This window comes from Pseudorca crassidens, chromosome 17 (assembly GCF_039906515.1).
Source record: "Pseudorca crassidens isolate mPseCra1 chromosome 17, mPseCra1.hap1, whole genome shotgun sequence".
NCBI classification, from domain to species: Eukaryota; Metazoa; Chordata; class Mammalia; order Artiodactyla; family Delphinidae; genus Pseudorca; species Pseudorca crassidens.
In genome coordinates, this window is record NC_090312.1 from 8383517 (window position 1) to 8455605 (window position 72089).

The 72089-nt window shown below is 41.6% G+C and overlaps 1 long non-coding RNA gene across 6 annotated transcripts; it reads left to right on the forward strand.

The window, feature by feature from the left end:
* The first annotated feature begins 15375 nt into the window (after positions 1 to 15375).
* Positions 15376 to 57135, forward strand: LOC137209808 (uncharacterized). Of its 6 annotated transcripts, none has more exons than XR_010936110.1 (11): positions 15376 to 15602; positions 24366 to 24802; positions 27410 to 27540; positions 29457 to 30845; positions 34418 to 34704; positions 40724 to 40969; positions 42142 to 45308; positions 45882 to 46851; positions 50615 to 50720; positions 54037 to 54156; positions 54627 to 57135. It is a non-coding gene; the product is annotated as an uncharacterized lncRNA (long non-coding RNA). The 6 variants fall into 6 exon arrangements; XR_010936111.1 differs by lacking the exon at positions 24366 to 24802 and having other exon boundaries at positions 42142 to 42310; positions 45219 to 45308; XR_010936109.1 differs by lacking the exon at positions 24366 to 24802.
* The last annotated feature ends 14954 nt before the right edge of the window (positions 57136 to 72089 follow it).

Here is a 72089-nt window from a genome sequence, read left to right on the forward strand (position 1 = left end):
TTAACTTAGCAGGATGTTATAACAATTCTAAACTTATGTGCACTTGGCAATATAACTTTAAAATATATAAAACAGAATTACAAAGCACATGTACAAGTGTGAAATAAATAGTGTGAAATTTTAACAACACTTTCTTAATAAACTATATTCAAGGTGAAAAAATTAAGCAAGAATACAGAAGATTTATATAACAGTTTATAAAATGATGTACTGGACATGGAAAGAAACCTTATATCCAAAAATTAGAGACTCTACACTACTTTTAAAATTTACAGGGGACATTTATGAATATTCACAATCCATGAGACTATGAAGAAAACCTCAACATATTTCAAAAGTTCTTTAGCAAACATCATTTTTATAATTTTGATTTAATTAATGTATAAATTAAAATAATGATACATTTGAAAATTTAATACAGTTTCTAGATAACAAATGAGCCAAAGAATAAAATAAGAGAAATAAGAAAATACTTAGGACTAAGAGGTGATTTAAATATTGCATACAATTGATATGAATACAAAATTGTGCTTAGAAGAAAATTCATTTATTAATTCATTCAGTACATTTTTAGCATGGGTCTATGCTTTTCCAAGACTGCTCAAAGCAGTTAAGATTCATTAGTGAACAAAACAGAGAAAAATTCTACCCCCATAGAGTTTTCATTTTGGGGGACACAAATGGCAATTATCATGGAAGAATATTCATCATAAATATTTCTTCAGGTCATTACATACAGATTAAATATCTCATTTTCAAAAGACTGTGTAATATTACCTAATATGTACATGTGTAATATAGTTTCAGTTGATTAAAAGATTTGCTGTACTCTAAGAGGTTCATATCTACAAAGCCCCTCTCTGGAGCCCCTCTTCGTAGGAGAAGATTTCACCTCCCATTGGCATTAGGTTTATCCATATGCCTTATTTTTGCTCATTGCATGAGTGGGAGTTATTTACGCCATGTCCAAGCAGAACCTTCCAGGGTCCTCATGTGGTTCCGTGACTGGTGTTTTATTTTTGCCTCCGCCCACCAAATCACAGCTGGAAGCTGCCCCTTCAGCCTGGATCCTGGAATAAGAGGTGGGGTAGAGCTGTATCTTACTCCCATGGACGGGAATACGCACAGAATCTTTGTAGTTGGAAGCTACTAGGATTTCTGTGATCATCTGTTACTGTATCATAACCTACCGAAAACTGACTGACACTAGATATAGCAAAAGATATTCAGCTATTTCCTTATGATAAACTTTTAGGTTGTATCCGTTTTCTACACTTCAAAACTTGTGGCTTTTTAAAGATATAAATATATGGTTAAGATATACATATGTTTTCAAGATATACATACATGTATATATACATAGATATCCGTATCGAATATGTACATATATATTTCCTTTAGGAGGCTAATTTTAGGCACATTCTTCTTGTAGTTATAAACATAGTGAAGGGAAGGAGTCTAAGGTTAAGTGAGAGTTCTGCTTCTGCCAGTTTCTTGCTGTGTAACATTATTTAAGATACTAGGCAAACAAAAGACAGATACTTGGCTTCTATGGCCCCTCAGTTTTTCTACTTGTAAAATCCAAATGGGAATAATTACCATAATAATAATAAACAACCTCTTTCATGAAGAGGCTTTGTGGGTTAAATGAGAGACTATGCAATAAGAGCCATTTGAAAGTACGGATTCAGTTGTCAGTTATTGGAGCTTCTTTCCCAAATCAGACGAAGTGGAGCTCTGTAAATGCTGGAAGAATTGACCATGTCTTCGATATAAATCTTCCTGTGAAATCATAATGCTTATAATTGTTTTTTTTTTAATTAATTTATTTATGGCTGTGTTGGGTCTTCGTTTCTGTGCGAGGGCTGTCTCTAGTTGCGGTGAGCTGGGGCCACTCTTCATCGCGGTGCGCGGGCCTCTCACTATCGCGACCTCTGTTGTTGCGGAGCACAGGCTCCGAACGCGCAGGCTCAGTAGCCGTGGCGCACGGGCTTAGTCGCTCCGCGGCATGTGGGATCCTCCCAGACCAGGGCTCGAACCCGTGTCCCCTGCATTAACAGGCAGATTCTCAACCACTGCGCCACCAGGGAAGCCCGATGCTTATGATTCTTAAAGGTGATGTTTCTGTCACGGGGAAGGGCTAGGTCTTCCGAGGAAGCTTGGTCTTCCAAGGAACAGTTGGTTAATTCCTCTGCACGCCTATGAATCATTCTGCTAGTTGACACTAGGGATTAACTGCCTTCTGATTAGGATAATGCGGGCAAAGCATTTGGATTTATTTCAAGCACGGATAACAGGCGGAAGTTGGGAAAAATCACTCCATAATTCATCAGTGTTTTTCATGAAGGATTTGGAAAAGCACAGAACTTACTTAACTGTACTTCTTAATAATAAAACAAAGTAATCCAGACACACAAAAATATTAAGGAAAAAAAATTCAGCCAAGGACAAAAGGTGAGCCTTTTCACTCACTGTAAGTTATATTGTAGTCGTTTCCAAGTAATTCCAAATAAGGATTTTTTCATCTTACTATTATATATAAGCAATTAAAATTAACCAGCATGAGAGACATATGCTTTACTAATGCTAGAGGAAAGATGTGAAGCACTGCATTGCTGCAAACTTCTGTGCATACGTATGTTGGGGGGTGGGAGTGGTCGTCAGCAATATGTAGAACCTCCCATAGATTTCTGCTTCCTTTTAAATAGTCTCTCACTTTCCATTCCCCAAAATAGTAACCATGTCCCTAGGATGCATTCCCCTAATGTCTTACCTACTTGAGCTCTGCACCAGTGACAAAAAAAAAAAAATTACATCTTAAAGCTGTGTGTGTGTGTGTGTGTGTGTGTGTGTGTGTGTGTGTGTGTGATGGTTCATGCCACTGGGCATACGTTTTTCATAGCACTTCTTTCACTTTTAAAGGTACTGAACAACATTTAGCTTTTTGTTTTTTTCTTCCTAATTTTTCACAGAAATAGACTCACTCCTGCTTTTCTAAATCTGCATGGTATATTGGCAGAGGGCAGAAAACTGGTGGGCACCAAAGGGAAGAGATCTTAGAAGGGCAGTGAGAAACATATTTTGTATCTTATCCAGATAAATATGCAAAACTTCTAATGTTTATGGGAAAAGCAGGGGATCACCATTGAAATCCACTACTGTCCTTCCACATGACTTAGAGGGTCCCCAGTGGCACAGGAAGTGGACAACGAGCTGTGCTAAGACCCAGGCGGGAACAGTGACAATATGCCTTTAACATCTGCCTCCTTCCTGCTGACCTCTTGATGACTGTCCTCAGTGTAAGGAAAGAGACTTTATTTAACAGTAAATGTCTCCTTACCGTCTCCATTTTTGCCAAAGAGAATTAGTCTTTTTGCCCCCCTCCCTGTCCACATGTACTATATTTTTTAAATTAATTATTTATTATTTATTTTTGGTTGCACTGGGTCTTTGTTGCTGCGCGCAGGCTTTCTCTAGTTGCGGTGTGTGGGCTTCTCATTGCGATGGCTTCTCTTGTTGTGGAGCACGGGCTCTAGGCACGCGAGTTTCAGTAGTTGCAGCACACGGGCTCAGTAGTTGTGGCTCGCAGGCTCTAGAGCTCAGGCTCAGTAGTTGTGGCACATGGGTTTATTTGCTCTGCGGCATGTGGGATCCTCCCGGACCAGGGCTCGAACCTGTGTCCGCTGCACTGGCAGGCAGATCCTTAGCCACTGCCGCCACCAGGGAAGCCCCACATGTACTTTTATGCCTTCTTATATTGATGGATGTGAATCTATCAGTCTGGTTTCTAACCACTGCTCCGAAACCTATGTCCTCTCTCTGACTTTTAGTAATTCTTCATCTCTTCAGAAATTATTTATTTTGGAAGGAATACAAAACTAGAGTTTATTCATTACCAGATATCAAGATCTAATATGAAACTGTATTAGTTAAGAAACTATGTTAATGGTAAATAAAACTGACCGTGGAACAGAAGTGAGATTCTAAAAACATAGCAACATGTGTACAGTTATCTGATTTACGATAAAGACGACACTTCATTGTAGTAAAGAAAGGATTACCTTAATTGCTTATTCTTTAAGTTCTCATTCAATGCTGTCATCTCAGCGAATCTTCCCCCAGTCTAACATGGTAAGACAGGGGTCCACAAACTTTGTTAATCCTAAATCTCATCTATCCAAAAAATTCTGTGAGTCTGTTTATGTTTTGTAAATAAGTTTATTTGTATAATTTTTTTAGGTTTCACATATAAGTGATATAAGATGATATTTGTCTTTCTCTGACTTACTTCCTTGAAAAGAATAGATACATGTGTATGTATAACTGAATCACTTTGCTGTACACCTGAAACTAACACAACATTGTTAATCTACTATACTCCAATATAAAATAAATTTTTTAAATTCTATTAATTCCCCCAATAGATGCGTATTTATTTACTCCAAATCATATGTAACAACTATTTTATATATATATGTATATATATACATATATATAGGTTGAACAGTATGAAATTGCCAATGTTCCACCTTTTTGACCTATGAAAAGTGGCCATTTCATTTAGTTCAACATAATATGCTATAATAATGCCCAAAATATAAATGGAAAATGAATGATGTAAATATGAAATAAATAATGTTTTAAAAATAATGTCCTTTTACTTTATTTTTTCCTAGTGCAGGGAGACATTTTCTTCACTGAAGCATATTATTATTAATAATGTTCTGCACACTTAGATGTTAAATGTTTTCCTAACTGTGATGGCGTTATGCTCTTTTCAGCTAGTATCTCAAGGCTCACTCTACACTGATTTGTCATTAAGAAGAGTGGCTTTTCAATCCACGTTTCAAATAACTGAGCCATTTTCTCACTGGTTCCTTTTTGGGCATTGTTATCATTATGTTCAAGTTATGATTTCTTTGCAGGGATTTTTTTTTACATCATTTATCCATGGTGCTGAGTTACTCAAAACTACATATAATCTGTGAAGCCTCTTTGTAGGCACACAAATGAAATACATTGGAATAACCTGTAAGCAAATAAATGAGTGGGTGCAACCTTTTTTTTTGGACATGCCTCGAGACTTGCGAGATCTTAGTTCCTTGACCAGGGACTGAACCCAGACCCCGGCAGTGAAAGAGCCGATTCCTAACCACTGACCGCCAAGGAATTCCCCACGGGTGCCGCTTTTAAGTTCCCTAAGCGGAAGATCTGTGCCCTGTCTCTATGATACTGTTACCATTGGATATAAGAACCAAGTCAAAGGCTCAGTGTGAGTCTGCATATTAAATCTATGTAAACCTTAATTTACTTTTTACTTATCCATTAAAAATAAATCTTTTAAAATCCAATGGATTATAGTGTCCTTCAAAAACTACTAATTTAATAGGAATCACAACCTTCATAGTCAAGAGAGACCTGAGATCAGATCTACATACTCATCAACTGGGTGACGATAACTTACTGAAATTTTCTGGGTGTCAGTCTCTTCCTTAGTGAACTGGGATAATCTTGTTGAAAGAGACCTCTCTGGGGAATCTGTTTAGCTCGTAGCTTCTTATCCAATGACTATTTCTCCTGCTGTTCATGAAGCAGACATGTTTATACTCCATCAGCTTTCCTCCCTGGCCAGAACTGATTGAACAGCGGAGGTCCTAGCACACACAGGGCTAATTAGATCTCTTTCCCTGGCATTTAGAACTGGAACATTGTGTTTGGAAACCATGTAGTTGGATGCATATGCCTACTGAGAGTTAAGGTCATTTCACGTCTGGGCTACGAGGCCGCTTACTTGCCATGTGCACAGAGAAACCTGAAAAGCAGGTTTGCGGAGTGAGATGAAGCAGACACGCAGAGCGGGGCAGGGGTGCGACTTGCAGGTAAATGAGCTTCTCCAAATCGAGTTGAAGAAGAATTCTGCGGCCCTCTTACCTTACAATTCATCTGCTTAGCTTTTCGGGGAAAATGATCATTTCTCTAAATGGACTTAACTAGATAAATGTCAGAAATAAAAGACTGAAAGTCTTCCATGGAAAGAGGCAGAAAGCACAAATCATATTTTGGCTCTGTCCACAAATCTCATCATCAGGTACTTCCCCTGCAAGACTATAATTACAGCAGAGTTTACCCTGAGTTGCAGCAAGCCATTAAAAAAGCAATTATTGCCAGCAGCTCTTGTTCTCGGGCTGAAAGTTGAATGGGAAATTTAATAGTTTTATGAAATTTTTTTCCTCTGCTAAACTAGTTCTAAGAAATGGTATAAACTGAATGTGTGTTTATTTTTTAAAGACAAGCTTATCTTAACTGAGTTTTTCATAATTGTGTTATGCTGGTTACATATGAAATGGAAAAGGAGGAAGGGTGCGTTGGAAAGCAAGTCCTTGAGTGTCTAAATTATTTGCGCCTCTACTGGCTTCAGGCCTTTTTTCCATCATCCGGAGATGCCCATAGCACTCAGCATTGCACAGAGGGGTTGCAGAGGCTCTGTTATTGATCAGTACCAAGATATTATAAAACTCAGAATAACGACCAGAGAGCACTGCGTGAAGGGATGTGTGGCCGCTGATGCACGCAGGAGTCTCTGACAGCGTGTGCAACATCTCAGTACATGACAGAGTCTCACGAGAATACCATTTATTCATCATGAACTCTGTGCAATAGTGATGCTAAAAGTATTGCTTATGTTACTCATAAGTATTGCTTATGTTATGTGGGAATCCTTGCAACATTCATAAAGCATGCTAATTTTAAAGATGAGGAAAATTAAGCTGAGAGAGGATAATTAAGTTGTTTAAAGCCATAACATAAGTAGATGGTAGAGTAGGGATCCAGCCCAGGGCTAGTCTGCTGTGAAGCCCAGGGTCTTAACCACTATGCTTTCCTGCCTTTCAGCCGTATAATATTATATTATTATCTGAGTGAATGTATAGGATACCTCACTGAGTCCTAATGTTTGTGAGAATAATAAGTGTTTAAATTGGAAAACTGTTAATAAGGATTTATATAAATTCTTCCTTTTATGGTGCTTTTCTCTTTATTAACAGTGGTCCATGAGTTACAAATTTGGATTAAATTTTTCTGTTAGTTAAAAAAAAAATCCAGTATGTTACACTAATGTTCAATGACACCATAGAAAATATGAGGGTACCATTCCAGACTCCTTCATCCGGGAGTGACAAACTTAATGAGAAAGGGAATTAACTGGAAAGCTACTTGCTGGGTTCACATAATTATAGGATGAGCCACAAGAACTCAAAAGGTTCCAAGGGTATCAGAGACCAGAATTGGAAACTCATCGTTGGACTCACCTTGTCTCTGTCCCTTTCTCAATTCTGTCTTTCCCTAAAAAGATAACTTGGTCATCAAATTGTCCAGGGATTCAACCTTGAAGCTCCAAGGCTCCTGAAAACAAGAAAACAAATTTCCTCAATGGTTGTAGTAGGAAAATCCCAAAGAAAGACTCAGATGGGTCCTGAAATGATCCGAGAGAGGAAGAATAATAGGAGAGGACTCCATCTGGACTTGTGCTCCTATCTGCGGTGATCAAGAGAAGTGATTTCTAATTACCAGAAGGAAAGCACACTGTGTAGTGTATACAATCTAGTTTTTGATCCCCCCCAGCATATTTACAAATACTTGTTAGCATGCATTAAATTCCCAAGATGCTCCCACCTACTGCAATGCAGCTACACTGAGTATAGACAGAATTACTGCTTCCAAGACCACGTCCAGATGTTGCCTACATCCCCAAGTCCAAATGGTTTGCCCTTCTCTCTCTAACTTGTTAGAGCTTACAAAGATTTTGCAGATGTTAGGCTTTTAAGATGACAAATATGACTATTTGCTTCCTGTAGTATACACGTCTGAGGTAAAAGAGAATAGTCAAAATAAGAATCCCATGGAGAAAAAGGAGAAAGAGGAAGTGAAATGCAGTGGCCACAATACTTCAATGCATAGAGATAGCAATGCTCATCCTTTGTTGTCTTGTCTGCAATAGACTAAGTTCCTCATTCAGTCAACGTGGCTGCCACAGGACCTGCCTACTGGGTGAAGTCTCTCACCTAGCATCATTCCTGGCCTTTTCTAAGAGGAGCAGTACTATGAGAATTCCCAATCTGAGGCTGAACCTTTACTTGACATACTTTAATGAGCCTGGGGTTTATTCTAGGGACTAGCAATCCAGGCCTTGTTGTATGATATTTGTTGCCATAAATATCCCTTAAAATCCCAGTCAGCTATCTGACTGTTTCATTTTCTAAAGACTATAGGACTGATGCCAGCAACTATGTCTGGTCATTATGTTTGAAGCAGGACCTTACCCTTTTGACTGCTTATCAATAGACCTGGCATTCTGGCCATCCTCCTTGGCCTCAGAAACTCATCTTTGGTCACAGTTCTCACTGCCCTGATTTTGCTCCTGCTGACTTTATCATGGGGTAGAAAACTTAGTTTTGCAATCCTACAGGATACCTTACTGTCTGACCTTTACCGTTTCGCATTGCTGAGGCCGTCAAGAAAGTGTTTCTTATACCAAGATGGATACAGTTTTCTTTCTGCCTTCAGATGGGCCAATTTGTCTCCTTGTGGTGGAAGTTTACTGAAGACTCAGAAACAGAGCCTACAACCCCATATGCTGACAGTTTTCTACCCAGTCATTCAAGTTCCAGTTTTGGGGGGGCACAAGACTGTGCTCCCAAGATACTACAAGAAACCTGTAGCCAGATGCTGTGCTATCTTGCAACAAAATGTTTGCAGCATCCCTGCCGAGGATGGAAGGAGGGATGACGATTCCCCTATCCTATCTGGACGAAGCCAGTTGCACAATTTGGTTCCGAAAGCTTTTATCCCAACTTCCAGTACAATCCTCATATTAACCAGGGTTCTTTCAATTTGAAATGTAAAAAAAAAAAAAAGTCAGCCTAATGTAAATTAAACAAAACAACCACAACACCCAAAAAACCAAAACCAAAAATTTATTGTAAGAATGCCGACTAGAGGGCTTCCCTGGTGGCGCAGTGGTTGAGAGTCCGCCTGCCGATGCAGGAGACATGGGTTCGTGCCCCGGTCCGGGAAGATCCCACATGCCGTGGAGCGGCTGGACCCGTGGGCCATGGCCACTGAGCCTGCGCGGCCGGAGCCTGTGCTCCGCAACGGGAGAGGCCACAACAGTGAGAGGCCCGCGTACCGCAAAAAAAAAAAAAAAAAAAAAGAATGCCGACTAGAGAATCCCAGGTATATCAGTACAGGGACAAGTGACTTGGTACTGTTGATATCTTTCTGTATGGAGTTCATCACCACTTTTCTTTAGAGATCATCTTTATTCTCATAGGTGTCTCCAGGCGGCAGGGAATGTGCTGTCCGGTGGATTCACCTCCCCGTAGCTCTACCACACGTAAAGTGGTAGATGAATGATGCTGTAACACAATTACGTGCCCCTCACCACAGGCGCACAGAGGCAAGAGTGGGAGAAAACTTACTATTTTGCTTCCCAACTGGACTATGAGATGCTTGAGATCAGACGCTGGGTCACGTTTGCCTTTGTGTCCACATAACTTAGCACAGAGAGAACCTTACGGTAGGTATTTTTAAAATTAGTAAATGTGGAAAGCAATCAGGTAGGAAGGAAGCAAAGGATGAGATTATCTCCTAGGAACTCTTTAGCTCTCCCTTAGGACACTCCTGGTACAGGGGATAAATAGATAAACTCAAATTGTTGGTTAGCAGAGTCTGCAATTGGAGGAGGAGAAGAGAGTAAACCATTCATCTCAAATCATAGCACTTTAGTAATTCCCGTTACTGCCAGGTTCTCCTGTGGCCGCATTTCAGCTGCCAGTTACACCGTGGTATGTCATACGTCAAATGTTCCCTGAAATCTTCTTGCAGTACACTGGTGGTCTGACACGTACTAAGCTTGTCCTTTTCAAAGTTGCCGCTTATGTCAAAGCAATTTAAAAATTGAAGAGCAATTTGGCCGTCATTTCATGCCTCTGTGAGTGGTTCTACCCCCATTATTTACAATCTCTCCAAATTTTAGGAAGAGCTGATTGGGTAGATGTTGGAACCAGAAAAGCTCTGACCTGTAGGAATTGGACAGGATCACTGCAGAACTTTTTGGAGGAAACTCTGCCCAATTTATAAAGTTAATTAATTGGTGAGTATAAAATGAGACTGCCATTCTTATCATGAGAGAGGTAACTGACCTTTCTTTCTCTAACCGATAACAACTGGAGAAGGATGGAAAGTTCTTTGCCTTACATGTGTAGACTCAATTCATTCCTCCATTCAGCGATACTCCCAACATGACGTTTATTTTTTCCAACCAAGGTAAATGTAACCACTTTTGTAACAGGAACCATGGATGGTCATCATTACCTCCTCAACTCCTGTTATGAAATAAGAGGTCAAAAACATTTTCTTTAGAAATAAAAAGGCAGAGTCAGTAGGTAAATTGACTTAAAGACAGCGCAGTGTCATAAATTCCGCACTAGCTTTCCAGGGTTGCCATAACAAAGTACCACAAACTGTGTGGATAAGCACAGGAATTCATTGCCTCACAGTTCTGGAGGCTGGAAGTCTGAAATCAAGGTGTCAAAAGAATTGTCTCCTTCCGAGGGCTGTGAGGGAAGGATCTATTCCAGATCACTCCTCTAGTTTCTGGTTGTTCCTTTGCTTGGGTCCCATGTTCACATGACATCCTCCCTGTGTGCATGTATGTCTCCAAATTTCCCCTATTTATTAGGATATCAGTTGTAATTGGAAGGGCTCAACCTAATGAACTCACTTTAACTTGATTACTTTTGTAAAGACCCTATCTCCAAATAAAGTTGCATTTTAAGTATTGAACATATGAATGTTAGGGAAACACAGCTCAACCCATAAAAAATTCAGAGATAAATAAAAGAAATTTCCTACTGTCAAGAATTTATTCTAGAAGAGAATTTCCTGGCGGTCCAGTAGTTAGGACTTGGCGTTTTCACTGCCAGGGCCCTGGGTTTGATCCCTTGTTGGGGAATTAATATCCTGCAAGCGCACGGCACAGCGAAAAACAACAACAACAACAACAAGAATTTATTCTAGAGACAGTGAGTAAACAGTTGTCCATATTTCAGTGGATTGGGGGTTGGAAGCTGTGATGGGATTTTATGACTGCACAGAGAAACAGGACTTTCCATCTGCACGAAATTGGCCTCATGATGGAAATGACATTTAAGTGACTCTGAAACAATATCCATGACATTATAGACATTTAACAAGTATTTGTGGACTGAGTGAGCACACATTGAAAGATGCGTTTAAATTTGCTAGGAAAACCAACAGAGAGAGGTATTCCACGTACAAGGAAGAGCATGGGCAAAGGCTTAGTGGTGTGAAAGTGTCTGGCAGGATTTTGGGAGAAGAGCAAACACTGAAACCACCCACTCCGAGGCAGCCATGTCCTTCCCATCAGCCTTCTTCAGGACATGCTTCTGTGCCTTTCCTGGGGATTCAGGTGCCACTAACCCCAACCCTTACCTCCCTTGTCTTCTAACATGACATACCCTCTTGGTTTCACTCCTATCACCTTGGAATCTACGGCTCAGTCTTCTCCAAGGGACCCTCCTTCTCTGCTCTACCTGTAACCATCAGCATTCCCGAGGACTTCTCCACTTCACACACATCGCCTGGGTCATTTCAGCCATTTCTTTGGCTTCAGTCATCATCTCAATACAGGGAACTCCAATGCACGTCTCTGATTCGGAGCCCTTTTCCCGTTGTCAGACTTCTATATCCATTTACTAACTGTAATGGTTTGCCAGAGCTTCCATTAAAAAAAATGCCACAGATGAGGTAGCTTAAAAGACAAAAATTTATCTCACAGTTCCAGAGGCTGAAAGTCCAAGATCAAAGTGCTCCCAGACTTGGTCTCGCCTGAGGCCTTTCTCCTTGGTTTTCAGTTGGCCAGCTTCTCGTGTTCTCACATGACGTTTTTCTCTCTGTTCACACACTTTCCTTTTTCTCTGTGTCCACACACTTTCCTGGTTTCTCTTCTTCTTCTTCTAAGGACGCCAGTCATATTGAATTAGGCCCCCCTCTTATAACCTCATTTAACCTGAATTACCTCCCTAAAAACCCTAGCTTTAAATATAGTCACATTTGGGGTTAGGGTTTCGACATACAAATTTTGGGAGAACACAATTCAGTCCTTAACATCTACTGATTATTGTCCTATTTATTTTTAAATTAAAAAATGATGTTGACCTCTCACTCCAGACAGGCACTGGGAGGCAGTGATGGGAATGCCCGATCCCTGTTATAAAAGAAGGTACAGTTGCCTTGGTTGGAAACAATAGACAATTACTTGTGTTGGGAAAAGGATTCTGATGATTAAGAAAGCACACGTAGGGCCCTAACCAAGTCTTGGAGAAAGTTGGGGGCAGAAGTCTTCCCAGAAGAAATGACCTTAAAGCTGAGACCTGAAAGACATTTAGCCAGATGAAGATGGGGATAAAGAGGGTTTCAGCACACATGAAGCGCAAAGGTACATGCACGTGTCCTGGTGTGCAACATGACCGAGCTGGCTAGAGTGCAAAGTGCAAGGGAGCACGTGGGGAGGTATATGGCCGTTCTGCAACTCCTGGCCCAGATCTCAGGGACTGACTCTATTCTAAGCAATGAGGAGCCATGATCTGTTTGGGGCTAAGGGCAGCCATGATTAGATTTGCCTTTTAGAGGGTCCATTGTGTCTGTACGATGGAAAAGTAAATTAGACATGACAAGGAGTCAGAGTTCGGGATCCTTTAGCATGTAATTGAATAATTGCCTTCATAGAAGTGCATGAGATCACTTAGTAAGAGCGTGTGGGGAGGTAGAGGAGTGGAGAAGAGAACAGAAGAAAAGGGAAGAGAAAAAAGGAGAGAAGGGAGAGAAGAGGAGAGAGCTCACAACAAAACCCTAGAGATGATGATCAAATGCTGCCGGATGATGAGCTACAGACGGTGACTGACATCGGAAGAGTCAGAGAGATAGAAAGAGAAAAGCACAGTGTGGTTCAGGCAACCTAAAGGGAAAAGATATTCCAATAATTGGGGACGCTGAGTACCTTTAGTAGAGTGATGAACGTACAAACCAGGCTACATTCCACTGAGGAGACAGCGGGAGTTGCCTCAATAGAGACCAGAAGCACAGCTAACTTTTGGGGAAGGCTGATGGTAAAGGAGAAGCGAGCTAGGGAAATAAAGAGGAGGACGGAGACATGGCTATCCGTCAGACAGCAAAACACACCCTAGGTGCCCATGTGGTCTTTGCATTTCTCCTTCCCGTCCTCCCAGAGAATTGCCCCACTGACCCCAGAACCCTGAGAGGTATCCTGGGCCCCTCCCTCTCACCCACTCCCTCCACATTCAATCAGTGACCAAGTCCCAAAGCAGGAACATTAGACAAGGGTGGATGGAACAAGGGAAAATATTTTTAACTAGGGCTCGAATCTTGACCGTACCACTGACTATGTGGCCTTGGGCAACTGTTGACCCTGTCTGAGTCTCAGTCTCTATAAGATCAAGCTAAAGATGTTTATCTTAGGTACAAGGATTATTATAACTGATAAATGGACGGCAGTAAGCCAACTGCGAGGCAGTTAATTGCATACTATTATTACTTTGCTTCCCACTTCTGTAATTTCTTCTTTCCAGCGCCACTGCTACCATGGATTTTGGACTCATCTTATCTCAGAGACGTCAAGTAATTTGTTCAAGGTCACACAGTCAGCAGGGAGTAGACCCAGAATTAAAAGGCAGTTCTGTCTACTCAAGATTCAGCCGGGTACCATTTTTCCCGGGGGGTGCGGGTGGTGGCTGGCGCTAGGGTCAGAGCCATGACACTACACATCAGCATTCTGGCTGCTCTGAGGAAGGGAGGCAGCCCATCTCCCTGCAGGGCTCTAAGAACTCACTGCTTTCCAGCTTGTTTCTGGACTCTTCCCAAAAGAGATTGTGGAAATAAAAACACTGCGAATTCACAGCGGGTAGAATGTCAACTGTTTTCTTTCAGCTTCAAGAGCTTTACATTCTCCACTTTGCGTCTAATCATTATTAAAAGCAAACAAGTGTGTTGACCATTCTGTGTGCACTTTCTCAAGCGGCAAATGAATCTTGGTTATCCATCCCCTTTGCCATTACTGATGCAGCTGCCTGGGTGCCAGGAAAGAAATTGGGTTTTCTTCTTGTCAAAGTCGTGTTTGTTCACTTGCTTCTGACCTCTGCTATATCCTTCCCCACCGAGGAACAGATGCTCCCGTGCTCAGCAGCAGCTGAGGGGTGAGAAGGTGACGCCAGCCAGGAGACTGTCCTCCGTGTCTCAAGCTTGTCTTCAACTGAAGTTCATCCTCATCTATTCCAGGTTCTGCTTCAGTCACGACACAGCCTCCTGTTCACAAGACCGGTTCACAGAGAGGGTTTCTGAAAGCTTTTGGCCCAAGCCAAGCAAAGTAGGGGCGATATATTTGAGAATTTTGTCCCACCTGAAGTCACGTAGTTATGCTGAGATAGTGTTTTGAGCTTGAGCCTGTATATTTGTTGCTGGAATCCAAATGAAAAATTAAGCAAATGAGAGACCCCAGAAAGTCTTCCCCTTCCTCTTCCCCTCCCCCTCCTCCTCCTTTGTTATCTCCATCTTCTCCTTCATTTTTGCCATCATCAGGAAAAGCATACTTTTCTTATCTGTTCTAATTGATTCATTGTGTCTCTCCTTCCACTACACTCTAAGTTCCTTGAGGGTAGAGGGCAAAACTGTCTTATTCATCCATGTATTCCTTGCACAAATATTAGAAACTGAATGAATATTTGTTAAGTGAATTAACAGATGGGCTTTTGAAAGTCAATGAGATTAAGACAACTAGGATAACTGAATTAACCTTTGTAAGCTGGTTTTTGTGTCATGGCTGGGTTACAGCCCTGTGAAGAGACAGCCTCTGTGTGATGTAAAGCAGGTAGACATTACAATCAGAATGCTCTCTCAAATCTATCTCTTCCTTTACTGCTGTTCTGACTTGGGATAAATGGTCCATCTTCTTTTTTAAAATATGGGTCTGATGAGATGATTGCATAAAGTAGCCAGTTTCTGGCATGTAGTGGTTTTTCCATCAGTACGATTTCCTTTTGCCAGGTGTAATGATGTTTCCCTTTAATTGGCAGTTATGCCCATCATCTCTTCTGCGGGTGCTGCCAGAAAGCTCAGGTCTGAAGCACGCTCTGGGCTTCTGTTTCTAAGGCCAGTCCGTTATTTTCTAGTGCTCATTTTTATCTTATTTGAATAGACTCATTGTAGCTGGAATGTTTACTCTAAGCAGCTTCACACCGCTTTGGAAGGCGCTCATTGTTTGGTATAATGTGTGTGAATGTAACTGCTCATCATTATTCATCCCTGCTTGTGCAATTTTAGTATTATACAATACAGCCAAAAGACAGAATGTTCCCATCATTTCATCACTTCGATGAAGGGAGGAATCAGCTGGGAATGGAAGCTCCTGGTACTGTTGGTTTCCCCTTTGCTATCAGCTGATGGGCAGCAGGCTTGACAAAGTCCACAAGCTGAACCGGAAAACCTCTTGCGGCAAGAAACCTCAGATGGTAAGCCTACACCTTCAGCCAAGCCGGCCTTTGGTGGGATTCTCCCCCCAATATTTTCCCAACCCTATTTCTTCTTGCCGCTGTTTACTGTGCCAGCTCTAGCTCGGCTTTGCTCTTTGCGTCTTCCGCCCTATACGTGGCAATGGACTTTGGTTTTACATCTGGATTAGAATTAATAGGAGGCAGTGCTCTTGCGTTGCTACCTGCCGGCAGCATCCTGACGTCCACAACAGACCGTAAGATGAAGAGTTTCTGGACTTATCTTGGTGTCTGAGCATGCAACCATAAAGAGTGCTTTTTTCCTATTTAGTAGCACTTTTATTTAAAAGGCATATCTCTGTGCTGCATTCAACCCAAGAAGTCCAAGTTGGTAGCACTTCAGATAAGTTTTTGGAGCAGGGCAGATTATAAATCACTTTACATACAAGGATAATAATAAGATCCCCCCATTCCTAACAAATCTTTTTGTCTCTCCCTCCCTCCCTCTCTCCCTTCCTGTGTATTCACATAATGGGAGGAATTAAGTCATCATTTCTGATACAACAACATATTTATTTCCTTACAACTTTTCCTAGTAGGACACGGTTCCTCTTTAAGGTTGGAATCACACTGTCTTCTGCCCCATTTTAGAGAAGAGTCTTCGTCTTTTGATTCAACAGATCCTCATTATATGAGAAAAAGGCAAGGGATTAGGCTGCCCTGAAACCTCTAGGAGGTCATTGGGTCTATCCACTATGGTGACCTGGAGCCATTTTTTCTTTTTTTTAGAAATTTATTTATTTTAGTTGTTTACTTATTTTTGTTTGCGTTGGGTCTTCACTGTGGCGCACAGGCTTTCTCTAGTTGCGGTGATCGGGGGCCACTCTTTGTTGCGGTACGTGGACTTCTCATTACGGTGGCTTCTCTTGTTTTGGAGCACGGGGTCTAGGCGCGTAGTCTTCAGTAGCTGTGGCACGCAGGCTCAGTAGTTGTGGCTCGCGGGCTGTGGAGCGCAGGCTCAGTAGCTGTGGCACACGGACTTAGTCGCTCCATGGCCTGTGGGATCCTTCTGGACCAGGGCTCGAACCCGTGTCCCCGGCATTGGCAGGCGGATTCTCAACCACTGAGCCACCAGAGAAGTTCCCCGGAGTCATCTTTAATGGCTTCTGTCAAGTGACCTTGGCCAATTCACCTTACCTCTCTGACCTTCAGTTTTCATCTGATAAACAAGAGAAAATAGTACCTTCATTGTGGGTTCAAAGAGGATTAAACGAGATGATGTATATAAAATAGTGCAATGCCTGGATCACTAGTAATCAAAGGTTATTAGTATTTTTAGATTATTGAGACAATTTGTGTTTGGGTAACAGTGGCAAATTACATGTGAGTGGGGAGTAACCTGCTAATACACTATGGTGCAAGGGAAAGACTTGGATGGTTCAACTTTTTTAATGGATTTCCTTTTATTCAAAATCTAAGTGAGTATTCTCCACCTCCTTATTTTTCTCTCTTCCTCCCATTTATGTTACATGAAATGATACTTGATCTCGCCATGCAAGACTGATTTCCCTACTGAGGCCAGTGTGGAGGGAAGACTGCCTGCTATGTAACGAGATCTGTGCCAGGCACTCTCACCCGTGACACGGCATCTCTCCTGCTGTCTAGAATACTATATTGCATTGATTTTCTCATGTGTCTGAATTTCTCTCAAGTACTTTGAGTGTCTCGAGGTGTGGAAGCTATGGACCCTGTCCCATTAATTTCTGTATTTCCAGCACTTATTCTTACGCTCATTCAGGCCAGGGCTGTAGTCAGCTGAAATTTACCTATAGTTTTTTGTTTATTTGTTTTTTTTTAATTTTTTTTAAATTTATTTTTCACATTGGAGTATATTTGATTTACAATGTTGTGTTAGTTTCAGATGTACAGCCAAGTAATTTACTTATACATATACGTGTATCTATTCTTTTTCAGATTCTTTTCCCATATAGGTTATTACAGAGTATTGAGTAGAGTTTCTTAGCTATACAGTAGGTCCTTGTTGATTATCTGTTTTATATATAGTAGTGTGTATGTGTTGTTTTTTAATGGGCAGCATCTATTCTGATTGGGCAGTGCCCGTATTTTACTAGTTTTTAAATATTTAAAACACTGCTACTGGTTAGGTATCCAGGAGGGTTGAATGAATATATTTTATCCTCATAGTACAAATGAAGTTAATATTATTACCTCAATTTGCAGATAAGGAAATTGAGCCTCAAAGAGGACATGCAATTCCACCTTCTTTCAGAGTATGGGAGGGAGTCAGGATTAGAAATCTGTTTTGTTTATTCCCAAGTCAGAATGATTTCTCTATTTTGTGTTGCCTGCTATGAATCTGTAATTTCTTAAACAGTCTAGTATTGAATACTTGGAGCATTTCATAACTCAAGCCTTATTTTTGTTTTGTTTTGTTTTGTTTTTTTCCGGTACGCGGGCCTCTCACTGTTGTGGCCTCTCCTGTTGAAGAGCACAGGCTCTGGACACGCAGGCTCAGTGGCCATGGCTCACGGGCCCAGCCGCTCCGCAGCATGTGGGATCTTCCCGGACCGGGGCACGAACCCGTGTCCCCTGCATCGGAAGGTGGACTCTCAACCACTGCGCCACCAGGGAAGCCCTATGAATCTTTAATTTCTTAAACAGTCTGGTATTGAATACTTGAAGCATTTCATAACTCAAGCCTTATTTTTAAACTCTCCATCATCCAGGAAAGAAAAGCCAAATGGATCTGTTGTGTATAGAATCTATTTCACATCTTGCTTCCTGCCAGTCGGGCAGGAGCCAGACTTCAAAGGTGTGTTTAAGCAAAACACACCCTAATCCATCAAGTGGAAGGCGATCATCTACAGCTGGTAAATCACACAATCAATAATCCAAATGAAATTAACCCTTGCCTCCTTTTAAAGTCCTGTGCTGAAAGATCTGCTTGTATCCACTGTGAAATACACGGGCTTGAACTGTGAGAAAATAAATGCCTGTTTTGCAAGCCACTCAGTCTGTGGTATTTTGCTCTGTCAGGCCGAGCTGACCAATACACAGTGGAAACAACTTTTTCGAAGAGAAGCGGGGTTAAGTCAAGACCAAGAAAAGCACAGCTGACCTAGAACATAGGTATTGGCTAAAAGTGGCTGGTTATCAGATTACATATTTTATGCTCTACAATAAATATTGTTTATCAGCTAATACTTATGGGGCCCCAATTAATGTACTTAATCCTATAAATGGAGAGGGCAAAACATGTCTTTCAGAAAATGCCAGCGTTGATTGAAATTTTTGGTATGTTTATGAGCAGATCAATTCCCTTTAGTTCTCATCTTCTTTTTCTGTAAAATCACAGGCGTCGATAAGAAGACCTTCAAAGTTTTATACATAGCTGGGACTTTTGGGAGGGCTGTTCTTTCTACGCGGGCCTCTCCCTGCTGTGGCCTCTCCCGTTGCGGAGCACAGGCTCCGGACGCGCAGGCTCAGCGGCCATGGCTCACGGGCCCAGCCGCTCCGCGGCATGTGGGATCTTCCCGGACCGGGGCATGAACCCATGTCTCCTGCATCGGCAGGCGGACTCTCAACCACTGCGCCACCAGGGAAGCCCTATATACTCAATGTTTATTGTTGAGAAGTATGAGGAAGTTTGAATCTCAACCTACGTGTCAATAAGGCAGGAAGGTCTGAGGATGATCCCAGCATCCGTATGCTTTAACGTTTCTCAGGTTATTGCAATGGGTAGTCAGAGTTCTCACACATAGTCAAAATCCTCTACCTCCTAAGAAAACCACGCTCTTTTCAGCTGTGGGCTTTTGCATATGATCCCCCTCTGCTTGAAATGCCCTTCTCTCTGCTGTGTTCAAGTTTTTTTTTCCATGTTCCAAATTTCCTTTTGACACCACCTAATTTAGGCAGTGGCTCTCTCTTCCTGGCCCAGAGAACTGGTTCTCAGTTAAGATACTACAGCACTAGCCTCAGAGTTGGGTAGAAAACATGCTACATGCCTCTTCCATCTCCAGCCCCTGGCATGGAAGCGCACAGGCATCGAGCATTGGCAAATAAACGGCTACTTGACTTTAGATGAAATACTGAACTCTCCGAGTATGTTGGCCCATCTAGAAAGAACTCTTCCAACTTTGACATCCAGGAATTCAACCTGAGTACATGTGCATATCCCAACATAAAAGCACATAGTGTGAAAAATTCAACTACATTTTTAGAACATTTTTAATTAAAATGCTGTTAAGGGACTTCTCTGGTGGTGCAGTGGTTAAGAATCCGCCTGCCAGTGCAGGGGACACGGGTTCGAGCCCTGGTCCGGGAAGATCCCACATGCCGCGGAGCAACTAAGCCCATGCGCCACAACTACTGAGCCCGCGAGCCAAAACTACCGAAGCCCGTACACCTAGAGCCCATGCTCCGCAACAAGAAAAGCCACCGCAATGAGAAGCCTGCGCACTGCAATGAAGAGTAGCCCCCGCTCACTGCAACTAGAGAAAGGCCGTGCGTGGCAACGAAGACCCAACGCAGCCATAAATAAATAAATAAGTAAATAAAAATGCTGTTAACATGCAAAAACAACAGAAGAAACTCAAATCTATTTGGGTGCTGGCAGCAAGGGGACAATGAAAGACACCTGCCTTTAGATGGGGTTCTCAGATTAAGACAAATAAAGCTGTCTTCTTCCAGACATGGACTCTCTCCCAACTGTTGGATGAAAGAGCCACAGGGCTTTTGCTGGTGTTGTGTTGTCTTCACATCGTTTTGCCTCACATCTTCCTCACTAGCAGTAAAGAGCATTTACTGTCTGTAATTATTTAACTAGGCGTCTACTCTTGTCGACAAACTAAAAGTCAAGTCATTTATGATTCAAATATATTGTAGTTAATGGGATAAGCAGGAAATCAGGAACTCTACAGAGCCACTCAGTTACCATAATGAATTCTGCTGATTAAAAATCCCTATAACACAGCTGTTCATATCTTTTGTGTGTGTCTGCTCTGTGAACTGATCTTAAACTTTCTCCTTTGCCTTCCAGTGATAAAGGACATCTAGGGGGTATATATGTGGTGATACCAGGGTCATATTTGCCAGTCATAAAATGTCAAATATCAGAGAACACATTGTCTGCACCTTTACCTCCTAGACTTTCACAAAGAAAAGAATTAGTTAAGGGCTTTTTACCAAGGATTCCCCATCCAGTGCTCATCTAAGCACACTGGTATTTATGGCAAGTTCTCCTCCCTCATCCTAAGAGGGTCACTATCTCTCAGCTGTTCCCCAGACCTTCAGAGAAAGAGCTGTCAGTCCTCCAACCCTGGTGTAAGCCCATGCTCTCTCCACACTCCCTTCTCTAACTACATTCTTTAACCACATCTTTTAACTACACTTGCCCTCCAACACTTCCTTTCTCTGGCTCTGTGGTCTCTGTTTTTCTACTAGTCCCTTTCTCGCTGTATGCAAAAATATATGTTTTCTTCCCCAACATATTTTACAAAATTATGTTTTGTAAAATAAACAAAACCGCCTTCTCTTGATTATAGAATAGCTATGGAAAAATTGCAGAGACTTCCACTACACCATTCAAGGTAGAGCAGCATAGTCTGAAGTAACAACACAAAAATCTCCATGGCTGATCACAAAGTAATAAGTGGTGATCCAGGAGCTACTCCAGGGCAGTCGTCCTCCATGACGTCTCAGCCTCCACATCCGATGCAACACATTCATCAGCTGTCACCACTGCGGCAGAGGAAGCTGGAGAGTTAAACACTGGTAGTTAAACTTCCACCCAGAAGCGACCCGCAGCCTATTTCTGCTCTTGTTGCACTGGCCAAAGTGAGTTGCATGGCCTCGCCAAGGGGCAGGGACTACACTTTTCCCAGATGACCTGATGGCGGCTGGGGGTGGATTCCTGGGACTGAAGGTGCCTCGTATCCAAAAACCAGGATAGTCTCAAGCAAACCAGAATCATTAGTCACCCTGGGAAAAACGGGTATTGGTGAATAGTAGTCTGCCACACTCACTATGCAAGATGCCTAAACTTTCTGAGTCTCAGTGACCTTGTGTGACAAATGAAAATACTGCTCTCACAAGTTGGTAGTGATGGTTAAAAGATATCATGTTGATTTAGTCAGAATTCTCCAGAGACGCAGAACCGGGAGAGTGAAAGAGAGAAGAGATGTGTCGGGGAGATTTTAAGGAACTGGCTCACACAATTGTGGGTCCTGACAAGTCCAAAGTTGGCAGGGCAGGCTGGAATTTCTGGTAAGAGCCCATGCTTTTGATATTGCAAGCTTGAGTTGGAAGGCAGAAGTCTTTCCTCAGTCTTTTCTCTTAAGGCCTTCAACTCATTGAATGAAGCCCACCTACTATAGGAAAGCTAATCTGCTTTACTCAAAATCTTCCAATTTAAATGTTAATTACCTCTGAAAAATACATTCCTGGCAACTCTACACTGCTGTTTAATCAATCAACGTAGCCTAGCCAAGCTGACATATAAAATTAACCATCACACAGCATGCAGTATTCCTAACGTAGTGCCAGCTTCTACTAAGTGTCCAGTAAATGTTAGAGTTTTTTCTTGACTTTCTTTTCAAAGCTTTATGAATTTCTTTCAATATAGACAGATACTGAATTTTTAAAAAGAACTCAACATCATCAGACAAAACTATTGTTGAATGATATTTCAGGATATAAAAATTTGCCTGGCTGACTATGGTTATTTGAGAGGACATTTGCTTAAACTGTATGATTGACATGTACATTTAACAAACTTTGATCAAACACCCACTATGTACTTAGAACTCTTCAGGGCACTGAGACTACAAATAAAAAAGGCAGCCTACCGTCATCAGAGATCCCAAGTCCAGCGAGGATGACTAATAGAGAAATACAATTCAGTGGGGTGGGTCTTGTCAAAGCATAGGTGTAAGACAACATGTAAATACTCTGGTGGGAGAAACAATGTCGGAGGCTCAGGAATAGCTGCTTGGATGTACGGCTTTTATGCTGACAGGCAGCCGATAGTTAAACAGCCGACTGATCACCGACCATTGCATGGCCATAAGGAGGAAGAAGGGAAGAACATTCCTAGTGTAGACTAGTAATGGTGAGACACGCACAGGGCCTGGAGAACAGAATGAACAGAACATTATCTTTCAAAATCACATTGGACCTTCTCTCCCACCTATTTAGGAGCCTCTAGGCTGTCCTCTGCCTGTAGGCTGCAGTTGAGTGTCTTAGCATGGCTGCCAGGTCCTTCACAAATGCAGTCCTCTGAACATTCCTGTAATGATCTCTGAGCTTTCCTGCACACCATTTACCTGCTGAGGACAGCATGCTAATTCTTCTTCCTGCAGTACTCAGCTCATCCTCTAAACAATTATTTTTCCCTCTGAGCCACAACATGACCCCACACAAATTTCTATGGTGGCACGTAATACTTTGTAATGTAATTATTTATGTATGTTGATGTCTTTGCCCCATAGAATGAGGGCTCTTTTAGGGAAGGAGTCATGTTTTATGCACTGCTGCATCATAGGGTCTAGACCTGTGGCCAGCATTTACTGGAAACTCAGTATATGCTGATGGAATTAATAAATTACAAATGAAATCCAGGAGCTAAATGCATAGCTATTGCTGATTAGATGCAAATGTATTGCAGGTTAAATTAAATATCTGTGACTATTTTAGAGTTAGTATTTTTCATGACATCAGTGTCAAAACTGGTAATGATTCTGAAAAAGACAAATGTGTTGAAATATTTATCTTGAGGTTCTAAAGAAAATCGTGTTTTCTAATTATGCAAATCCAGAATGTTGAGTCCCAAACAGTAGACCATTGCCTTTCAGATTAGTGACAAGGATGAAAATAAAACTTAGCTATAGTTTAAAAGCACTTGAAAATAGATCTCAAATAAATACAGCTATAGCACGAGCTGGGAAGGACCAAGAAATATTCTTTTTAAAAATAAATATTCCTTTATTTCTGGAATAAAATTTATTCTTTAAATTAAAAAAAAAATTCTTGAACAGATTTGCTACAAGTTTGCCTTCTTCTCCTTCTGCTTCTCTTTCTCCTTCTTCTTCTTCTTTCAAAAAGCAACTTTTGGTTATTAATTTTCTTTATACTTTTTGTTTATTCCTCACATTAATTTTTGCTCATATCTTTACCATTTTCTTCTTCTGCATCCTTTAGATTTTGTCTTTCTCTGGCATTTTTTTTCCTATGGAAGTATACCATGCATACAGAAAAGTGCATAAATTATTAAGGCAAGGTGGATGAATTTTCAAAAAATGAAGATATGCTAATAACCACAACAAACATAGATCAGGAAATAGAACCAGACCATCACCAGCCCCAGAAATTGCCCTTGTACCTCCTCTCAATCACTCTTTTTCCTCCTCTGTAAAAGTAACCACCATCTTGACTTCTTGCAACACAAGTTAGTTTTGCCTATTTTTGTAAAATATGTTGGTAGAATCATAAAGACCACGCTCCTTGGGCTTCCCTGATGGTGCAGTGGTTGAGAGTCCACCTGCCGATGCAGGGGACACGGGTTCGTGCCCCGGTCCATGAAGATCCCACGTGCAGTGGAGCGGCTGGGCCCGTGAGCCATGGCTGCTGAGCCTGCGCGTCCGGAGCCCCTGCTCCGCAACGGGAGAGGCCACAGCAGTGAGAGGCCTGCATACCGCAAAAAAAAAAAAAAAAAAAAAAAAAAAAATATATATATATATATATTTTTTTTTTTTTTTTTTTTTTCAGGCTCCCCTGGTGGTGCAGTGGTTAAGAATCCGCCTGCCAATGCAGGAGACACGAATTGGAGCCCCCGGTCCGGGAAAACCCCACATGCTGCAGAGCAGCTAAGCCCGTGCACCACAACTACTGAGCCTGCACTCTAGAGTCCGTGAGCCACAACTACTGAGCCTGCGTGCCACAACTACTGAAGCCCACGTGCCTAGATCCCATGCTCCACAGCAAGAGAAACCACTGCAATGAGAAGCCCACGCACTGCAATGAAGAGTAGCCCCCGCTCGCCGCAATTAGAGAAAGCCCACGCGCAGCAACGAAGACCCAATGCAGCCAAAAATAAATAAATATTAATTTAAAAAATATTTTTTTCATCACTGATTTTGGAGTAAATTGTTGTCAGAGAATGTGCTATCAAATTATGGTCCAGGGACTGGTACCATTGTCAGCAGGTAAGAGTTAGAAATGTAAGTTAAAAAGCTGCACCTCAGGTCTACTGAATCAGAATCTCTAGGGATTGAGGCAGATATCTTGTGTTTTAACAAGTTTAGTAGATGATTTTTTTTCACAATAAACGTTGAGAAACACTGGTGTATATAATAGTGATTATTTGAATTTCTTAAGACTATAAGACTCCTTTTGTGACTTAGTATATGGTCAACTTTCGGAGAGACATGTGTACATTAAAAATAAAACCTGTTAGTTTCTATTTGTTGGGTATAAAATTTTACATTACATTAATTTTATTGTTCACATAGTTTACATACTTTCCAGCTCTTCAGTGTTCTTGACCTGTTTCTTTATGGAAGCATTAAAAAATCATGGTTCTTCAAATGTAAAACAGATAGCTAGTGGGAAGCAGCCGCATAGCACAGGGAGATCAGCTCGGTGCTTTGTGACCACCTACAGGGGTGGGATAGGGAGGGTGGGAGGGAGACGCAAGAGGGAGGGCATATGGGGATATATGTGTACATATAGCTGATTCACTTTGTTATACAACAGAAGCTAACACACAATTGTAAAGCAATTATACTCCAATAAAGATGTAAAAAAAAATCATGGTTCTTTATTTCTTCTGCTATATTTTTAATTCATTTAAGCAATGTTAACTGATGTCCACTATGTGTCAAATACTGGTCTTGTAATTTTCAGTATTAAGGAGTGAACATCTTCACTCTTATTGACGCTATTTGCTTTAAATTCAACTTTAAAAATAGTGGTATGCCTATGTCTACATCCCATTGCTTAGAATATGGACACAGTTTTTTACCTGTAGTTCTAACTTGTCTCTAGTTTTATTTTAGGTGTGTCTCTCGTGATCAATATGAATTAGATCAGGCAGTCAGGCAGGAAGAATGCCCCTTTATTCAGGGAAGGCTCAGCCCTTTTTTTCTATTCAGACCTTTAACTGATTGGATGAGTCCTACCCACATTAAGGAGGGCAACCTCCTTTACTCAGTATATTAATTTAAATGTTAAACATCCAAAACTATCCTCACAGAAACACCAGAGTAATATTTGATCAAATATATGTGCACCCCATGGTCCAGCCAAGTTGACATAAAATTAACCATCAAAGTTAGACATCTAACAATAGGGCTCCAAACTTTATAAAGCAAAAGATGGTAATACTAAAGTTAAAAATATACATATCTATAATGATAGCTGGAGATGTTATCGCCCTTTTCTCTGTATTTTGTACAATAAGTAGATAAGGGTCTCAGTATACTCATCCAGGGAATTTTGATAAGGTATTATACTTCTGATAAGGTATTATACTTTTCAGTGCTAGATTTTCCATTTGGCTCTTTTCTATAATGTTCATTTTCCTGCTAAGATTCCCCACCCATTTACTCACATGTTCACCCTTTCCATGAACATAACGTCAATAGCTGTTTCAGTATTCTTGTCTGTTAATTCCATCGTCTGAATTATCTCAGAACTCTTTCTATTGACTACTTTATGTTTTGATTCTGGGTCACATTTTCCCACTTCTTGACATTTGTAGTATATATTTTTAACTGTATATTTGACCTTGTGATTACATCATCCAGGTGTCTAATCCATGTGGATTATGTTCCAACAAGGATATTTGTATATGAGAATCAGAAAGTTTCAGATGTTTGCTCAAACCCTCATAACAAAGATACCCCAGAGACCAACTTCACCCTCAAATCTATTTACTTTTTCACCCAAGCAATGACCCTTAAGGACATCAATATACTGGAAGTTGTTAACGTATGCCTTATGCTGTTGTTGTAAAGATACACACTGATGACATATATGTCCCCAAATGGTTGTCAAAATGATTTTTCTCAAATATTCTCTTTCAGTAGGTCTTCTAGGCAAAGACAGAAAGACCAGGAAAGACTAGGAAACTTAGAAAGACTCATTACCAGAAAGACTTTCCCCAAAGAGAGTAGAAAAATGCTACAATGAAGAGTCCCATTTCCTGAGAAAGTTGATTCCAGTCCCGTATCTCCACTGGCACCCAGAACAAAGACCAGACATCTCATTCTCCTTAGTTTTCACTTGAATTTCCTTTGTTGTAATAATTGGAATAACATGACCTCACGAGGTTATTTTAAGGATTAAATGAAATAAATTGTGTCAGTTTTGGGGTTCGTGGGTTCAAGGTATATACTTGATAAACATTTATTGAATCCAAATATTAAGGCTGTTACTGTTAAGATATTGAAAGAAGCAAAAATTCAGATTTTGGGTTTAAATTGTGATGTGGTACATTTCTGAGTCTCTGTTTGCTCATTTGTAAAATGGGGATAGCGTTAACCAGCGCATGGGGAAATAGCACAGATGAGCTGAAGTGATCACGCAAAATGACCAGTCCAGTGCTTGCTATAAAGTTAATTAATACTAGATCTTTTTAATTAACATTAATTTTTTAAATATGCGTTTACACAGATGCATTATGTTCTCATTTTCTGAAGATTTAGGGCAGAAAAGCACTGCTCCATTTAATCCATCTCTTCTCGCCCACACACAAACACTCTCTTCTTTCCAACAGTTTTCCTTTTTTCTCTATTTTCTTTCTGCTTTAGGCTCAAATGGATTAACTACTTCTGAGCATTAGAGACTGAGATGAATCCTCCAGTAGAAAATCTCATTACAGATGGTCCGGAGCCAGGCAGATTAGAATGCTTACTGTTCCAGCGCTAGGACACGTTTAGAGGTGAGAAAGATAAAAACATTTCTTTCTTAAGTGGACGATTTCCCAGAAGGTAATAGGAAAGGAGTCTAAATCAAGGTTAAAAAAGAAAAAGAATACATTATCTGTTTGATGTTTACCCACTGGAAGATCTTATAAGTTAAGAAGAAAGTAATATCTTTGAGGGGGTTCACATTTAAAATCAGTTATGAACATAATCTGATGGTATTGAGTGTTTGCATTAGATAAGCTCCCCAAAGCCTAATTCTCAAAGATCTTACATTTCCATTAGTTTTCCTTTCTACCATTCTACCAATGTAACAAAAAGAGTGCTGGACAGCTGCTTATTAACTTTGCAACCTTGAGCAATTCACAGAAACGATGTCTAGGCATCCTACTGTTTATTTGTAAAGTGAGAGAGTTAATCCTTCTCTTCTCTTCCTACTGTTCCCATCCTGTTTTGGGTCCTCAATATTGCTTCTCAAGGCAATCTCAAAAACTATCCTTCCTGTAGAGTATTACCCTTTCCGGTCAACTCTTCACATCGCTCCTGGAATTATTTTTTGGCAAATGAAAATGTGACTTTTTTTGCAAAACTTTGATCTTTGACTAGGGCAGAGGTCTCCTTCAACTGCCACCTCTCTGCCAGCACTGGTCATTATAAATAGGGTCATGTGGTATTTAAGAATAAAATTTGCATTAGTTGCTCTGTCAGTTAAGTGCTCATGCAATACCCCTGGGTGCTGTGATACTTCCTAGTCTTCCTCTAAGTTATATTGAGGGCAAGTGACTCATTCCAGCTAATGAACGTCTGCTGCCAAGGTGGTTAAGAAGCAGCTTCCTTCCTCCTCTCTTGCTTCAATGACCTGGAAGACCGTGAGATTCTGTTGACAAAAGTACAAAAAGGAAGAGAGATGTTCTACCCATATTGGACTTGGTAGGAGTGAGAAAAGAGCTGTCATTAGGTTATACCATTGAGCATTGGGGGCCTCTTTGTTTTCACAGCACAGCACAGCATAGCCTGACTAATAAAGTTGCTAACATTTAAAAAGTCACAGAAAATCTTGATTCTGAGCTTTAATGAAAAGCTAGAAAATCTCTGACACTGGGTTTGAACACCCAGAAGGCAGCAATGTGCTGCCCCTTGTGCCCACTGGGACTTGTGCTCTCATCCACTTTGTCTTTTCCCTTCTCCTCTTATTTTCATTATCTGTCCAGCTATTGTTCTATGTATTTGAGTTTGTAACCCCTGGCTACAGTTCAAGATACAGTTCAAACCCTCAAGTGTGGCATAATGCATCTTTCATGATTTGGGCTTATTTGTCCCTGCGACCATAAAATCCAGTGCCAAATGCACCCCCGATATTGAATAATTTGAAGTTGCTCAAAGGTTTCATTGCATTCCATGCCTCTGCTATTTGGAATATTCTGGTCTCTTTGCCTGGAGTATCCTTCCTGAATTGTTCATTTTTCAATACCCAGTTCCTATTTTACCTTTTTGGGAAATCTCTCCAATGCCAGTCTTGTATTTCTCCCTAAAGATTTCTCCATTCTAACACTTAATCTTTTGTTCTGTCTTATCTATCTTTGAATTCTCAAATCCCAGTACAGTGCCTGACACAGTGGAGGGGCACACTCCATGCTAATGGGGAAGCTGTTGAAATATAGGATTTATTTTTCAAATCTCAGAGCAACCTGTTCACATGTTAACAATTCGAATAACACAGAAAAACTCATGGTGGAATGAATATTCCCCCCTTTTCACTTTAAGAGCCACTACTCAGAAACAGCCTCTTTTTCATACAATTTCCTCTTTTATTTATTCTATTGCGGGCCTCCATTACCCTAAGTACAATGTTAGAAACTGTATTTCTTTTTTTTTTTTTTTTTCCGGTACGTGGACCTCTCACTGTTGTGGCCTCTCCCGTTGCGGAGCACAGGATCCGGACGCGCAGGCTCAGCGGCCATGGCTCACGGGCCCAGCCGCTCCGCGGCACGTGGGATCTTCCCGGACCGGGGCACGAACCCGTGTCCCCTGCATCGGCAGGCGGACTTTCAACCACTGTGCCACCAGGGAAGCCTGGAACTGTATTTCTTGCTTTAATGTTCTCCTTCCTCCTCCCTATCCTCTTCCCAGCATTTGATGGTGCTATTCCTGTGCTTTACATTCTGTCAGTTGCCTTTATAACTCTAAGAAAAAGCTCAAATTCCTTTTTGTTTCTGTTCCTTTGATAGTGTCTCTTAAAGCTAGCTTCTCCTTTCCTTTCCTCCCCTTCTCCCTCCCCCCTCCCCCATAGCCTCATTCTGCAGACTACACTTTCTGCTGACAAGGATGTTCATATGTATATTACATTTTCACCCTAATCAGGTTTTCCCTGATTGATTTATTCATTCAGCTCAATTCCTTTGTTCTTAAAGCAACACCAGGTGCCCATCCCAAACATTCGTACTTATGTCTCCCCACCCCCAATACACATCTCCTTCCCAGCCAACCCATTGCCCACCTGTCCTTCAAAAGCAAAGAAAAACCTTTTTCTGCTGTGAAAGCTTCCAGCCAGATCTGTTTTGTCCTCCTTTCTCTACTATTTCCTAAATTATCATGAAAGTACATCATGAAAGCTGAGAGCTGGGTCAGGGACTGTCCCAGGCACTCTGTGTAGGAAAAGAAATATAGTTTTGCAAGCTAGGGAAATCAGGAGTCAAAATTTTTCTTTGTAGACACAGATTAGACTTAATGGGCTGAATTAGTAAATCTAGAAATGGACCTGTTTTAGAGCCAGGTCTATCATTTTTTAACCATGTGGTATTTTTGAAGCATAATTCTGCAGTCCTTACAATTCAGAGCTGTCAGTCTCACTGAGGAAGCAGCCAGTGTAAGGGAGGGATGCATAATCATAAGCACTTTAATGTTTGCAGTGTAATTAGCCCAGCATTGGTAGGTTGGAGTCTTGCGTTCCTGATCCAGAACTAGCAATTGTTGGCTGGACAACATCAAACAAGTGGGCTTAATGTCTTTCTGAACTTCTTCAATACTTGAGAAGTTTGGATGAAATTACTTTCAAGGTCATTTCAAACCTTAGTTTCCAATAATATCACTCCCCTGGTAAAGATGTTGTGGTCTCCTTATTCATTTCTGCTATCAGAGTCACCTGTGGTACCCATCTATGAAGGGACTCTTTGGTGACTTTCTTAATGAATATCTGTCTTTTAATCTACCTGGCATTTATTCTCTCTCCTTCTAGTAATCTAATTCTGATTTTCCATGGAGGCATACCCTATACATCTGCACGTGTGACCTTGATGGAGTTGACCACAACCTCTAACTCTAGGTGAGCATGTAACTCAGCCTTGGCTAATCACCATATTCCAATACCCTGGCCACCAGACTCGACTCAGGATGGGCATGGACCAATCAGCGTGACTCACACTATTTTTAGGTGCTCTTGAGAAGAGACCTCTTGGAATGGAACCAATACTGAGATTACAGAGCTGAGAGATGATTAAAAACCATATCCTCATGTCATCTGTCTTAATTCGACTTCTCTTGAAAGCAGAGCCTGAGATGAGAACTTGGGTTAGGGTAGTTTGGAATGTTCTTCCAGGAAGAAGTGAGGAAATAGGGAGAATGAAAAGGAAGAAAAGGAAAAGCCCATTTAAGGGTGTGTTTTCATGTTTCAGCACTATGCCCAACAGAGCTCAAGTCTGCATACTCTCTGACCCAGGCCTTCTCTGACGCTGCAGGAACCTTCTTAGCCTGAAGGCAAGTGCAGTCCAGAAGTGTGGGCAGGATCCTGTAGCTGAATCCTTCAGCCTCCTTACCCTTCAGTGGACGAATCTGAGGGGCGTGATCATGTCCCAGCAGACTTGACAAATAGAGATGGGTCTCTGGATTTAGACATAGATGGGGGGATCACATACTTGAAGGTGAGAATTGAAAATATGTGATGGGTGAGACCACCCAGGGATAGATGGCAAGGTGAACACACAAAGGCATAAATAAACAGATGTATTAGAAGTTCTTTGAAGTCATTAAATGATAGTTAATGTGCTTGGGGGAAAGCAATCCAAATTAGATGTTTACGATAATAGACTCTAAGAAATGAGGTCTTGTTCTTTGAAGATTTCATCCCAATGAACTACAGGTCAAAGTGGTCCCCAGAACAGAGATAAAACAAAGCAGGGAATGACACCGCAATTTCTCCCATATTATGGGCTATGCACTTTGTAGCTGGACCTTAGTGAGAGCATTATAGAGCAGAAGGATGCAAAGAGAGAAAGGACGTGCTCAGAGTACTTACGCTGGGCTAGGCATCACACACACCATGTGCCACTTTATCTTGGGGCCACCCTAGGAGATAGGTGCTGTTGTCATATCCCTTTTATAGGGAAAGGGGCAAGTGACAGAAGCCAAGATTCTGCCTGATGCTAAAGTCTTCACATCTCTACTATGATGATTACGCTACGTAGTCTTTTTTGTGGATATCCTACACTTTCTTGTAGAACAATAATTTGTACACGTTTTATCCTCCATGCATGCTGCTGGTGGCAGATTCCAAAGTATTTTCTAATTATGAATTATGCAACCTAGCATAGTACATTGTGAGTGAAATTTGCTTAATAATTGTCTATGAAGAAGGGAAGTTCTATTGAATAAATGTTGGCTAGATCATAGATTGAGCCCTCACGATTGTAATAAGTTGGACTGTTGTTGAGCATTATCTATTCCCCTCATCCACTCACTGTGGTTAGAGTATATTTCCTACCCATTAATGTTGGGTTTGGCCATGTGACCTATTTTGACTCTGGAATGTTAATAGACATGAAACAAACAAAGGCTTGAAATGTCCTTGTATGGTTGGGCTTCTCCTCTTGCACCTTTACCATTACCATTAGAGAAACCTGTCCCAGGAGACCTGCTGGTCCCAAACAAGTGGGAGACGTGTGGAGGACAGTTGCTCCAACTGACCCGTGACCTGCAGGTTGAAGCAGGGCTACCACAACTACCTGCATAGGTGTGAATGTGTGAATGAGCACTTACCATTTCATGCCCCTGAGTTCTGAGGTAGTTTGTTATGCAGTAGTAGCTGACTGGTGCAATTATTTTCAGTATAAATTATATTCACTGATAATCCTGATGTGTTCATTATTTCAACTAATATTTAGTTAGCAGTTACTGTAGTGGGCCCTAGAAATAAACTTATGAATACGATAGGCACAGTCCTGTTGTTGTGGCCTAGTAGGGGAAAGAAGTATTTCAATAAAGTATTATAAAAACATATTGTTAGAACTGTGACGAGGAATCATAAGAGGGTATGGACACCACAGCAAGGACACCATCCTATTGTGGGTTTATGGTTAAGAGAGATTTCTGGGAGACGCAAAATCTCATCTGAGCCTGAGGAGAAAATGATATTAATGTTAGTCAGGCGAGGGGAACACTTGGGAAGGGGAGTTATGGGAAGAAAGGACGCCACAGAGAGGAAGAAAGGAGAGCGTGTGAAATGTCCCAAGAGAAAGAGAACAAAGTCTACCAAGGAATATGAAAGCTTTTTGATAAAATGAGGGCAAAAGAAGCCATTGGAAAGGGTTAGGATCAAGAGATGACTGAGCTTATATCATATAAGCACTTGTAAGTCTTGTGAAGAAGTTTGGACTCCATTCTAAGATAACTAGAGGATAAGGAATCGTTGTATTAAACTTTTAAAAAACCCAAGTACTTTTCTTCTTCCAAAATTATAAATAACTTAGTTTATGCAAATAACACATTTTGAAAATTTTAGGGCAAAATAAAAATTTTAAAGATCTCTTCCAACACCAACACACCCACTCTAGTGATGAAGCACTAGAGCATTTCTAATTAACCAAGAGCTCATTTGATGTTCCCGATCAGCACACTCAGAGGGCCGTGTGGATAATTTAATGTTAGGATTGAACATGTGCTTTCTTCCACTCTTCATTGCTTGCTTAAGACGTTGCTATGGGTAACCAATATCTGTTCCAGAAATTGATGTTAGTGCTTACAGAAAGGTGGGCAAAGAAGAAGAGAATCTTCTGTCACAACCCATAATTTCTCCATGACCTATCCTCTTGGAATCTTCCCAGATCCCAATCACCCCCTGAGCTTCTCCCCATGGAGACTGTAAACTCCACAATGGCAAGGACTTTAACTCTTATCCATTCATTGAATCCCCAGTACACAGTAGGAACTCAATATATACTTGATGAATACATGAATAAATGAATGACTGATTGGCTGGCTCATATAAATCACAGTTAGCAGATCCAGGTTAGCTTCTTCTACTAGACTGTGAGTTTCCTGGGGTCATAAAGCAGATCTTATTCTTCTGTCTGCCTTAAGTACCTATCACAGTGCCTCACAGGTAACAGACATGTAGCAGACATTAATGTCTTGTTGAATGAATGAATGAATGAATGTAATGAATTGCAAGTACAGCATCTGCTAACCAGAAATAAGTTGGAGTCCAAAGAATTAAGTATCAACACAGAAACATATTAGTTTAAAGAAAGTGGGTTGAATAGCTGAAGCAGAGATTGAAAGATGTGGGGAAAAAATAAGTAACCAAAAAGAGAGAGAGAGTGAGAAAGAGAGGAACAGCATGCCTTAGCTCATTCTGTACTATCTGCCTGGGATATTTTCAGCCTTCTAATGCCCTCAGTCTGCCTGTCTGGATGTTTCTTCCTCAGTCATTAAGACTCAACCGAGATACATCACTGTGATATTTTAATTCCTATAATGATGAAGATGATAATAATTATCTAGACCAAAGTATCTTTTATTTTTCCTTGAAAGGCATATAAACAGAAGGTAGGTGTGGACAGAAAATAAGCATTTCCCACTTGATATTTTTGATATTATTGAGACAAGCCTTCTGACTTTCAGGTGAAGAAGACCTAGTCTGGTGACCATGACATTCCCCTGTGGTTTTGTAGAAATGTTGGGTTCCACCCATTCTCCAGACTGCCCAGCTGGGAGCTCTTTCAGAAAACACAGCTAGATTGTGCAACGTTTCATCTGGGAACGGACAAGGAACAGAAAGCCCCACTGCTGCTCCTGGGAAGTCCTGACCAACCTAGTGAAGCCCCAGAATTCACACTCTCATCCTGGACCATGGTGCCTCCCTGTGGGGATGCCACTAGCTGAGCTTCAGATGCCTGATCTCCATCCTGGTAACGTGATAAGGAGGAAACAAAAGTGGTCCGTGCAGAGAGATTTCTATGTCAGAGCTGATTGGGGAAGGTCTCCCAGGTGCTTTGTGGGGTGTCTTTCACAATGTGAACGTCGCTGATGAGGAAGTGTCTCTGGTTTTATTTGTAGTGTGAACTAAGTGTTTACTTGTCTTTTTAAATTCGAATAACAGACATTGCCTCGCCCTAGTACCTCTCCACCCACCTTCCATTCATTCTGGAAACACTCATCTGGGGAGTGTAGGTCTGTTCTGGGCTCTCCAGTCCCGATGAGGTGTTCTGAACATCTCTCAAACTGGAGACCTCAAATCCCTGAGAACAGACCTGGTGATGAGAAACCAATATCTTTCCTTCCTTGAATCCACCCCAAACACTTAATGAAGGATAACTCTGGGCACAGAACTGTGCGAGATGTACAAAAAAAGAGAAGGCCGGATGGAAAATATTAGTCAAATATATACACATGAGGGGCTTCCCTGGTGGCGCAGTGGTTGAGAGTCCGCCTGCCGATGCAGGGGACACGGGTTCGTGCCCTGGTCCGGGAAGATCCCACGTGCCGCGGAGCGGCTGGGCCCACGAGCCATGGCCGCTGAGCCTGCGCGTCCGGATCCTGTGCTCCGCAACGGGAGAGGCCACAACAGTGAACGGCCCGCGTATCGAAAACAAACAAACAAACAAAAAACAAATAATGGAATGGACGTGAGTTCCCAGCATAATAGTTCAATGCAAGGCGGGAGAATGAGTAGAAATGAAAGAGTCTGGAGGCAAGGGATACTTCAAAGTATCCAAGGCAATGAGAAGCTGCTAAAGTTTTATTCTAAGATAATGGAAAGCCATTTAAAATGCATTAATATAATATAGCAAGATTTCCAGGGCCCTGAGCTAGTAAGCCTGTACTGGTAATGATTAGATCATGGCTCTACAAGTTCAGCTCCTCACTAATGGGAGGGGCCAGGCCGAGGTCTGACTCTAACCTGTCCATAAACCCCACCCCAGAAGCTTCCGGGGAGCCCTCTCACCCCTCAGAACACAAAGCCGGAGTCAGGCTCCAAGGGTTCAATTCCTGGCTCCATTCCTTACTAACTGTGTGACCTTGGGCAAATTACTTAACCTCTCTGTGCCTCTCTGTCCTCATCTGTAAAATGAGGATGATAATGATAGGATCTCACATGGTGACATGAGGGTTTCATAAGTTATTATATAGGCTCATAACAATGCCTGGCACATGGTAAGAGCTATTTGAGTGTTGGCTCTCAGTATTCCTATGATTACATCGGATTTTCAGGGCCAGTAGAGAAGACAAACTCACAGAAGGAACTTGTCTTCAATTTAGAGCTGAGGAGACATGATCTCACTTAGAAAAATAAATAAATACATGTGCTCAGGTTGAAGACACACCATGGAAACAGTTACACAAAGACGATGTATGACTGGGTTTAAAGAGGGGACAGTGCAGGGCAAAGAGACCAGCCCCATGTGATCAGCAGGCAGAGAATGGGGACTTTGGGTAAGGAGTGAATTTTGGGGGGTCTCTCAATTTGCATCAGTTCTTCTGCAAACTTGTGGCTTCTCAACCAGCTAAGCTGTGGATGTTTTTTGACAAAGGCACCGGTTGAATTGCTCTGCAGGTTCACCTGTTTTGCATCTCATCACTCTGTAGGCTTTTGTCACGGGGAGGAGGCCCTGTGGCTGCCCTTCTGGAGCACAGGTGGAGTGTGCAGGCTTGGGAGTCATCCAGCTGTCCTTCCTTGAGCCTTGGTTTTCCCATCTGTAAAGTGGAGTAACACTGTTCATCCTGTGAGGATAAAACAAAGGGATGCATATAATGTGCCTCGTGCATAATAGGTGGTCAGTGTATGTCTTTTCTCTTTCCTTTCTGTAGCTCATTGGAAAGTCTCACTCAAGGAAATAGCTGAAGGGGCGTCTTCTTTAGTCTGTAGAAGCTTCAACTAAGTCACACTACCCCTGTTAACACGGCTGGGACAGACTCCAGAGCCATTAGGAAGATTAATTCATTCAAAAGCATTTATTGATCACCTACTATGCAATAACTTCTTCATATATATATATATATATATATATTTAATATTTATATATATAGTTCCTGCATCAGTCTTACTAGATAAATGCTATTATTATCTCCATTTTGGTTGAGAAAACTGAGGCTCAGAAAAAAAGAGTAAATTTGCCTGAGATTGGAATTTAGATGTGTCTGATTCCAAAGAGCTAGCTTTAGATTAACCACCCGTTAGCTTTCATACCTTGCAGCACAGGGCTATTTGTAACTTTTGTAATTACCTCCAGCAGTGCCTGACCTTCTCAGGAAGTTGGTTTCTCTCCTGTATCATGCCCACTGTTAAGGTATGAAGTTTAGTGACTCGTGGAAAAAGAAGGACACCACCTCGAACAAAGTCGGGGGAGAAGATGCTTAGGACTTAGGAGAAGTCCCCCACTCACCCCAACACACACAGAAGGGTGAGTAAAATTGTCAGATGTCAGAAAGAAAATCACTGCACATCCAGTTAAATTGTATCTGCTGACCCTAAGGAGGCTAGGGATACAAGAGGGAAGCCTCTGGTATCAGGGCATTCAGAGGAGAGCCAGGGAAGGGTTCGCCTATATCCCAGGGCTCAGCATTCCTCATTTCTTTGAACTTAGTCCAGGATGGCCATACCAGGAGATAAAACACAGAGAGGTTGAAGGGAAAGCAAGATTCAGAGGTCTTGGGACCCACTGGTCCATTTGAACTTTGGGACAACACTCCTCATAGGATATCCCCACACCAGCACCAGGGGCAGGTGGGCAGGATGGCAAGGGCTGAGTGACAGATTCAGGAAGGGCTGGGAGAGGGTTAGAGAGCGCACCCCCGAGGGCTTAGTCTGCTGCATCTCTGCTGGCTCCCAGGGGAGTGAGGCACATAGTAGCTGAGGGTAGAGAGCCAGGAGCCTAGCATGAGGCTGACTTGCTGAGGCTCCGGCTGCTGGCTGATGTCCTGAGACAAACGCTGAGAAGCAGAGTTGAGATGGGCCTAACCAAACAGAGGAAAGAAGACAGGGAATGACAAAAAGCCTCCTTAGTGTCTTATGTGTCACCAGTCCGGATTTTAGCAACAAATGTCATCCTGGTAAGGAGCAGAGAAAGGAACCTCCCCAGCTAGACTGTGGGGACCCTGAGAAACACAGGGCCCCAAGCTAAGGCCAGAATTCTCTCTACCTGTGTCACCACTAAAACACTGATGCTTCTTCTCCGCAAGACCCCGTTGTGGCTGGGAGAAAAGGGGGAACTTGGCAAAACTAAGGAGTTTTCTGCATAGCAGAGACTTTAGAAAATTCGAGGATGAATTACCCATTATTGGCAAGTGTAAGTGTGTGAAGTGAGTGTGTTTCCTCTACCCAGTGGGATGAAGGCCAAGAATAAAAGGGGATCAGATGTGGAAAATAAAGATATGTCTATCGAACTCCCTAGTTTGTACTTCATTAACTTATTGACCCCACTACACAGGAACAAGGAAATCATTCTTGGTCTAGTGAAAAGCTGTACAAAACTGCTGCAGAGAGAACACAGAGAAATGATGGGGTGCTGTGGCTTCAGTGGTGTGATCAGTGGTGAGCTAGGAACTGGGCCCTGCGGCACCCATTGTTCCCAGTGGTAAGAATGGTCGTCACCCAATGAGGGTAAAGTTTCACTGGAGACTCAATCTAGAGCTAGGATTACATAGAGGAAGGGTTTTAAGCTGGGCCTTTTAGCAAAGGAGGATTTCCATGTGGGTGAAATAGGCAAGAAGAGGTCCCCCAAAGGAGGGGACATGGGACATACACCTGGAGGGTATGTTCAATAACAGCAAGGGGCTCAGTGTGTCTGGAGATTGTCTAGACGGCACCTGGGTGCTAGTGGCGAAACGCACCTGCTAAGGTCTCCCAGAGGAGCTCAACTGAGAAGGATTCAAACAGCAACTTCTGGGAGAGGTGGGATTTGAACACAGGCACTCAGCGCCCAGAGTCCATGTTCCTCGCCATTTTGCCACACTGCCTTTCCTGGTAGTGCACGTTTGATCATCATTCATTGACTGGATGGATGAGTGAATAGGTGGTTCTGAGCTGCTAGAAATGAGTTAAGAGATAAAGGGAGAGCAGAAAAAAGTAAGCAAGGAAAGATAGGCAAGCACAGCCACGCTTACAGAAGTCCACACAAAATTCTACTGGACAAGGAGGTATTGCTCCGTACCTCTCATGGGCTCTCAGTCTTCCAGAATGCGCTTTTCCATGTTTTAAATGTGCTGCAAAAGCCTTCTAACATTTCAGCTCCCAAACTCAAACTATGGCTTATCCATGTCAAAAAGAGTAATGATCATAGATTTCACCCTGGCTGCCTTTTAGGCCCTGTCAGAGTCGCATCTGAGCCCTTCACATCACTGCCACCTCCAGCACATCTAGGACCCCACCTCAGGTGTCCCTGGCTTTAAGACTGCCTGAAAAAAGAAATTATAAAACGATGGTTTGATTATCCAAACAAAACCTTTAGATGGGGCTTAGCAAAGTCTCAGCACGTGGTCTGGAGTCTTTCTGCAGAAAAATCTCATTTCACACTCACAATAACCCCTGAGGTTGGTTATATGATTATTTTGGTTTTTAAGGGTAGGAAACTGAAGCTAAGAGAAGTTGCATAATTTAGATATGATGATCCCACTTACTAGAAGCAAGGTAGGGCTTGAATCCAAGTTCTGGTGATAGGTAGGCTCAAGCCCTCAATCCTTTTATTATTCTCTTTCCCTGTGCGGCCAAACCATGGAAGCAGAGCTACGTGGACACAACACTTGAACTGAATGACTAAGAACTTGAATTGAATGAGTGGAGTGAGAATTACCTAAGCTTAAAATAATTTCTGGATTTGTAGCTTGGCATTCAGTAGTTCTTCATCCTATTATCGTATTTGCTTTTAGGCATAAATTAATCAAATATGAGATATGGTACCTACAGAGTTAAAAAACAACATTCCTATTTCCTTTTTTTGGTCTAACAACATTAATATTTTACTGCAAGGAATGTAGTCAATCATGTCCAGAGGTACTGACTTCAGATGTCTTTATCTTATAAAACAACAAATTGAATCTCTGTTTGCACACAAACTTGTCATGGCAACTAAATCTAAATAAACTTGAACTTCCTTTAGACTTCACCATGCATCATATCACTGCTTTCATGTTTAAGGAGGATTTTCAGCTATTTCCATCCATTAAAGGAATCGAAGTTTGGATTTTTTCTAATTGTTTTCATTTGATCTGCCACAATGGGACAAGGTAGCTTCTTTCATTAGACCCTGGGATGTGGCATTCAACCACCAAGACTGCTGTAACTTTAAGGTTACATTGCTGGGGAGAAGGGAGAAGCCAGGATGGGTAGACTTAGTGTTTTGGACACAGCTTATTATGGGGCTGGTGAGGGAATGGGTGGTCCCAGTAACAATGTATCAAGGAGGCATGAACATTCCTTAGTGTAGAAAGTTGATATAATGGATCTAGCTTGGCAGCAAGAGACTCCGGCAGCTGGGAATCCATGCTCTGAGCAAAGGCACGAAGCAGCATCATGGCTCCTGGTGGAGAACATAGGCCTGTGCTGGGAGGTGCAGACAGCAGAGGGGCAAGAGGCAAAGTGAACAGAGAGTCAAGTTAGAAACTAACTCACCAAAGCCTCGGGAAATATTCAGGTGGTCATGCTTTGGTGCAGACATACCACAAGAGGCCAAGCAAAAGCAAACAGCCCCCGTCTGAGGACAGAGACCTAATTCTGGGATCCGTCTGCTGGGGGCATGGAGATCACTGCCATCTTGCATACACTTTGCTCAATATTGGCTCAGGGACCAGCTGGGGCAGTGTCTGCAGGGGAAAGGCCTTGACCACCTATAGCTGGGTGGGAATAGGAAAGGGAGGAACTGACAACATCTAAATGACTGACAAAATCTGAGTTTCTGCACTTGATTCATTCATGTGTTTTGCTTTCCCCAGGTGCTAATGGCAACTTCACTTTGAAAATCAGCCCAGTCCAAAGAGTAATGGATCCAGTTACCTTAGCCATGTTATCGACCAAGTTCTGAGATAGCTCTACTCGTCCGCCCAGTTTAGAGTGAAGTCCACGTGAAATGATCTAACTGTTACTCAGAATGTGGGCCAGGGGTCAGCTGCAGCAGCATCAGGATTCAGGATAACTTACTCATCTCAATAAAATCTGCAAAGTCCCTCTTGTCATGTAAGGTAATATATTCCGAGGTTCTGGGCATCAAGACCATCCTTTGGGAGGGTTGGGGGATTAGGACCTGGACATCTCTGGACACCTGTGGGGGCAGGGCTTTATTCTACCAACCGCAACTCGCACAGCCCACAGCCCTTCCTGAACCACCTGCAGCCAATGACACAAAAGGGGCCAGCCTGCCACCCTGCTGGGCAAAGGAGCTTCGACAACGTACTATGAGACCTTCGCAGGGGCTGAGCTCTGAGTCTCACCCCCTGAACCTGTGACTGCGCTAAGAACTCTTTCCTGGCTTTCTCTAATGGTACAAATGAATGAGTCCCCAGGGATGCCATTAACCTGCTCACCAAATGTGCCACACCTCTTAAGGTGAGAGATCAAAGTATGTGAATGTGACATTCGACTTGGAAGCTGATTCTGACAAAGGGAACATGTTCATTAGCATGGCAGCCCTGCGCTTCGGAGGCAGAGAGAGAGGGAATGTGGGGAGGCGCCTGGGAAAGGTCCAGGTGGGGGACGAGTCCTGGCCAGGCTTACCTCTTCCCAGTGTTCTCTCTCTGCCTGGTGCACGAAGGAGCTTCTGAAGGATCGTTGCTAGATGCAAGTTCATGTGCCCGATGCACAGTGAGGCCAAACAAACGGAAACGTCGGAGTTTGGAGCAGAGAAAGGTTAATTGCAGGGCCGTGCAAGGAGAAGGGTGCCTTGTGCCCCTCAAATCCCAAAGTCCCTGAAGTGTTTCAGCAAAGCACTTTTAAAGTCAGGGTGAGGGAGTGGCTTGGTTAGTGGTTGCATATTCCGGAATCCTTTTTGCTTGCAGCAGTCCACTGTAGATCAAATCCTGTAAACCTCCAAGAGAACAAATGTTATTCTCTGTTTTAAAGGTTTTGACCTCCGTATGAATGGACTCTTAAAGGTCAGAGCCTTGAGAATAGGCTGTCTTGTATATTTTAGGCTATAGGCAACATTCTTTTACAAAAAGGTGCAGAGCCAGCATGAATAAGTACTGGCAACAATGCACAAAGGTGAAAGCGAAAGGAACAGATCTGATATGGAGTCAGATTTGTTCTTCCCTATAACAGGAGGAAGACTTGGGGGCAGAGATGGGGAGTGAGAGGGCGGAGGGGACTGGGCTAGCGGAGTCGTGGATCACATGCTCCTTATTTCCTCGTTTCCCAGAGTTGTGCTGGAAATCAGCCGTGAGCCATGCACCGTGTTTGGAACTCAGGAGCAGACAAGGCGCTCAGAGAAGATGAAGGGAGCAGGGGCGGAATTGAGATGGTGTGGCTGGAGAGGGGACGGCTGAAACAGCTGAGGACCGAGGCAGCATCCCCCAACCTCCAAACCGGTACAGTGACACGACATAGCCCTGTGAGGCAGGGCTGCTTGACGTGAAATAACCCAGTGTTAGGGTCTGGAGGCGACCAAGGAGCCTAGACAGAGCAGCAGCTTCTAAAATCGCTTCCCAACTGTCAGCATTGCCTGGTTAGTGATCTGCAGGGTGTTCACGGAAAACTTGTATACTCTGACCAGCCCCTCACTTCGTGTCATCTCTGTGCTTAAATTGATGTGAGGACTATAGCAGAGAAATGTATAGAGGGCCACAGCCTCTGGCTCCCGCTACACGTGTTCACATCTCCAACTTGGGGACCACATCCGTGCGGTTGCCGCGACCTGGGGGCCTTCCCCAGCCTCTGTTCTCATCCCAGTGGCACCCATTAAATGTCCCCTCCACAGAGACACGATCGGTGCCACCCTATTAACTTAGCCCGCCTGCCCCGTTTAGCCTCCGTCCTAGAACTGCGGGCATGTCGTTCAGGCTTGCGATTCCTTTCCTCTGATCCTCGGGCTTTGTCTGGGTCCCTTGGTGCGTCCCCATCTATGAAGACGAGGACCTTGTCCACTGCTGGGGCCCCGTTGTCCAGGGCTCTGTAGACATGCACTGAATGAATAAACCCACTCATGCTTGATGTATTTGAAAACGTGTTTCTTCCGTTTTAGAAGAAGCTTCTGTCAAAGATGCCCAAACCACAATATTTGGATGAAGCAAGGCTGACCATTAGGGTCAGTAGAAACAATGGCAGTCAGGAAGCAAAATCCTCGAGCTCTGATGTCCGAGCGCCCAGGTGCTCCATACTCACCTGGATGATAAGATCCTTGAGCGCAGAGACTGATCCCAGGTCCTGCAATAGGGACCGGCATGCGTGTTTGAAGAATACATAAGGGGGCATATTTGCACCTTGTCCCTTTTCAGTGTTTCTCCTTCCATTAGAGTCTTTCCTCCGTGGACTGTAGGAAGTCTGAGCGGCTTCTATGCAATCCCGTTGCCTTTGTTCCTTGCATTCTTATTTATTTTTAGGAAAACGAATGCATCTACTGTGATTCCAGTATTATTGTCTTATTTAGTTCCCGCCCCAAGAAAAGGGTGATTCCTTAGAACTTTGACATATTCCTAACTAATGTCCCTGCTGCCTGTCGTTTTCCCTTCTGGCATGTTAAAGAGCCCAGGGCTGTGGCAGCTTATAAGATCCTTCTGCAGTCTTTTGAATTTGCACACGGTGGTCCCTACTAACAAACTGGCCCATCAAACTGGCGTTCTCCATCCCTATCAGTGAACATGAATCTCTAGCCCAGCCCACCTCTAACTGGAATTTTTACTTTCCGGGGCAATTAAAGTGGCTGTTGGTTGATGCCCATTTGCCTATGACAGAAAAGCCACTCATTTTCCAACAAAGAAGCTGGTGGTTTCTATCAGTCCCTCTCCAAAGCCAGTTTTCCTCCTTCCTCTCCTTTTTCTTCCCGCTGGCCTCCCTCCTGGGGTCTAATCCTTGTTCCTCCAATTGCTTGTTGGGTGACTTTGGTTAAGTTATTTAACCTGCTTGGGTCCCTCTCCTTCTATCTAAAGCAACAGTCCCTACTTAGAATTCTCTTTTTAATTCTATTTGTATTAAATGAGAAAATGTTTGTGAGATCCTTGACAACGTGGTACATAAGAAATTCTTAATAACTGAGACCGACTCTTCTTTCTAATCCCTTGCTTCTCCCCCTTTCTCTGTCCTCTTCTTTTCTCTTTGTTAGGTGCTCTCTCTTTCTAGTACATACATCCTTCCTCCCTTTTGCCCTTCTGTTTGATCTCTCCTTTGTAACCCAGCTCCAGTGGTTGCCTAATAATCAGCTGATCAGAAGTCACATGATCATTCATCTGAAATGTTCAATCAGATTCCAGGGCCCTTTGAACTGTGAAAATCAGTAGAGTTGCTCCGTAACTGTACCGATAGTCATGGCATCAGGACACAACTGCCTGCCTCCTCTCCGGCAGCCACTGGATTGCAGAGATCATCAGAATGTAGGAGCATCAAAGAAACAACCCCTTAATCTGGGGTCAGATTTTTTCTCTGGACAAAGCCAGTAAGAAATACGGTTATCGTGCTATTCCTCTCATCTCTCTTCCGAATTGAGCAGGGACTCATTAATTGTTTGCCCAGTGTCTTCAGGCCAGCTGTTAGCTGTGTCTGCTGACTCTCTGTATTATTGGCCAACGTGTCAGCACCTTGTTAATTGTGGAAACACTTCCATTGCCAATTTTGGAGAGAAATCCTGCTTTCTGAAGGAATATACCATTCAGCAAATCAGAGTTTTGTGTCGAGTGATGGTTACCCATCAACTCCCTAAATGCTTCCTCAGGGGACGTTGCATTATTCCTTCAGTTTGCAGCGTCGTTTGTTAAAATTTCCTCAATTTGAGGAAGTAGAGAAATGTTTTCAGAGTGATTTTTTTCATTTATATGCCCAAATAGCCTGCTTTAAAAAATTATTCTCCCAATTCTGTGTGTCTGTATTTATGGACGTAGGCAATGGGAACACTTATACACAGGAATATTCACACCACTGCTAAGTGCTACGCTGATACGTATTGGCCACAGGACAATTACAAGTACATGAAGTTGTAAGAAGTTTAATCCTGCCTTGTCTCGGGCCTGTAACAGTGCTGGCATCATTGCATACGCTGTCTGTTGAACTCTGCACAATAATTCTGCAAAGCTGAGTTTACAGTTTCCATTTGCACAAGAGGAAACCCGGGCAGTGAAAAGGTATCAGGTGCCAGTGTGAACAGAGGAAGGTCGGGTGGACATTGTTAACGTAGCAAATGTGGGGTGAGGAAAGTGAGTGGACCTGGTACCTCGGGGCATGGGGCCTGGGAACATCCCTACTTGCTGTTGTGGCCTCAGACAGGGCGTTTTACTTCTTGCACCTCAGAGTGATTACTAATGCATGCAAGTGGGGATTCCTGTCCTGCCAACCGGCGTTCCTGTCCTGCCAACCTCACAAGACTGGGGTGAAAACCAGGTAAGATAACATGGCATGAAACCAATCGTATAAAATGTGTATAAAATAATGAGAAACTTTAGTATGCAGCTATTATTATATTATGAGTTGAGATGGCATCTAAGGGAAAGGGATGGACATTTATTGAGCATTTACGATGACTTTGCAGAGTTCCAAACACTCTCCCTTGTGTTGTCTCGTTCGAAGCCCAAAGAAAGCCAAGTTGATTTATTACTTGTTTTACATAAGAGGAACCTGAGGGTGTGGCGTTAAAGTAACTTGCTCAATGATACACAGTAAATGAAAAACAAAGATAAGGTCGGAACCTGAGGGTGTGGCATTAAAGTAACTTGCTCAATGATACACAGTAAATGAACAACAAAGATAAGAACAACAAAGCTAAGGTCGGTGTTTAAGTAACTTGCTCGATGATACACAGTAAATGAACAACAAAGATAAGAACAACAAAGCTAAGGTCGGAACCTGAGGGTGTGGCGTTTAAGTAACTTGCTCGATGATACACAGTAAATGAACAACAAAGATAAGGTCTGAACCTCTCTTTCCAACGGTAGAACCTGGTTCTTTCTATTACAGCATCCTGGCAAAGCCAAATGAATGCTTCTTCCCTTCTTCAAAAAAGAGAAAGAAAACAGAAGGAAACAAGAATAATCTCAGATAAGCAAAATCCTGCATGTAGAGAAGATTTCCTCAGTTCCCAGGGAGGAGTTCTTCACCATTTGAGTTTCGATAGCACTGATTGATGTATAACTTTGTCATACAATTTGCCAAAATACAAGGGCCTCAAAAGAGGAGACTCTGCCTCCATTCCACGTTTAATAAACATTGATTGAGCCATTGGCATGTGCCCAAACCCTGCACTAAACATCAGTGACTGAGCCAAAACCGACACAATTCCTGCTCTCATGGGGCATATATGGTTTAGTACAGGGAAGAGGAATTGAATTAGCTCGTACAGTGGGAACTTCTAACAGTGACAATCACTTAAAGAAGAGGTGCCGGTTTTAATAAGAACTCCCGATAGGGGATTTAATCCGGCCAGAGTGTAAGCACACGGAAGAGGCTGCCCTATGAGAGATGCTGAGCTGAATCAGAACGCTCTACTTCCTCTTCGGGCCATGACAAGTACTTAGAAGAGCGCTTGGCACATAGCAGATGTTCTACAAATGTTGGCTGAAGGAAGTAAGAGTAGGCTGTTGAAAATGCCTTAGATGATAATTATATTCACATTACACTGCACAGTTGAAGCCCTCAGCACATTTTCCCTCATTTTATCTCACAATAATAAAAGACATTCTGTGATTATTATTCTTTTTATAGAGAAGTAATTTTTAAGTAATTTTAGTAATTTTTCCAGTAATTTTAAAGTAATTTTAGTAATTTTTCCAAGGCTCTACAGCCAGGAAGAAGTGAAGCTGGGATTTGAACCCAGGTGTTCTGAACCCAGAGTCTCAGACCTGAGCGGCTGCATCATTGGACAGCAACATGTGTGCCAGCTTTGTGCTAGATATTTTCCTGGTATTATTTCATGACATACCTGGGAGAGGTGGGTACCATGTTTTGTTTTGTTTTTTTCTCTCTTTGTAGATGCCGGAACTAGAGTAAAGGATAGAAGTCTCTCCACCTAAAATAATAAGGTTATAAGCAACAGAGACAAGAATAGAGGCAAGCTTGGCGCTACAAACATGTACCTGGATTCCCTCCACAGCGCCCAGCTGTTGAGACGATGACAGCGGCGGGCTAGAGATTTTGGAAGATGACAGGATGACAAGGAATAGGAGGAGCCCAGGCCTCTGCTTAGATCTTCCACCCTCATCTTGGGATTGGGATGTGGGCTGTTAGAATAACACAGACATTAAAGGCAATCAACTCTTCGTCAACACCCTAGAGCTGTTCCTGTTTCTTTATTACTCTCTACCTTTCCCATGTCATCGTGCATTTGTAAAAAGCATGGCAATCACTTGTAATACCGTCTGATTAGAGGCTCAGTCTATTTTCCTATGCAAATATGAAGCTGCCCATAGTATGAAAATGTTATAGAAAATTACTTGTACTCGATGGAATTTTTTAAAGAAAAATTACCAGTTGCATCTGCAGAGTTTAAATCCAGGGTTTTGTTTTCTTTTTTCCCAAATGGATGGAAATAATATTGAGCTATTGTTAAACGCTCCAAAAGGTGTGTGAGTAGGGAAACAATCAAAGAAAGGGAGGGAGTTGCTGAAATCTTTGCCAACTCAGCTCCTGAGGCGCAAGATGAAAGTTTCAAGACCTAAGCTGTCCCTGTAGATTCCATACCAATCATGTTAATTGGAAACTGGAAAGAGGAAATGGTCACAATCAACAAATTTATCACCCAAAGGGCTGAACAGTTCATAAATTTAATCCAGCCAAGGAATTGGAAACTAGAATTGATGCTTTAAGAATGAGGGGTGGGGAAGAAGGAGGCCTTCTAAACAAGATTTTGTAGCCAGATGGCTGGGAGCGCTTGAACATATTTTATCTGAAGCTATTAGAAATATGAAAAGGCATCTTCCTCCTGGCCCCTGGCTAAAGTATTGTAGCTTCTTTTTTATGGTCTTTATAAAAGAAGAGCAATAAAGAGACACAAACAGTTCAGTTTAATGGTTGTAAAAACCAGACACCTGAATATACATAATTTATTTTCCTAAAAAACTCGCCCCATCGAGGCTGCTGTTAATTAGCTTGGAAATGTATCGTGGAGTCAAGATTGCATGAGGTTTGTTATCTTGGCTACTTCATAAAAAGGAAGAACAAAGCAATCAGAAAAATCTTCATCATTTCATTGTGAAGGGAGGGGGGGTAAGTTATCCATTAGCTTGGGGGCTTCACCTGGAAAAATAGTTGTGTGAGATCCCAGCTCTCCAGAATTGCACAAAGAAACTTCCTCCACCACGGGGGAAAGCATATGGGGGAAGGATGAACCCACACCAGTTCCTGCTGAAATCTACTATGGCCAGGGACAGAGCTGTGGGCTTTACATATAGAAGATACTTGCAATCATTTTTCAGATGAGGAAACCAAAGTTCAGGTGAGGTACGTCCAACAATAATCAGTATATAGGCTTCAAAGAACCCAGAACTTTATTTGGCATCTTAGGAATTGCAATACAAAAGACACTGATTAGTATAAAACCAAAAGAGTGTTCAAGGAAGAGAAAGAGCCAGACCTTATAAAGGCAAAAGCCACAAGGTTGTTAAAATTGTCTGCAAGAATAACGATTATCACGAGTTATTTAGTGTAAGGGTCCCATAAGTATCTTGAGTTTCTGGAACATTGTGCAGATGCTCTGGACGCCTGCATTAAGACAACAAGTGACTAAAGTCCAGATTCTATCCTGGTTGAGAAGTGCATAAGTCACGCATCCTCAGTGGCTTTTGGCTCCATTTTAGACAGTTCTCTTAGCAATGCTGATTCCATTTTGATTTTCCTTTCACAGTTAAGAGACTTCAGGCTAAAACAGGGAAGGGAGGCATGTGAGGCTGATGGGAGAGTGTGTACTAAGGTGTAAAGACATGAAAGTGTGTTGGGGATGGATGCATGGCTAAAGCCCAGGTAGCATGGTAGAAGGAGGGTCAGGCACACTTGTCTCTAGAGCACGTAGTTCAGTGCCTTGCATGTGTTTGCTGCTCGATGAATATTTTTTCATTGAATGTTAAATGGAAGGGCCAGTGCTCATACTTAAGGAGAATACAAAGTAACTGGCTATGAATAAAGAGACACAAAGTTTAGTATATTATTTAAGACACAGGTTCTGGCTGCAGTAAGAAAGGCCAAATAGAACAAATGTGGTTTACATTAGAAAGACATTTACTTTTATCTCCTACAAAAGTCTGCGCATAAACAGTGTAGGGTTGATAAAGCAGCTTGGTGGCACTGGGGACATGGGTTCCTTTTATCTTCTTGTGCTGCCATCTCAACACAGCTTCCATGTCTGGGTCTATGATGGCTGCTCCAGCTCTCACCATGCTACCCCATGTACTAGTGGATGGGGAAAGAGAAAGAGGAGGTGGCTACATTATTTCAACTTCTCCTCCCAATGGCCCAGGAACTAGCTGCAGGAGACAGGGGCAAATAAAATCTTGAAGTGTGTGATGGTTAATTTTATGTGTCAAGTTGATTGGGCCAGGGGATGCCTACATATCTAATTAAATATTTCTTTTCCGGTATGTTTGATATGTGTTTCTGGAAAAGGTTAGCATTTAAATTGGTGAGCTGAGTAAAGCAGATGACCCTCCCCACTGTGGGTAGTTTTCATCCAATCCCTTGAGGATCTGAATAGAACAAAAAGGTGGAAGGAGGTTAGATTCATTCTCTCTCTTTGCTTGACTGGTTAAGCTGGAGCATTGATCTGCTCCTGTCCTCTATGCTCCTGACTCTCAGGCCCTCAGAACCAGTCTGGAATCTAAACCATCGCTAGTCTGGCTCTCACACCTTCGAATCACACCACCAAGCTTTCCTGCGTCTCCAGCTTGCGGGTGAACGATCATGGGGCTTCTCAGCCTACATAATTGTTTGAGCCAATACCTTATGATAAATCTCTTTCTAGATAATCTCTCTCTCTCTCTATCTATCTACCTCTCTATCATCTCCTATTGGTTTTGTTTCTCTGAAGAATCCTGACTATTATAAACTAAGAAACCAACCACATGCCCAGATAAAATATTAACTGCTACAGAGGAAGTAAACACAAGTATTAGGGTGACCCTTAGCCATCTCTGCTTCAGTCGGCTTCTATGCACGATCAGCTGAACTAGGAGTTATTGTGAAATCTATAAAGATGAAACTTGAGACAACTGGGCTCCTGGGAAGACTCTGATTCAACTTCCATCCTTCCCCCACTGTGCAGGTAGACGTACTTCAGTAAAAAAGGAGGTCTTCCTAGAGGAACGGGTCAGTGCGACTTACACCCGCTATTGCGAGAAAATACTGTGATGTGCATATACCAGTTACGACAGGTGTTAGGAGTCATCTACTACTGTTAAAACACAAAGCTTTAGAACGAATATTTCCCTTACGAATTTGAATCCCTACACTTGTGTCATGAATATGCTTTCTAGTGTGGGAGAGAAATGGGCAGGCTTACAACTAGCTCAGCATGACTTAGAGGCCATGGTGGCATGGGGATCGCAGTCTGCCTTATCTGTAACAGAGTCTGAGAGCGGGTTGTGCTTGGGAAAGCCCTCCATAATTCGTGTCACATTGGGGATGGGGAAGGCTGGGGGCTACAGGAAAATTAAAGAAATGCAGAGTCTGGGAAGGAGGGGGATTCACTGAACTCTCTCTTTCAGGGCAGGAAGGAGGATGAGGCCTGTAGTATTCCTGGCAGGAAACTGAGAACCTCACACCAAGGGCTGTGACAGTGATGATCCTGTGAAGGTCCGCATCTTTCATCAGGTAATTTTCCAGCACATTTTCACTCCCCTTCCCCTCCCTTTAGAGTGGATTATACTTTCCTGATTCACTGACTTTTGCTTGGGCAATAAGAAGTGAGTGTATTTAATACGAGCAGATGATGCTGGTACTATTTGAAGTGCTGGCACAGTTTGGCTGGGCTCCTGGCCTTTGGTGATTTGCCTTGAGAAGTGCAGGTCCAGGACAGCTCCTGCCCCTTCACCCTGGGCCCTGTGATGAAGACAGGTGAAGCAGACGTACTGCGGGCCTGGAGCCAAGCCTGATACCCAAAGCTGGCTGAAGAGCTGGGGAGACACTAAAGGCCAGGTGACTTGGGAAAACCAAACTTTGAGCAGTGACCAAAAAAAATAACTTTTTGGGTGGGGTCCAAGAGCAAGAATCAGCAAATTAGAAGGAAAAATTAGGAGAGTTCAGTGTCTTAAATAGGAGTTTTAAAAGGGAGAAATCATTAGACCCAGATGAAGCAGAGAGATCCAGGTGCGCACATGGTGAACTTTTCATAACCACGAGCGCTTCTCCTTTGCTGGGAAGTCGCTCTTCTTTTCCCACTTCAGATACCAAGTGTTGCTTTATGATAGAGCCTTAGAACAAGATAAGACCTTGAGGTCATCCAGACCATGGTGTCTCAAACTTCAGCTTGCCTCAGAGCCACCTGGAGCCTTGCTAAATAAAGCACAATCCGGTGGGACCCAACCAAGACCTGCTGATTCAGTCGGTCTGGGGAGGGGCTCAGGTGTGTGAATATATAAGAAGTTCCCATGTGCTGTCCAGCCACAGACGACACCTGGAGGACACTAGAGTACATAAAACCACTCCTTCAGTAGATTGGAAAGCTCAGACACAGAGAGGGAGAAAGAGTGACCAGAGGGTACCAGCAAGAGTAGAATTGAGCTTTCCCACTCAATCCAGAAATGTTTTCTCCAACCCTGCCACCTCTCCATCTCCCCTGGCGAGCATCAAGAATTGCTGGCGTCCATCTCAGCCCTCAGGTGCCCCCGTCACAGCCTCTGCTCACTTTCACAAGCTCCGCCCCCTCCTCACTGATGTCCCTGTGCTGGATGGCTCAAAGCTTCATTGACTAACCACCAGCCAAGAGGAGAAAGTAATAAAGTGGGGCTTCAGTGGAATGCGCAAGCTTTTCTATTATTATTCAAGAGGAAAATTGGCTCTGTTAGGGGAAAACTAATTTACAGTAGCAATCCTGCATCTTCTTTGTTCTTCTCCACTCAGCTCTAGCATCACCTCCCAAGGGAATCTCTCCTTACCAAGTGCCCGCCTCACTACCAGCCTGACTCAAGATGGCTTGTGTGCTACTTCTCCATATTCCTACCATAGACCTTTGATCAGAGCAGGGGTCACCTGTGTTGGAAGGGTCAGGTTAACCCCTATGAATAACCTGAAGGCAAAGAAAGGTCTTATTGTTGTTCTATCTTCCGCAACCAGCACAGGCAAGAATTCTGGTGTAACAGTCCAGATCTAGTAGGAACAGAGAACCTGTGCCAGGTAGCTCAACAGAGGGACTCTAATGCAGAGAACTAATTGCAGAGGTGTTGAAAAGGCAGACACCAGGGGAAGGTGGGGTAACCTGGAAAATCACAGCCACAGGAAGCTGCTGCCACTCCTAGGGCTTGGGAACTAAAGCACGTGATGAACCAAAGCCCTGCAGCCGGCACAGCCCAGGGACTCGGAACATGGGAAGAGGGACCTCCCAAGGATCTGGCCAAACAGCTGAGCAGGCGAGGCTGCCTGGCAGAGGTGAACCTCCAGGAGGTAGCTGACAGTGGCGTGGAGAACAGAGTCACCTGGTAGGATCTAGAATGACCAGGAGGACCTGGAACTAGTGCAGGCTACAAGGGTGAGAGCTGACTAAGGAAGGAGCCAGAACCACTGTGTGGGTCTCACTTGAAGCAGAACTTGAAGGGTTTCTCCCCTGGTCCCAGCCTGGGTTCTCTGGAAGCAGAGCCTGACGCAGGGAATTGTGTGCAGGTCATCGACTAGGAGAGCCTCTCAGGAGAAATCTGCATGGCCAGAGAAGCATGATGGAAAAAGGAGGGACTCAAGCAGGGATAGGGCTCCAGGTGAGGTCTAAGCATAGCCAGACCCTGCAGGGGACTTTGGGCTACAAATTGCATCCCGGTGTTTGTCCTGCCCAGAGGCACAGACGTGGGCTCTTGTATACCCTACGCAAGGCAGAGATCGGATAAGAGCTCCGGAAGGTTGTACAGCTCCAAGGCACTTCTGGTGAGGTGCTCCAGCCTCTGAAGGGTGATTCAGCAGAGAAGATGGTAAATGTGAGCTTTCAGCATGAATGTACTCAGCAGCTGGAGGGTGGGCACCCCAAACTGAAAAGATCCCCCAGGGATCTGAATGGAGTGCCGTTCCGTACTTGCTGCTCTCCTCAGCTGCCTCACGCTGGCTGAACTTGACTCAGGGAGCCAAACATGTTCGGTGGGAGGGGGTGAATCAGCGCAAACAAGCGAATGACAGGTAGTCGACAGGTAGTTGACTGCTCAGTAATATCCGCTAAGCTGAATCATACTTCCCTATGTGTTCTAGACTTTTGGGTGCTTTGCAAAAATTGAATCTGTCAACAGTAGTTGAAGATTTACCATCACTAAGGAAATAGTTTTCAGTAGAAAATTATCATTTGCCTAAGAGCACATGACAGATACTGATTTTGTGTCAAACATACTACAATTTACTCACGGACCTAAAGGGAATTGAGGGAAAGCTTAGATTCCTACTCCAGTTGGATGGCGTCTGGCCATCCTCTTGAAGTGCTGAATCAAAAATAGTTTAAAGTTATTTTCTTCTTCATGATCTAGACAATGCATTTTCAAGAAAAGCCCTCAAGTCAGCTGCGGTGTGGGTATTGTGCAGACTTTGAGTTAAAAGCCCAGAATTGCAGTGCACGGTTACTTAGTAATTTGTAACATACTTTTACCATCTTGCAAATTTGCTTTATGAGTTTTCCTAGAAATAACAGTGTGCTCCGCCATATAATGGCTCAGGAGGAATGCACAGCATGGCCTGCCAGTGGGTTGTTCTCATGTAATCATATAGAATATTTGCTCAGCATCTCACACTTTTAGCAAATGTTAATTGTTGGAAGTTATCGGGTGTCCAAGAAGACTTAGGAATCCGTGAGATGAAAAACATTAAACTCTTTGAAAAGAATACAAAGAGAATGTGTTGTAGCACTTTTAAACGCCAGGCACAGGGCAGGGTTCCATGCTTCCGTCAGCTCATCTTCCAGTAACATTACTACAATTTATGTATGAGTATCCTTGTGACGCAGAGAAGAAGACAGAGACTCAGGAAGATCAGGTGACTTGCCCAAGGCCACAGAACTTGAGGTGAAAAAGACAGGATTTGAACCTGGATCTCACTGACTCTACAGCCTGTGACACTGAATGAGGTAACAACAGTAACACTAATAATTAACATCTATGGTGTAGATGTTACATATGGCAACCTCCACCTAGAATGCCTACTCCACCCCACTTGCTCCTACTCACCTGTTAGATCTCAGCTGAGATGGCACCTTTCTGGGAAGATTTCCTTTTATCCCCCAAGTTTATTAAGGTGCTCCTCAAATACATTGTAGTTGCCTCATAACAAGGCTTATCGTTTATATCACTGTGTTTGCATGGATTTAATCTCTATGGACGCCCCATGAGAAGAGGGCCTTTCTTCATTTTGTTTACATTAGTTTCCTTAGCACTGAGCACAGTTTCTGTAATATGGAAGGTGCTCAATTAATATTGAATATATGTGGATTACTAGGTGCCAAGCTGTGTCTAGATATTATTACATTTCTCACTCTCTAAAAAAGCATGGGGGGCTTCCCAGGTGGTGCAGTCGTTAAGAATGTGCTTACCAATGTAGGGGACAGGGGTTCAAACCCTGGTCTGGGAAGATCCCACATGCCGCAGAGCAACTAAGCCTGTGCACCACAACTACTGAGCCTGCACTCTGGAGCCCATGAGCCACAACTACTGAGCCCGCGTGCCACAACTACTGAAGCCCACGCGCCTAGAGCCCGTGCTCTGCAACAAGAGAAGCCACTGCGATGAGAAGCCCGCGCACCGCAACGAGGAGTAGCCCCTGCTCACCGCAACTAGCGAAAGCCCGCGCGCAGCAACGAAGACCCAACACAATCAAAAATAAATAAAATAATTTTTTAAAAAAACACCTGGAGAAATATGCACCAGCACCTATCACGAGAGGCTTCCTAATGAACCCTGACTGCTTATCCATCTCCATCTTCTCATTACTCTACCCTGAACCTCTAAGAAACACACACACACACACACCACACAATGCACAACTTTAATCGCATAAATCTATCCTTTTCTTCCTCTCAAAACCTTTTTCTTAGTTATCATTTCTTCTTTTTTATTTTTATACAATTTTTAAAGTTTACTTTCCATTTACAGTTTTTACAAATTATTGGCTATATTCCACTTGTTGTACGATACACCCTTGAGCCTATCTTACACCCAACAGTTTGTACCTCCCACTCCCTCAAACCTTTCAGTTACTAAAGATTGGAAGGCATCCATCAAGAAGTCTCATATTCACCAAGTGCTGCACAAAACTCAACACTCAGAGGGTAAAGTGTAATAGTTATTCCCACCCTGCAGGCGGCGTGTTACCTGGTTGTGGGTTATCCATCAGTACACATTCGAACACCGTGAGCAAAACTGCCAATGATTTCTGAATAGATGCTGTCACTTCCACAAACATTTCTTAAGTGTCTCTTGCACCAGGCTCTGTGCTTAGCTCCTTTCCTTCTTGAGGGATTAGGGCTCTGAAGAGTCTTTTTTGTCAGAGAACACCTGTAAACTGATACTTGAGCTAACACACATGCCAGCAGACTGACCTGCGTAAATTATTTAATCCCTGCTAGACTTAGCACCACAGCTACAGCACACAGGAAACACATCCTAACTCCTAGCCACATAATCATAAAACCTGAGGCCTATCTACCTCTGTTCCTTTTACTTGATATGTTATGTAAAGCTTTCAACAGAAAAAAAAAAAAAAAAAAATATATATATATATATATATATATATATATATATATATATATACACATGACATACTAAAAGGCAAAAACACAGTCTGAAGAGACAAGCATCAGAACCAGAGTAAGATATGGCAGGGATTGGGGAATGATCAAACTGGGAATTTAAAAGAACTATGATTGATATGACAAGAGCTGTAATGTAAAAAGAAAAAGACCTGTCAACTGAGAATTTGTATCCAGCAAAACTGTCCTTCAAATGTGAAGGAGAAATTAAGCCTTTCCCAGATAAACAAAACCTGAGGGCGTTTCACATTATTCCACCTAGAAAGAAAGAAAATTCTATGTGTGACAGCATAGATGAACCTTGGGAACATTATGCTAATTGAAATAAGCCAGTCCCCAAAAGGCAAATACTGTATGAATCCACTTATGTGAGGTACTAGAGCAGTCAAATTCATAGACACAGAAGGTGGAATGATGGTTGCCAGAGTCTGAGAGTAGCAGAGGGAGAATAGGGAGTTATCACTTAATGGGTCCAGAGTTTCAGTTTGGGAGGATGAAAAAAGTGCTGGAGATGGATGGTTGCACAACAATGTGAAATGTACTCCATGCCACTGAGCTGTGTACTTAAAAATGTTTAAATTGATAAAATTTACATTACATCTATTTCATCACAGTAAAAGAATAAATAAAGCATAGTTCTCCTCGTAAAGTTGCCATGATGGCTACTTTTTTCTTTTTTCAGAAAAAGAAACTATTGTATCCTACCTTAATACGGAGATGGCAAAATTTTTCAATCAGTCTATCTTCTTTCAAAGCTTAAATGAGTTCATTAAGATTCTCAAAAATAGTTTTATCACCTTTGTCTATTGCTTTAGGCACCATCTCCCTTTAAATATGCATTAATATGGAAATGAGGCATTGCTCTTCACACATTTTCATTGTTGGATCCAGAGTGTGAAGGCGAAGTGGATGTCATCAAACCTGCTCGGGTTCCTGCAGCTACTTAAGGCCTGAGTTGATTGCAGACTTTGAATACAGGGCTGCTTGGTGAAATAAGTGGAGGGAACGACTTCAGCTGCAGGGAAGGTGAGCTCACCTTGAATTTGTGACTCTGGCTGGTTTTCACCATGATAATGCTTGCTACCCTGCTCACATCCACCTAGCCTCATTCCCCACACACAAGAGAGCCAGCCTCGCCATTACAGGAGTTAAATCTGGTCACGACGCCTGCTGCAAAGGCTGTGCTGGCCTGGAGAGGTCCCACCATCTGCCGGCACACCACCTCTGTCTTGATGTTTCCGGCAAACAGGTGTGGAAGCATCACAGTTGGCTGCCGGGGCGGAGACAAGGCTAGGTGGCCCAGGGCAGATGTGATTTACGTGGCTGAGTAGCGGAGGCCCAGATAGAGACTTTGGGAGCTTGGAGAAAACCCACTCCTTATTCCGAGAATGGAATCGAGTTAATTTCTTTTCACTTTGGTCTCCTCTTTTGAAAAATGGGGATAAGACTTGCCTGGCAGGTTTGTTTTCAGGATTGTATGTGATAATACACGTCACTTGTCTAACACACTGTAGGTAAGTTTTCCCTGAATCTCATCTCTATTATTTAATACGATGTTCTGAGTAAAGCAATTTCATTCTCGCCTTGACACTTTTGTTTGAGCTGCTCCAAAGGCCTGAAATGTCCTCCCACTGCATTACAAACTACTGTTACCCTTTCATTATGCAACCCAGACGCCATTCGTTTTTCCTTTTAGGAAGGCTACTATCCCCTTGTCTCCTATAGAGACAAATGTACTAAAGAACTCTCCCTCTTCCGTGTCTTGACCGTATTTCCAATGTCAGGCTGTCTTCACTGAATCACTGCTTGCTGTTTCTCTGTCTCCTGCGCTAGTCATTGCTCTGTCCCTGGTATCTGCAAACTTCTTTTGTACAACACCTCAGAGTAAATATTTTGGACTTTGAGGGACCATGCAGTCTCTGTGATAACTGCTCAACTGTGCTGTTGTACTGAAAACACAGCCGTGGACAATAGGTTGAAAAAATGAACATGGCTGTATTTCCAAGAAGCTTTACAACACAGGCTGCGAGCCAGAGTTGGCTCACAGCCATAGTCATATCCCACGCACAGAGCACAGAGCTTGGCATGACAAACACTGGAAAAATGTACTTGTCCCAAATTCTAGACTCAAGCCTGGCCCGGAAATGTCCTCTTCCAATCCATATGTTCTGTCCCTGTCTGTAATGGGCTTGCTGGATGCAAACAGAACTCCAGGGAAGCCCACTGCATGTGACTTTTGCTCCACAGGCTAAATATAGTGTTTTGTTGCTTGAGGCAAAAACATAAGACATTATAGTATGGAAGGTGTACTTCCTGTTCATGGAATCAGAAGAGCTGTGCTGAATTCCTAGTTTGGGTACTAAGTGTGTAACCCTAGGCTGGCCATGTCACCCCTTTGAGCCTCCATAAAAATTCATCTACAGAATAGGCTGTGTGCCTGCCTTGGAGGACGTAGTGAGGACCACGATGATATCACACATGGCATTGCATTGTGAGCTGTCGATATCACTAGTCGATATCATTAGTCGATATCATTATTATTATTATTATTAGACTCAGATTCTAGATTATTTCCGTACTCTGCTTTCTGGTAGGGCTGGTAGGAAGGTCATGTGTGCATTCATTCATTTATTTAATTCATTGATTCATTCATTTAATTCATCATTATTCACTCATTATTCATTCATTTCATTACAAATTTAAGGTTGGAAAATGGTCAAATAAGGAAAGAAACCGTTCTCTTGGGCCAGTACAGACTCAGAGAACATTCTAAGCACCGTCTAACTGATCTTATTTATTGTCTAGTTCTATTTTTTAATGTTCTGGTGATTTGACCATTGGACAAAGATCTAGGATGAGAGAAACCAAAGTGCTGGATTCTTAGACTGTGAGACTCAGTAAGCCATGCATTGTCTATGGAGCCCCACTGAGAACGAGTTGGTGTGACAGATTGTTTCTGTTCCACCAGCTTGATGCTATTCTCCTTTCTTCCCAAGTCACAACCATACTACCTGTCCCTTGAAGGTACACCTGGCCGTGAGACTGACTTACAGCCAGTGACGTGTAAGTGAAAGTAGAAGGTACCACTTCTAGGCCTGGCCCTTGGGAAAACAAAGGCACTCATAAAAGAAAAAAAACCAAAACATTCCGATGGACACTTCTCGAGTTCCCAGCTCTGCATGACCTGGGAGGGTGTGAATGAGAGAAACCCTGGAAGCCTCATGCCAAGGACAGCATCCTGGATCCCTTAATGATATGGTGGATTGGAGCTGCCCTTGACTTGGAACCCCTCCCTGGACAGTTACCTGAGCACAACATGATCTACTTGTTGTGTGTATTGTATTGTGTTATGTTGTGTTTTCAGCAAGTGCGTATTAAAGTCTAGTTGTTACAGCATTTTCTTACCAAAAATGTTATACCTACCTTATTTCCTTCCTTCCTTCCTATCTTCCTTTCCTTCTGTCTTCCTTCCTTCTTCATTCCCAAATTGCATAAATCCATAGCCCTTGAGGTGAGATGTGTTTTGGATTGAAAACTTTTCAAATTTTACAAAGTTCATGTGAAGTACAAGGGCTGATCCCTAGTGAGGTCTGAAGCTTATGCAATTTGGGGAGCTTCTTCAAGTAGAAGATTACAAAATGTTGAATACAAAATCAGATATAAAAGCCCTGAAGTCTAAGTTTCATCAGCTTCATCATAGGTCCCCCACTGGTGGTGTGTACACTGTAGATACAGGAATCTAATTCTACTGGCAAGTTCTGACTGAGTCCTCTAATCAAATTTATTAATAGTTCTGCACAAAACATATGAATATTCTACTTGGGAATCAATGAAGACTATATATAGGCTCCCAATACTTTGGGTCAAGTTTTCCCCCTAAAGTAGTTAAGGTCAGTAGTTTGCTTTTGCTGTCAAATGAGTTTTTAAAAATATAGTTTTCAGAGCTTTTTGGAGTTTGGAATTGTGGACGTGGGATCTGTATCACAAATAGTCAGTCCTCACAGACATGGAGAACAGACTTGTGGTTGCCAAGGGGGAGGGGGGTGGGAGAGGGATGGATTGAGTGTTTGGGTTTAGCGGATGCAAACTATTGTATTAATATATAGAATGGATAAACAACAGGGTCCTACTGTATAGCACAGGGAACTATATTCAATATACTGTGATAAACCATAATGGAAAAGAATATGAAAAAGAAAGTATGTATCTATATAACTGAATCACTTTGCTACACAGCAGAAATTAACACACTTAAATCAACTGTACTTGAATGAAATAAATTTTAAAACAAACAAACCAAAACAAATGATCAGGGCTTATTAGGTGCTGTGAGGGAAGGAAGGTACCATATGTGCAAGCTGAGCCCTAACCTCAGGGAGTCTACCGTCTCACTAGAACATGGACCATGATATAACATAGCTACAGTGTGATTGCTGCCACAAGAGCAGCTCTCACGAAGTGCAAGACTTATGCTCATTAGAACTGCCTGTGGACAAAAGTCCATATAGAACAAGGGATCTTGAAGAGTGTCTGCACCCAGTCACTGGGATGTTCCCTGATGTTCACCCAGATGACCTGACAGGTTCAGGCATCCCACACAGTGAATCAGTTAGAAGCAAACTGACTTAAGAAGCAGAGACATGTGAGCTCAAATACCGATTCCTCCACTTACTGTTCCATTGGGTAAGTTACTTAACTCTTTGGAATCATCAGCTATGATTAATGAGATACAACAATAGCTGTATTATTGGTTACCATTTACTGAGTCCTTCCTATGTTTCAAGGATTGTGATAGGCGATTGAGATGAATCATCTTATTTAATCCTCTCAATAACCCATGAGATAGATTTATTATCATCTTAAGACCAAAGAATTAAAGATCAGAGTGGTTTAGAAACTCATCTAAGATTCAGGTCTGTTTGACCCCAAGGCTCAAGCATGGAACTATTATTAACTTGCCCCTCCTTGAGACAAATAATAATATAAAAGCAACTCAGGAAGTCGTGAACATAAAATGATGCTGCTGTCTTGTCCTGAGTCTGTTTTTCCGAAGCTTCTGAATTCTCTCTGAACTTGAATTCTCCCTGACTCTGAACTTGACCCAGACACTTGGTATCTTCTCCTAGCCTGATCTTTTCCTTTCCAAGATGACATAATCCTGGATTTTAAGGCAAAGATCATAAAAACAGAGAACAGAGAAGCAACTGGACTCTGACAAGTTTTTGTTGTCTTCAACGTATCTTAAACTTTTTTGAAATCTTAATTTGGTAATTTTATATAAAAATCAGGCTTCTCTTGAGAAACTGAGATGACACCACTAGGATTGCATTTTCTCATGACACTAACTGGCCACCCCCAAAATCTCAAGTAGGTCCCTTTCTCATATATTCTCAAAGCGCCCTGTGTGTTTCTTTATAGCATTTAACATAGTTCATAATTTTACATTTATTTCTATAAATATATAATATATATGCATTACTTGTTCTCCCTGACAAGAGAGTAAGATCCATGTCTGGTTTGCTTGCCCTGCACTCCCAGCCACTAATAAAGAATCTGGTCCAAAGTGGGAAGTTAACAAATACTTGTTAAAGAAAGATACACTTCTGAGTTAATGAGGAAGATAACATGAAGGTAGTGTGTTCACCTGTCCATTTCATACCCCGTTACTATGACAGCTTAATAAACCATGCCCTTCAACATGCAGCTGGCTCTCAGTCTTTTTGAAAATTTGATCCATAATGGCCCAAAACACTTACCATCGAGGTCCAAATGTTGGAAGTATAATGACTTCATAGTGATGTCTTTCAGCCACTTAATGACCCTCAACATTAAAGAAATTAGAATTGACAGGGTCTGCAGGGCTATTGTTTTTTAACTTATTGGAGTTTCCAGGTGGTGGTTTCATGCTGCCAGCTAGTATAGTATTGAGGATTTATAGGCAATAAAACATAGACGGATTCCCAACCATAAGAATTGTCATGGGCTGCACGTGGGAAAACAGTCTCCCATTTATGTTGCCTGATGAGACAGTGATAGGCTATAATCATACTTTTATTTCATACACTGGCCTTCTTCAGAGGATCATGAGGTCCTTGAGCATATGGTCTATGACCTTACCAACAAGTACCAATCATGACACATACAGACAAGGCAGGTCCATCATCACCGAACCTTCTGTAGAGCACTCAGCATATCAGTCCCTCACTGTTTTAGGTTGTTTCTATTTGGGCGAATCTATTAGGCTTAGAAACTGAGCAACTACAAGATTCCAACCCTGAGAACATGGGGCTAATCTCCCTGTTGTGGTAAAAGGCTGACTCCATTCATGTATTTTTCCAGCAGGTGTTTCCTGATCCTCCCAAGTAGAATAACCTTCTCCCAGTCAACTGGGAGAAGAAAATAACTGGGTTTTTTTAAAGGGTTCAAAGTATTTGCTCACTGACTTAGGCAGGTTAAACTTTTTCCATGAACATGTGTTGATATTACTCATTATATATATGAGTTTTCCTCATGCTTTCAAATTGAACTAATACTTACATAAGTATTTATTATGAGTCAGCCACTCTCACACACCTAACTCAGTGTGAGAACTCTCTAAGATTAGTATTCTTATCCACATTTAAAGGGGAGAAGATCAAAGTTCATAGAGGTTAAAGAACACATTCAGTCACACAAATAAAGAATAAACGAACTTTCCAGCAGGAGAAAGATTTAAACCTAAACTTTTTGCTTTTAAATCCAGTGCTTTGTTACGGTATCAAATATTTATCCAACAGAGCACACATCAACAGAAATCATGAATATTTAAGAAAAATCAGATTTAGCAGACATGTAATGATGCTTCTAAAATGTTCAAGTTGGGGCATAAGTGTTAAAAGAAAAAATGATACTGAAATAAGGGCCACCTACAGTTAATTAGCAAAAATGTTACAAAAGTAATGAGTTATAAGCACTGTGTTTAAGTGAAACAAACATTTGTTTAAGTCCTTCATGAACAAAAACATGCTAAGAAACAGGTGGTGAAGTGTGCCCACATTGACACCGGTTAAAACTGATACACCCAAATGGATATAAAAACTGGTAACGGAAACTGCTTGAAGTTGGTCATCCTGAATGCAATGTATGTGTAGCAGGAGAGGCTGTTGACTTTTGGTGTGCTAACGAGAATTAGTGGACCAGAAAATGTATCTTCATTTTCCTCATTCCAGAAATAATAGGCTGTACAATAACAGAATTGTTATCACAAATGCAAAATCAAAACCTCATGCGTAAGCCTCATCTGAAACAGCGTTGGTAAAACATATGACACTTACGGAAATTCTTTCCCTTCAATTCTCATCATTACAGAGTTCAGCTGCTCCCATGCGATGGAAGCAACTTGCCAATAAATAAAAAAGAGATAAAGCAATCTGCCTATGCACTGTGAGCAGCAGTGTCAGAAATGATAGCCATTGACAGAAGGACGTCTCCCGTGACAACATGTGGAGTAGAAAAGATGTTCCCATTTAGTTCAAATTCAAGACTTCCAAATAATGTGTCTGTAGAGAAAGACAATGTTCATCGAATCTGGTGGCATTCACTGGTATATAATATATTTCAGAATACAGTTCTTGAAGGAAGGCTACTTTATCACATCTCTGCATCCACTTCTCAGCTTCCCCTGCCAACCACCTCTATGAATTTGGAGTCAGTAGACACGTGAAACCTGGTGAAGGTAAGTAAATCCTTGGGACGTGCCAAAATCCAGACCTAACATTGTGCTGAAGGATTTCTGCTCCCTAGATCAAATGAGAGCCTGGGAATGAATAGAGACAATCCTGGAGTGAGGAGTAGGACGTGGCAGCACTTGTAGAGATTTGGGGTCTCCAAAAGGTTCAGGGGCTGGAAAAAGCATTCCTAGAAAAACCTGTTGACCTTGATTTCAGAACAGCTTTATAGGAACTGAAGAGATGGGCTGGAGTCATCTGTTTAGCTGAGTCTTGTAAATTGTTAGTCTGTAGGATAGAGGCCAAGGTGCCTATCTCATCTTTGGGGATTGATGCTAAGATACTCTGGTAGCTGAACCGGAGCCCCACTGCATGGGCAATGGAAATTTGCAATCTACTCAAGAGGGATCTAACAGCCAGAGAGAGAAAATGCTGGAGAATCAGGCAACTTAAACAAACAAAATTATAACACTTAAGGTTACGTTACAGCATGAAAAAAAAAAAGACTTCATAGAACCAGATACTGTCAGTTCTCATTATTCGTGGTAGTTATTTTCTAGACAAAGATGCAAACACTGAATTAGCAAATACTGAAATGCTGCTGCTTAGGGTCAGGCTCCCATGAGCCTCTGGCCACAGTATTTTCATTAACTTATCAATATATAACTTTGCTTTATTTGTGTTGGCATTTAAGGACACCTTATCTAGTACACACTGTTCATTCATTAACATTGTACTAACAGGTGAATAAGATAATAATAGATGGAGAAAGGGCTATAATAAAACAGTTAATACATTAAAAATACATTAAGTTAAAGAAAGATTGGAGTCTGAATCCTGAAAGCTTCACCCAATTCTAGGCAAGATTGATATTAGAAAAGACACACACCAAGACAAAGTCTGAGAATGTACTTTGTTTTTGAATCTCGGAGATAAAGAGAAAACATTTAAAGTTTCCATACAGAAAGAACAATAATTTACAAAGATTAAAAAGGATCAAACTGGCATGGAACTTTTCATCCACAGCCCCAAACTAGAAGATAACGGAATGACACTGTGAGACTGCTAAGAGAATGCGTTTTGACCCAAGATTTCTACCTCTAACCAAGATGATATTTATCTGTTGGTGTGAAAGATGTTTGCAGGTATGTAAGGATTCAGGGAAGGTATCACCTACACCTCACTGAAGAAAATACTGAAGTACGGACTCTAATCAAAGAAGAAATGAATATAACAAGAGATCCCAAGACAGGAGAAGATGGGAGGGAAGGGTGAGAAGCAAATAAAGATAGAAGTAGAGATAGAGATACATGATCATCAAAGTCTTGGAATGCACAGCATACACACCAAAGACCAATTCCTGAAATAGAAGTCACATTCTATAAGACAAAATGTTTAAAACTGGAAGAACCAAACTCCTTCTGTGAATAAAACCCTGAAGATGTGTGATAGACCAGAAGGCAGAAGTAAAAGTATTTCTAAATTCTTATTACATTGGGGTAAGAAATTAGCAATGGGCAGGTGAGTTAAAGAATCTTGCATAGGAATAAAAACTGATATCTTATTTTAATACAGTCATAGAAGAATAGCAATTCTGAGCTTCAAGAGAGAGGAGGTAATTGGTAGTGGTATCAAAAAGGACAGCATAAATTCTAAACTAGCAAAGTGGAAAAATAGGGATGTGTAGTAACTAGAACAGACCAGCAACAAGAAATAAAAGAAAAACCTGGAAATAACCATATGCAATAAATAATAAATACAAAGAATGTGAAAGGAATAAATCATATATAGTTGTTATACTACATGTGAATGACAAAGGCTGCCAAACTTGTTTAAAAATAAAACCCATCTCCATCTTCTTGACAAAAATGAATTTAAGACAAAGTAATAGAGAAAATTGAAAATAGAAAAGATGTATAAACATATACCAGGCATACAATAAGAAAGCCAAAGTAGCAACATTAGTGCTACATATACTGGAATTAATTCACATGTTGTATACATATTTATAAATAATATGTGTGTATATATATTTCCCTATGTTCTTTGAATATATATTATACCTTTTTACATATGTCTAACAAACATTTTCAAAAAGTGATCATATTCATGACTATGAAAAAGCTTAAGAAATTCAAAAACAGAAATTTGACAGACTACATGCTGTGATCAAAATCATAATGGCTATAAATAATTAATAAAAAAGAGCACCCCAAATGATTAACTGCTTAGAATTTTAAAAAACTTGGTGATTGCCACTGAAATTACATACTATCTAAAAAAACATGAAAAGGAGAGAACTTTATATCAAAACCCGGGGGGGCACAACAAAATCAATATACAGAGAAAAATACAGAGCCTGTAAGGGCATTGTTTTGTAAGAAGGAAGACAAAATATAAAAGAAATTAAGTCTCTTCTTCGGAAATCAGGACCAATAACAAACCAAAAACTCTGAATGAAGAAAGACTTATTCAAGTAAAAACTGAAATTAATGAAATATATATAAAATATGTATGTTTTAGAATAAATATCAAAAATCTGATTCTTTGAAAAGATTAATAATATAAATAAGTGCCTTATGAGGCTGATTAAGGATAAAAGAAACAAGGTAAAATATTCATGGTTCAAAATGAAACGGGAGGGTTAAACACATATGAAGGAGATTTTAAAGAATTACAAGTTAATAATATGTGTAAATCTATAGCAAATAAATAAATATGTAAACAAACCTGGAAAAATGGATATCTTCCAATCAAAATACAAACTGCCAAAACTACTTTGGAAGAAAGAGAAAATCTGAACAGATTAATTACCAAAAAAGGATTGGAAAAGTGATGAAAGATAAACCCTTAAGAAAAGGGATGAGGACCAGATGGTTTTGCAGAGTTCTATCTGATCTCTAAAGAACACTTATTCCCAATGCTATTTAGAAACTTCTGACAATACAAGAAAAATGAAAAGCTCAACCATGCAACTCTTAAGCCAGAATAACCTTAATAATAAATCCTGCAAAATTCTGAAAAAAGAAACAACAATGGCAATAATTACAAAAACTATAGGGCTTCCCTGGTGGCGCAGTGGTTGAGAGTCCGCCTGCCGATGCAGGGGGCGCGGGTTCGAGCCCCGATCCGGGCAGATCCCGCGTGCCGCGGAGTGGCTGGGCCCGTGAGCCATGGCCGCTGAGCCTGCGCGTCCGGAGCCTGTGCTCCGCAGCGGGAGAGGCCACAGCGGTGAGAGGCCCGCATACCAAAACAAAACAAAACAAAACAAAACTATAGATCAATCTTCTTTATTATTTGGGAGGCCACAACTTTAATATTAACGAATAAGATCATGCAGTATGACCTGGCAGGGTTTATTCCAAAGATACTCTATTAAGAAATCTCTTAATATGGGAATAATAAAAATCTTTAAGGCCAGGGTGAGTTCAGCATGGACTCTGCATCAGATAATCTGTTAAATGATTTACATGTATTAACAACATTCCTCTCTCACGTAATCCTGTTTGGTTATCATAATCATAATTAGCATTGAATTTTGAAGATAAGAAACCTGAGGCATTAAGAAGAGAAGTTAAACTTCCATGATCACACAGAGTAAGTGGTAGGGCTGGAAACCTCATCTGGGAAGTATTGCTTCTCAATCCTGTTCTTAACCCCTCCAGTACAGAGCTGCATGTTGGGAGCAGGAAGGAGGTAGGGTAAGGACATAGGAACAGATGCTGGAAAGGAATTTGATAAAATTTGGTAGCTATTATAATTATAGCTAAGAAAAATAATATTAGAAACTAGGTAATGACTCAGTACTGATAAAAATCTACTCATAAACATAATTCTCAAATAGTGAAACTCTGAAGCTGTTTCTCTTAAAATCAAGCCCAAGATGAGATGTCCATTAACTCCATCAGTATTCACTATTTTTGTAGGTTCTTGCAAATGCAATATGACATGAAATAATAATAGTTTAAACACTGTAAGAATCTAAAAAAGAGTGGATATATGTATACGTATAACTGATTCACTTTGCTGAACACCTGAAGCTAACACAACACTGTGAAGCAACTCTACCCTGATAAGAAATAAAAATAACAAAAATCCTCAGGGATATTGCTCCAGCGGTTCTAAACCTCAGCCTTACATCGTCATGATCGTCCTGTCCCTCTAGCATCAGGACAATTGGCAAACAGACAGAGCATCACTTTTCCTGACCACACTCCCTCTTCCAACATCACAGCGCTTCATCTTTGCACCAGAATACATGAGAGTGGCTGTTACACGTCTGTAGTTCTTCAGTCTCTTTCCACCCGTTTACTCTCATCACAGCCCAAGCTGGCTAGCCCTCTGCCCGAAATGCTCATATGAAGATGGCAGATGACCTCCAAGCTTTGGAAGCCTGTGGTCAATTTCATCTTTCCCACGTGTGGGTGCTGGCTGTGGCATACCACCCAGGTTCCCCCTTCAAGGTTAAGGTACTCATTCCTACAGCTGCCGGGAGTGTTGGCTGCTCTCAGCTGAGTGTCTCCTGGGAATTTCCCCCTAGGGATTTCTTGCAATGTTTTGTGGTGGGGGGCACACATCCTGTCTACCAAGGCTTGCCACCTTTATCTCAATTCAAGATATGTTCTCCAAACTGTCCCAACATTGGTGTGTGTGGCAAATATGTGCAAAGATGCAAAATCAAATCAACCTGAGAAAGAAGTGAAGAGACCGAATGAACCTTACATTTTTATCTTTGGATAAAAGCAAAATGCATTTATATCGATTATGAGTTGGAGATTGTAAACATTCCCTGTTTGAACTCAAGTTCTGTTTGGTTACTCTTACTTTTTAATGAAAGTTTAAAAAACAAGTTTATGTCCAGAGAAAAACAAAACCAAACAACACTTCAGTGGCTCCCTATTTCTCTCTCTTTCTACGGAAAGAATAGGCAAATTCCTTACAGTGGTCTAATAGGTTGGACATGACCTACCCTACTCACACCCGACTACTTCATTATATCTCTGACCTCCTTCTCTACTATTGCCCACCCCCATTCCCTACTCCACTCAGCTGCTCTCACACCCTTGCTCCTCCTGGAGCAAACAAGATTTGCCCTCAACCCAAAAACTTTGCCCTAATGTCATTGTTTTCCCTTTTTTGTTTGTAGTTAGCCCTGCTAGGATATAAGCTCCACCAAGCAAGAATCCTGCACCATTCATTCACTGATAGACTCCAAGCACCTAGAAAAATGCTTGGCACAGGGTATGAACCCAACCAATAAGTGAGAATGAGTGAATGAATGGATGAGATAAAATTATCTATTTCTGATGACATTTTTACATACCTATAAAACTCAAGAGACTATTTAAGACATGCACACCTCCTAGAATTAATACGGTAATTGATGAGTGAGCTGGCTACAAAATCAATCTCTTTTTTTAAAATAAAAAATATAACAGGCTAGAAATAAACATGGAGTAAGAGTGACAAAAGCTCTAGACACTTTAGGAAGAAAATTACCAAAATGTATAAGACATATATGAAGAAAACTATAAAATCTTACTGAGGCCATAAAATTAGATCTGAATGAATGGAAAGAAAAACCGTGTTCCTAGTTGGGAATTTTGAATATTATAAAAATGTCAGCTCTTCAAAATTTATATACATACATTAACTGAAATATGAATTAGAACACTTTTTTGGCATTAGGTAAAATAATCTCAAAGTTTATATGAAAGGATGTCACTTAAAATCAGCAAGAATATTATGAAAAGAAATCTAGTGAGACTTGTTTTATAGACACTAAAATATAATAAAGCCATGCCAATCCAAATAGTATGGTATTTAGATAAGGAAAAATACATAAGTAAAATAAGACATATACTTCCTTTAAATGGGAATTTATGGATGATAAAGGAGATTTTTACAACAGAGAGAGAGAAGGTAGGTTTATTTAATAAATGGTTCTGGCTCAATTGGCTATCCATCCAGAAGAAAGTACACTTGGATCTCTACCTCATATGGTAAACAAAAATGGGGATAGATTAAAATTTTAGCTCTAAAAAATGAAACAACAAAAACTTAACAATTTTAATGTAATATATATGATATATTATATTAACAATAATATGCCAGGAAAGATTTTCTTTTAAATAGAACAGGAAATCCAAAAGTTATAAATAAATCATAAAATTAAAAGAGAGACATCAAGAATTAAGTCAGTAGACAAATTTTACATTATTATTCTAAATAAAATTGCAATATATTCTTTATTATGGAAATATAAAGAGTTTTTCAAATGAATAACTAAAAGACAAAATATCTAATAAAAAATGGGCACTCCATATGAATAAACAGTTCACAAAAGGAAAACATGAAATAACTAAGTGCATGAAAAGTTACCAAGACTACCTTAATTAAACAAAAGAATACAACTAAAACTACCTTTAATATAGCACTTTATATCCATAACTGGACAAAACTAAAAAGAGTTATTACGTCTACTGTTGGTGGGAATGCAAGAAAAAAGAGTTTAGCATTACACATGGCTGGTAGAAATGTTCACTGTAGTGTTTTTGAAGAACAAAAAAGCAGCATCTTTTACAACGTAAAAGAAAAAAGATTGTATCCATTGCTCAGTAATCACATTTCTTGGCATCGATCCCCAAAAATTTTCCAGTTAAATTTTTAACTGGCAAAGAAATCAAGAGCACAGTCTTTGTTTACCAATAGGAGATTGTTGATCACCATTATATCCATTCCATGAACTGTGTGTGGGATACAGCATATATATATATATATATTTGTATTTATATACATTATCTATTAACGTTATATATGTGTATATATATGAATTTGGAATATTGAGGATATATATTATATATTTATATATGTTTATACATATAGAGAGAGATATCAATCAATCAATAGAATATATATGCCCTCAATATGGATTTGCCCCTTAACAATTAATTACATAAATCACCCAGGCAATTTGAATACATTTAACTCATATATTTAATGACTATATGCATACACACACACATATATATATTTGAGTATATATATTTGATTTAAAAATCAAATATTGATAACAAATTTTTAAAAATCTGTATATGTCTGTATGTGGAGGATAGAGAGAGAGAGTATGTGTATTACCTGCTAAATGGTGGGAGAAGGAAGAGAAAAAAAATTATCCCTGATAAAATAATATTATGGTGTTTCCCCCATTTAGTTAAAATTATAAGATTCTTCTTGTGTGTTTTCATCAAGAGAGGACAGAAATAAGGATAATAAATTGTTAATGGTGGTTAGCTTAGAGAGCTGGGATTTTAATTTTTATCTTTTTCTTTATAATTTTATATATTATTCAGATTTTTCACAATGAATATGTCTTGCCTATATGATTGGGGGAAAATAGAATAAAGCTCTGTTCTTTGTGGAGAAAATAGACTAACAGTGCTTACAAAAGAAATATTTAAAAGATTACCTCTTCCTTTCCCCTCATTCTGAGACTGTCAGGGCTAACTACTAAAGTGGGGGAAATCAGTGGAATTTAGTATGTAATAACAGCAATGTAATATGCAATACATATTACATTTAACATGTAAGGTTAACATGTAACAATGGGAAGCACCACAACCTGCGGGGAAAACTAAGCTGTTTAGGAGAGAATTACAGAAGAGCCTCAAGTCTGGCAAGGGCCGGAGCTGGGTGTGATAGTCCAGGGAACCAGCAGGGACCAATGGGGACTCCTTCAAGATTGCTGAGAAGCAAGTGCTTGATAAGTCCTAGGTCCCAAGGAAACCTTTTTTTTGTTTGTTTATAAATTTATTTATTTATTTTTGGCTGCATTGGGTCTTCGTTGCTGTGCACGGGCTTCCTCTAGTTGCAGCGAGCAGGGCTAATCTTTGTTGCGGTGCATGGGCTTCTCATTGCAGTGGCTTCTCTTGTTGCAGAGCACGGGGTCTAGGCGCACAGGCTTCAGTAGTTGTGGCACGCGGGCTCAGTAGTTGCGGCTCGCAGGCTCTAGAGCACAAGCAGGCTCAGTAGCTGTGGCGCACGGGCCCAGCTGCTCCGCAGCATGTGGGATATTCCCGGACCAGGGCCCGAGCCCGTGTCCCCTGCATTGGCAGGTGGACTTTTAAAAACCACTGCGCCACCAGGGAAGCTCCGAGGAAACCTTTTCTGGGGACAGTAAAACAATAAAACTAGTATAAAGCAATCTGTTTTGGTGAAAATAGGATTGAGGGGCCTTGAGGACACTCCACAATCCCACCCAACTCAAGTAAAAACTCCTGAAGGGCCTCTGCAAAACCCACAGGCTCCCAAGAAGCCTCATTTTGAGACCACTTCTCCAGAAGACATTCGTATGACTGTGGATCCCTCTTATGGGCCACTGGGATCCTGACTCAGAGATAGATTAGTTAGCTTAAAGCACCACAATTTGGCCAGACAGAAAAGAAAACCTCTGTCACCACATCCATAGTGGCAACTGCTCATTACTAAGGCCAATAAGAAGTAAACGCCTCTTTAGTTTGGGTAATACAAGGACGTAAGATAGCCCAAGAG